At 32.2% G+C, this 53,108-nt stretch overlaps 5 protein-coding genes and 1 long non-coding RNA gene across 6 annotated transcripts; 2 read left to right on the forward strand and 4 right to left on the reverse strand.

The window, feature by feature from the left end:
• The first annotated feature begins 4,496 nt into the window (after positions 1-4,496).
• LOC137818374 (zinc finger protein BALDIBIS-like) lies at positions 4,497-9,071 on the forward strand. The gene is made up of 3 exons (XM_068621766.1): positions 4,497-6,600; positions 6,729-7,128; positions 7,394-9,071. Exons 1-3 carry the CDS (start codon positions 6,453-6,455, stop codon positions 8,469-8,471), a joined length of 1,626 nt encoding a protein of 541 aa, XP_068477867.1. The 5' UTR covers positions 4,497-6,452; the 3' UTR covers positions 8,472-9,071.
• Positions 9,072-20,520: 11,449 nt separating this feature from the next.
• Positions 20,521-24,889, forward strand: LOC137809634 (uncharacterized). The gene is made up of 2 exons (XR_011080795.1): positions 20,521-20,714; positions 24,656-24,889. It is a non-coding gene; the product is annotated as an uncharacterized lncRNA (long non-coding RNA).
• Positions 24,890-26,707: 1,818 nt separating this feature from the next.
• LOC137809473 (fasciclin-like arabinogalactan protein 12) lies at positions 26,708-28,445 on the reverse strand. Its single transcript, XM_068610604.1, has one exon. The coding sequence runs from the start codon at positions 27,851-27,853 to the stop codon at positions 26,981-26,983; it is 873 nt and encodes a 290-aa protein (XP_068466705.1). The 5' UTR covers positions 27,854-28,445; the 3' UTR covers positions 26,708-26,980.
• A 185-nt stretch (positions 28,446-28,630) lies between these two features.
• Positions 28,631-31,549, reverse strand: LOC137809405 (beta-galactosidase 8-like). Its single transcript, XM_068610543.1, has 9 exons — positions 31,419-31,549; positions 31,100-31,302; positions 30,922-31,010; positions 30,377-30,474; positions 30,120-30,233; positions 29,916-30,017; positions 29,497-29,708; positions 29,070-29,406; positions 28,631-28,956 (listed from the first exon to the last, which is right to left on the reverse strand). The coding sequence occupies exons 2-9, from the start codon at positions 31,285-31,287 to the stop codon at positions 28,849-28,851; spliced, it is 1,248 nt and encodes a 415-aa protein (XP_068466644.1). The 5' UTR covers positions 31,288-31,302; positions 31,419-31,549; the 3' UTR covers positions 28,631-28,848.
• Positions 31,550-32,713: 1,164 nt separating this feature from the next.
• On the reverse strand, positions 32,714-34,451 carry LOC137809542 (fasciclin-like arabinogalactan protein 12). The gene has a single exon (XM_068610676.1). It carries the CDS (start codon positions 33,857-33,859, stop codon positions 32,987-32,989), a length of 873 nt encoding a protein of 290 aa, XP_068466777.1. The 5' UTR covers positions 33,860-34,451; the 3' UTR covers positions 32,714-32,986.
• A 185-nt stretch (positions 34,452-34,636) lies between these two features.
• Positions 34,637-40,525, reverse strand: LOC137809339 (beta-galactosidase 8-like). The gene is made up of 19 exons (XM_068610483.1): positions 40,315-40,525; positions 40,112-40,207; positions 39,652-39,764; positions 39,509-39,575; positions 39,331-39,423; positions 39,023-39,166; positions 38,788-38,876; positions 38,541-38,646; positions 38,358-38,445; positions 38,035-38,153; positions 37,424-37,582; positions 37,105-37,307; positions 36,927-37,015; positions 36,382-36,479; positions 36,126-36,239; positions 35,922-36,023; positions 35,503-35,714; positions 35,076-35,412; positions 34,637-34,962 (listed from the first exon to the last, which is right to left on the reverse strand). Exons 1-19 carry the CDS (start codon positions 40,477-40,479, stop codon positions 34,855-34,857), a joined length of 2,502 nt encoding a protein of 833 aa, XP_068466584.1. The 5' UTR covers positions 40,480-40,525; the 3' UTR covers positions 34,637-34,854.
• Positions 40,526-53,108: the final 12,583 nt, after the last annotated feature.

Here is a 53,108-nt window from a genome sequence, read left to right on the forward strand (position 1 = left end):
TTTAATTATATGAAAATGAATATTTCAAAGTAAGATATAATGTTTATTGATTGTGACATTATTGTATTATGTAAATTTGGGAGAATTTCACAAGAATATGCAATAATAAATAATAATAATAAAACTAATATTTTATAATATTTAGTTTAAAATAAAAGAAAATAACTTTAATTGTAATATATTCATACATTTTGTCATTGATAAATGCTTTACGTATAAAATGATGAATATATAATTATAAAATAAAAATTATATATAATATTTTTTATTATTATTTTACAATTAAAATATAATTATTTTTAAAAATATAAATATTAAAATAATATATACACGTGTGTGTACTATAGTTTAAATGTGCAAGGATAGAGAGAAAGATTAATAGTTATTTTTTATATTACATATGATTTTGATATATTATAATTACTAGTTTTTAAAATCTATCTTTTTTATCTTTCCCATTTATGATATATTTAAAATACTTTATAATGAATCAATGCTATAAGATCAACATTTATATATATATATATATATAAAATTATAAACTTTAAGTAAAATATAATTATTTTAAATAAAATACAATATTAAAATAAAATATTTAGTGAAAAAAGTAAAAATAATTAATACAATTACCTTCTTATATTAGATAATAAATAGATTACTTAATTAAATTATGTGTCTAAAAATATAATTATGTTAATTTTTTTTTTTGTCTTGATTATACTAATTAATAATTTTCATATTTAGTATTAAACTATCTATAGCTTACGAAAGGAAAAGTGGTTAAAATGTTAAAAAAATTATACTAATAAGTATTTTTAAATAAATAAAAACAGACAAAATCATTTTAGAACTAAAATATATTTTCTTTAAAATTTAAATCAGCATGAAAAACCATAACAAAATTTCATAGATTCAACTAATATTATATAAGCTTTTGTAACGGAAAATCATTATATAAAATTCGGTAGTTTTGTTTTGAAACTAAGTTTAGCTAACAAATTGGGTTTTGTTAACAAATTGGGTTTTGTTAACAAATTGGGTTTTGTTAACAAATTGGGTTTTGTTAACAAATTGGGTTTTGTTAACAAATTGGGTTTTGTGTAACATCCTAATTTTATTCTTTTTTTTTTATATTATGCGTGCAATATCTAATTAATATATAAACATATATTGTTTTCTCATATTTGTATCTTAAAATACCCTCTTCATAGGAATTTAATATATACATCCAAAAAGTTTAAAAACAAAACAAAACAAAGCATTCTATTTAAATCTATCTAATCCGTTTGCTGCTTACTGGAGCTCTATTACCTGCAAATACACGAGTTAGAGAAACAACACAACCAAATAACATGGTAAGCTAGCCATATAAAACAAAATTTTATAAAATTTCACTTTGAAATTAATAAAACATAAATCATAAGTCTCATACAAATTCTCAAATCATCAAGTGTCATACAAATTATATATTCATCTTTCACATGTCAGACTTCCACGGACTCATATAACATAGACACTTGACTCTACTTCCGGAAGACTCGTGCGTTGACTTAGACTCAGAGATCGGCACCTGTCATACTATGTCACTGTGAAATCCACACAGCTATGCACATATATAATCTCAATATCATCTCTCTCCTAGTATGACAGGGTTAACTCATATAACAGGTCAAGTTAGTTATCTTTCAAACAACTTACCCATTCATATGAACCTCATTCGACTCTCACCACCTGAATAACTTCATCTATATGATTCCATTATCTCAGTAGAGTCAGGATATCTTCTTCTAGACGAATCCCTAGTCAATGCACATCCTAAACAATCTTAACACGGTACTTTCTTTCCTGAAAATACTATGTCTTGATCTCACTTTCACATCATTGCACACTTCTTTTAACACATCAATACACCATACAATCATAACATATAATTTAACTTTCTAATAATCCAAATATATCCAAAAAGTTATTTAACAATAGTAATCTAAAATAAACTATGCTAAAATAATAAAAATAGCAATATTCATATATGTATACAAAATTTTGGATTGAACGAAAATATTTTAGGTTGATCGAAATCACACCAGAGCACCCAGAAATTTTGGTTTGAACGAAAATATTTTAGGTTGATCGAAATCACACCAGAGAGCACCCAAAAATTTTGGTTTGAACGAAAATATTTTAGGTTGATCGAAATCACACCAGAGAGCACCCAGAAATTTTGGTTTGAACGAAAATATTTTAGGTTGATCGAAATCACACCAGAGAGCACCCAAATTAACAAAGTCCCTGCTATAGCTAAAATTACTCTAATCAACATCAACAACCAATACTCAACAACATTATAATTGTATAACAGCAACCATATATCCAATTTCACCTTCAAATCTTCTAGCCTAGTGTTCTATTGGAAATTAAGGCTAGTTTCCCTTACCTGAAAATTAGAAGATATTTACTAAGAGCTCCAAAACCACCAAGAACCCAAAGGTAACTTAACCTGTATCACAGAGTCCTAATAAAAAATCTAACTATATCACTAAGACTCTGAGCTAACAGAGATTAACCCTGAAGCTAAAAGGGTCACATGCAAGCAAGGAAGAAAACAACCTAACAAGTTCTAAATTTGACGAGCAAAAATGAACTTACTCTATCATAGATTCTGATCGGGCAGTCTTGTAGGGCAGTCTTGTAGTACTCACTGTCAGGAGTCTGATGGTGGACTCTGATCGTCGAACAGATGAACAAGGAAGTCAGTCAGAATTGTAGAGAGAAGAGAGAGGAAAGGAAAAGAACTTTCTACAGAGATGGTGGTTCTTTTTAAAATGAAACCTGAATAACTAAATTTATATTTATATGCCCTTTTCATTTAAAATTATTCAGGAGTCATTTAAAATATATCACTTCTATGTAATTTTCTAGATCCTTACATTTTGTAAACCATTTTTTTTTATTAAATAAGGCATAAGAGTTGATGTTATAAAAAAAAGCAAATTTAAAATGAAATGTGAACATAAACTAATCTTGGACCAAACTTTTTTTTTGAATAAATTAAATAAATATACTGAACTAGTAGAAAAATATGTATTTTAATAATTTTTTATAATAAACTATGATCTTATGTAATTTATTATTAAATATAAATAAAAATTGACCATATCAAAGATAAAATTGAAATTCTAAATATAATTTTAAATCGATTTTTAATAAAATTTTGTTACAATGACAACATTTCCACCGACTTGGAAATAGATAAATTTTAAAACTTTAATCTAAATTTTCTTCCCCCACCAGTTTAATTTACTCCAAAATCCACTTACCAAATATATACGTACTTAATTTAGTTCATTTGTTTTCAAAAAGCACTTCGATTTGAAACAATTATGCCCACTATGAAAAACATGTTGAGGCATAAAATTCATCTTTTTCTTTTCCTTTATTTCTAATGTAAGAAATAAACGTACCCTGAGAATTTAAGTATGTGGAAAATTCACCATAAATCATTAAATACATATCAATGAATAGTTGCTTAAATTATTAAAGGTTTGCTAAAATTCCTCCGCTCAATTATTTGCATCCATAATAATAACATTTGTGGTCAAACAAGTTAAACGTACAATTATTATGAGGAGACACATGTTTTCTTTAATTGTCTACCTTTTGAAGTAGTGGTATTATATAGGAATGAATATTCCTTGACATTGCGTTAACAAAGTAAACACAGGAGAAGAAGGTAGCAAAGTCACTCTTCAAACCCTTGACATCATAATTGTTTTCAAACGGGGTTTGAAGCTTAGAGAACGATTCCCCTTGCCTCTACTTTTGGTTGGTCATTGATGTTCCAAGGTTCCTGTTTCGCCTTCCTTCTCTCGGTCGTCTGGCTCCATAGGTGGGGTTAGTACCCGCAGAAGACACTCCAACGCTCAAATCAGTCAGGGTGTTGTCACTTGAGTGTTAGAGTACTGTAGATAATGACGTACATTTTTCCTTGGAATATGTGTTATTTATATTGTCTTAATGGACCTTTGTTGGTGGATCGGATTAGAGAGTTGATTCATGGTTAGGGTTGTGTTAAACAATCTTTAATTGTAGATTAACCCTGCTGACTTCATCAATTCATGACTCACCGTCATTGGTCGATCGGTCACGTGTCATCACGTGACATTCTCATCGTGGTTGATTGGTTGAGTGGTGAAGTTTCTGACCGAGTCATTGGACCATTTCAATAGTCCGGATACATAATTATTCTTAAATATTCTTAATTTAGCTTGAGTTAGTTTTTGAATAAATCGAGAAGTTCTTGTTGTCTAAGTCACTCGTATTTCTCTAATTTCTCAACTAATGACACCTAAAAGATTAATAATGTAAGCTTTTAGTAATTATTAATTATTCATGATTAAAACATAAGAGGAGGAAGCATGTGATGAGTTCCCCAAAAGATGTAACAGAGACCATTATGGTTTTAAAATAGGCAAAGCAAAGTTGGGAATGAAAACTTGTTGAATGATGAGGGAAGGACGCAAGGTACGCTATTTGCGGGGGCAAATGTGGATTCATGACCGAGTCAACTCAGTGGAAAACCGTGTTTTTTTTCTTGTTTCTTCTATGATTGGTGACAATTCTCACATTTGACTCTTCAGTCAATCAATCAGGGGTGTGTGTGACTCCCAGACCAAGTACACCAATACACCACAACTTACATTATTCTTCAATTTACTTTACTTTTCTTACTTATTTTTCTGCAAATCTCACCCCACTTAAGTGTTGATGATGCAAACACTTTAATGATTCACCCAATGGTTGCATAAATTTATCAGCTATAACGAATTTGAATGATTGGAAGAATTTTTTTGAAGCATGAACTATGCGAGTTCCACTAAAAGTAACATTTGAATGATTATGGTACGAGAATTTCACGAGGAGTGTTGGCAATGGAGAACCGTTCAAAAAGTGGAAATTATCAAATGCAGGAGTGGAGATGAAGAGATCAGAGATGGCCCACTGCGGCGAATTTCTGGAGAAATGTGCCGCACACAACATACTGTCTCACTCCATTTTCCTTTTCCTTTTCTTTCTATATTTACACAAAAAAGTTTGAATTTTTTTAATCTCTGATGTTCTAACTTGGGTGATAAAAAATGGTTATTTTTTAAATATGTTGCTTTGTGATTTAAACAAGATTTGAATTTCTTTTGAGAGTGATGGGTGGACATATTAAGCTGTAGCAGTCATTTCTTGTGTTTGTTTTGTGAAAATTTCTTTCTTTCTTTCTCTCTCTCTCTCTCTCTCTGTCAGTCATTCTGACAGTCATTTGGTGGGCTCCTACTCGCAACCAGTGAGGCCTCACGGACGGCACCACCCTCTTTCTCTCTCAAACTTTTTGGTGATATTACGGTCCTAATACAATTATGGCATAATCATTTTCATACCTGGCTGTAAAGTTCACTCTCTTTCCCTTTTCTTTCTCTTTTGAATCAATTCTGCTACTATTTCCCAACCAGCCAACTCGCGTTTTTCTTGTCCCCTTTTTTCTTCCTTCACTCAAATTTGTTATCTAGTAATAGTACTAGGTAGTAGTAAAATAAAGGAATGCTCCGTCATCATACAATGACACCTTGAAAGTTACACATTATCTTTTTCTTACACAATATTATTCATTCTATTTTTACAACATACAAGTGGAATCAGCTTTTTCTGCTCAGAAATTAAGCCACAGTTTTAATCACAAACCTTACTTTTATTCCACTTTCTGTTTACAAAATTCATAAATCTCTGCATGATTTATAAACTTTGCTTTCCGTAATCTTAGTTTTTTACAATGAAAGTCAATTGAATTGAAATAAAGTAACTTTTCTTTTGCACATTTAGTGTACCCAATACTAATGTTATGAACACTATTCATTGGTAACTGTAACAGAAGTTTATGCTTAGCTGAATTGGAACTGTTTCTTGATTGGGTGGATTTATACCAGTAGTTAGTATACATAGAGAGAGAAAGTGGTCCACAGAGTCTATGGCTGTATGACCCTCATTAGAACAGCCGTGTTAGATAAGGAGAGAAAGAAAGAGAGATCAAATGAGAAAGATTCTATAAACCATTATTCTCTTCTCTCTTCATTTAACTCTTATTTCTCAACTATGACTTTCCTTTCAGCACGATTCACATGAAAAGCCAATTTCATTTTCTTCCCACACATATATTCTTTTTTCTTTTTCTGTGTTTCAAACCACAAAATCAACTCAGTAAAAATGATCTAGTATATCTATAAAGTTTTTCTTTCAACATGTCTACATATTATGTTATCTTTTCTCAGCATGAGCACTGGTAGCTGCTAGCTAACACGCTGCTTTTTGGTTTTATATTTTGTTTTGGCAGTACCTTCCTCAATCTACTATTGCTTTTGGAATTTCCATAGGTAGCTAGTTTAGGACACAATTTTTCTTCACTTCAAAAAATGATGTCTGAAGAATCCTTTTCTGTTCCTCCCAACACCGTCAGAGACTCCTTGGTTCATGTTCAACCCCCAAGCTCAAACCCTAATAATAATCCTAACCCTAGTTCAAATCCAGCAAAGAGAAGGAGAAGTCTCCCCGGAACACCAGGCAAGTGATTATGATTGTTAATCCACTTCTTATCTCTCAATCTATTTTATTTCTTTATAATCTCCAACAAAGAAATTCTAGTTTATTAATTAATCTAGTTAGAAGTAATATGAATTGTGTATAAGCAGATCCAGATGCAGAAGTGGTAGTTCTGTCACCAAAGTCCCTCATGGCCACCAACCGTTTCATATGTGAAATTTGCAAAAAGGGTTTTCAGAGAGACCAGAATTTGCAGCTGCATAGACGTGGGCACAACCTTCCTTGGAAGCTGAAGCAGAGAACAAACAAAGATCAAGTGAGGAAGAAGGTGTATGTGTGCCCTGAGAAGAGTTGTGTGCATCACGACCCCTCTAGAGCCTTGGGAGATTTGACAGGCATAAAGAAGCACTATAGCCGAAAACATGGGGAGAAGAAGTGGAAGTGTGACAAGTGCTCCAAGAAATATGCTGTTCAATCCGATTGGAAGGCCCATAGCAAGATTTGTGGGACTAGAGAGTACAAATGTGACTGTGGCACCCTTTTCTCCAGGTTAGCATTTCCACATAAATAATTAATACTATTTAATGCTTCATCATTTCATAATTAATTTGTTCCTTTAGTTCATCGATGCATAGTTAGATACAGTTGCAATTTAATATTCAGTTTATTCATTACATCTAATGGATGCCAGATAACGATGGAAAGAGATGCCATATATGCAGTAGGAGTAGTAGTCTTAACTGAGAGAATATTTGTTTGGAATAATAAATGAGGGTTCTTAATTGATGTTTTTATGTGTATCCTAACAAATCAGGAAGGACAGCTTCATAACGCATAGAGCCTTTTGTGACGCTTTGGCTGAAGAAAGTGTGAGGCTAACAACAGTTCCAGCAGCTTTAAGCAACTTGAGAAAAGATCATCATTTGACCAATGCTCAAGCTTCGAGGATCCCTCAGATTTTTTCAGGATTTCACTCAGATCAATTAGGTGGTTCAGGAACATTAGAACCGTTGGTGAATTATGCTGACGCAGACCATCATCATCATAATCATAATCACCAACAACAACAGCAGCAAAAGCTAAGGCTACCACTCTGGCTAGACCACCAGGCCAATCCACAAGTATTTCACCACCCTCTTATTAACTTCCCAACCAAAACTAGTGCTTTCACTTCTTCGGGGCCAAACCCTGTGCTTGATGGGGTGCAAACGATGGACATGTTTGGGCCACAGTTTGTGAATTACCGTTGCCCAGAAGCGTCATTTGGAGGTGCCAACCTGTCTGTGCTGCCGCCACATGGACTGAAGCAAGAACAAGAAGAAAACAAAGGAGACTTGTCGCATAGCGCAGGCTCTAACTTGTACTTGAGTAGTAATCAGAACCCACCTCACTACATGTCAGCCACCACGCTGTGGCAGAAAACTGTTCAAATGGGATCTATGAGGGTGAATGACAACACGTTTCGCTCCATAGGCAGCAATAGAAACAGCAACCACAACAATGCTGTCAACAACGTTGTTGTTGAGGTTCAGAAGCTCGACGAGTTGGTGAGTGTGGAAGGGTGCACCAACCTTGGAGGTGGTGGTGGGTATTTATTAAATGATGACTCAAACAACTCGTTTGTGGTTGTGAATGGCACCAAGGGTTTGGAGCACATGGTGATGCCGGTGGATGAAGAGACACCAGCATCAATTATGGGAAAGCAATTACACTCCATAAGCTCACACAACAAAAATCAACTTGGTTTAACCCGAGATTTTCTGGGTGTCGGAGATAATAACATTGAATCAATAAGGAGACCTTTTTTTCAGCAAGATCTTGTTGAATTTAATGCAATGGGGTCAGCCTCAGCCATGAACCTGCAGAGCCAGTACGGTGGACACTATGTCTAGAGTTTCTAGTTTCAAACTTCCATTTTAATGAAACGTAGCTTAGAGCTAAAGAAAGTGATGAAGTTATGTGATAGTGATATATATAGCCAGCTACTGTTATTAGTAGGAGCATATGAACTGAATAACATTACCATGTTAGACCGATCTAGAAACTAAGCAAGTGTTGATGGAGTGGACTCGGTCATGCACAGTGAAACGTGAAGATTTCACGTGTGATATAATATAGAGGAGTCTCGTGAGGGAGGTGGGGGCCATGCATGTGAGACGGGACAAAAGTAATAGATATATATATTCATATGTTTTGTGTATATCTATGAGATGAGTCCAAAACTCAAAGGGTGATTTGATTCTCCGTTATGGAAGGTCCCTACCCTCCCTCTCGATGGCCATGCATGTCCATGGACGAAGCAGAAACACTGTCTTTTCTCTTACCAATTCAACTAGACTTTTCTCTGACGTGTAAGGTTGATACAACTTTACACTGTGGTACCTTTTAGCTGGTGTCTGTGACCTAGTTTTTTCTTTCTTTTTCAGTGGTCTTTTTATCTGTGCAGGACGTGAAATGGTTTTCATAGAGGTAAATAGACACTTTCTTCACTACGTACCCATTTTAAATATGCTTTCATAAGCTATCTCGTCCTTTTCATTGCTCCTATTTTACTATATGTGTTTCTTCTGTAAAAAAATATTTGCATGCAATCGCTCGTTTCAGCTTTTAACATGCACTCCAACGAAGAATAATTTATAATACGTTTATAGTATAGATTAAAGAATTAAAAATTAAATAAAACATATTGTGCTAGCTTTACACAGTCAATGTTACCATTATTGATACTGGTACTAGTTTCTTGTATAAAATGCCTTGACACAATTGATACTTTTATGTAAGAAATAATTTGAACTAATTAAATACCACTAGTGAAAGTAAGTTTTTATACACGCGCATATTAAGTCAGTTTATGAGTTTTTTTATAATCAATAAAAGAAAAGAATTATACTAACTAAGTAATGGAGAAATATAAGAAGGTAGAAGATTAAGCCAAAAAAATCATTACAAATTCATAATATCTAACCTCTTACTTCCTTCATAATCTTCAAAAAGTTTTCCCCTCACTTAGTCTATCAAATAACAATTGCATTATAAGTCCCAACTATCCATTTAATGTATAATTTCCTACACATATTTGGTTTCATGTATTAACTATTTTTAACTTTTTTTAATAAATAAATATTTATTTAAGTTTGTATCAGCTAAACTGATAATAATTTTATTTATTTAAGTTAGTGTGTATTAGACCAACTTTAATATAATATATTTTTAATTTCATTTAAGTTAGTGTGAACGTGTCTTAGTGAATGAATAGGAATTGTAGATTATTTTTAATTCAAAGGTCATAATTTAAAGATGAACAATTTTCTTATTCACAATTTTCTTCTTTCTTTATAAATCTTCTTGCACTCATCTTCTTCACCCACATATTTTTCTTTTTATCTCCTTCATTCTCACTCACCTCCTTCATTCACACACATCTCCTTCATCCACTAATAAATAATTAAATTTTATAATTTTTAAGTTGGTCAAGCCAATAACACATTCATATAATTAATTAATATTTAATATAAAATGTTTATTTTAGCATGAATTTAGCCGAAATCAAAAGTCGATGCAAAGGTCACAATGTTCACGGATCAATTTTTTTATCAATACAAAACTAACACTAATAACAAATTAACGTCGACTATTTGCCATTTGCATTAGTAACCTTATAAGTGCATATTTTCTTGTGGTAATAGTTAATAAACATAATACGATAAGAAGAGATAATATGAAGAAAGAATATATAAATAAAACAAAACTAATTTGATTTAATCTCAAGAGAACAATTTAAATCAATCAAAATGAATTTTAATATGATTTATTTTAGTTTTGCAATTTTCTTCCAACAAATTTAAAGAAGATTAACCCTATTGAAAACATAGTTCTCGATAGATTAAACAATCAGTCAGAAGTATCGGACTCTGAGCACTTTCACGGTCACAGTTCTCGCGCCCGAGTGGCTCCCACACCTCCCATCATGGATCTCTTGAAGGACATACTTTGTCTGCTCCTTGGTGATACACTTAGTAATAGCTTGAAGTATCCTCTTCTATTGGTCTTGGCCGATCAAGGTGTACTTGGCGCATTGTTGCCTCATCATTTTCTCTTGCTTCAGGTATTTTACAATTGGGGTCATCTAGGTGTCATCATCGGTCACGACCAAGCACTCGACCTGTCCCGCACTAGGATTTTGTAGGTCCTCTCTGCGAATATGCTCCACCATCACCCCTTTGAATCGAGCGATGAGGTTGGAGACCAGCAGGGTTGCCCGGTCTACCAGACGAACCTCCCTATACCAACTTCCTCTTCATCTCTTCACTCTCCTTCCGGAGAGCAAAAATCTTTTCCTCATTCTTTCGCTTCATCTCAGCCATCTCTCTATACAGAGACATCAACAACGTCATCTGCTCAGCATCAGACATCCTTTCATTCACCTTGCTTCTTGTTGACACCATATGCTTCCCTCTTCTTTTCAAATTCTTTCGGCCCCACAGTGGACGCCAATTATTCTCGAATGGGGTTGGAACTAGGAGAACTATTGATCCTCTGCTCGCTCGCTCGCTCGGCCTACTCTTCCCTCCTTCCTCTCGAATGAACTCCTGCAACTCTCACTCTTCCAATCCTCCTTCTCTCCATGAACTCCGAGCTCAAATGATAATTACAAAAGGCACTATGACGCTCAAGTCAAACTTTGACACTCGACACTCAGTATTTGATACTAGATGATTGCGTACCTGATCCTTTGGAACCTATGTTTATTTATTTAATTAGTGTAGGTCCTTTATTATTGGGCATAATTAAAGATTTAATCTATAATTAAAAATATACTATTTAATGGTTAACCTTTTAATTAGCTCGTCACTCTTCAGCTTAGGTGTGATGTTTCTCGATCCACCTGAATCGAGAGCTAGAACTTGAATCGGTCGTAGAGACCGAATATATATATATATATATAAAAGAAGCGTAGTGTGGTGATATGAAATGACAATGTTCAGGAGCTCGCATATAACTCATATGGTGTCAGTAGAGAGAAAAATGAAAAACCTTCATGCTAAGATTGGACCCTTCAGTGCATCAACAAACTAAAACCTGACATGGTATGTTGTTATCACCATGTGTAGAACTGAATTGGTGACAGGGAAAAGAGTGTGAAAATGGTGGATTGGTTTCAGTGATGTTAATTATTTTTCTATACCAGTGAACCAAGTAGAATATTTGGTGGTGGTATATAGGGTTAAATAAATTAAATTGGTGTTGAACTTAATTTTATAAAAATATTATATTATTTTGAGAAAAAATTTGAATTAAATTATTATTTTAGTTTATTTTCTAAAATTGAATTATTCCTTAAATAAAACTGTTTGAATTATAATTATATATGAAATTAAAATGTATGTATTAACATAAGTGGTATATTATAAATACTTAATAAAGTTTTAAAGTCTACATTAAAATTGAATATTTTGAACTAAATTTTTATTAAAAGTAATTTATATTTATTATTTAAATTTTTTATATATTCTTTAATTGAGTTTTTGTATTTTTATTTTGTGTCAACTGAAATATAACCGTTACTTTCCATTGATATGATCTACGTGTCTTTATATGAAGAATAAACAAGACATAAATAAGTTAATTAATTAGTATTTTTTATTGAGTTTTTATAAAATAAATTATGTCTCAAATACAACCCAAATTTGGACAATAATAAAATAAATGAAGCTTTGCAACATCTTTATCAAATGAGATGGTATTATATCTCAATTTGATTTTTTGTTTTAATATTTAATTAAAAAAAAACAAGGTATTTTTTAGAGATATTAAGATTTTAGAGATTTCTTTTAATTGTTCTCATGTTTTTGGTCTTGTGCTTGAAACTTTAATTACATCACTTTATTTCACAGAAAAATCAAATGATGAATACTAAACAAAAAAATAATTTGGATATTTAAGGAAACAAAATTGTAAGAGTGATTTAATTGAAATATACCTAAATTTATGAATAATTTAAACTTTGATTATGTCATTTTTTTAGTATACATATTAACAATGACAATGTAAGTTATCAACCACATCACCCAATTTCAAGACAAAGTTAAATAGCAGAGACTTATTAATTACAAAATATAAATATTTTTGTACTTAATAAAACAATTTTTTAATAAATACTTTAAATAAAAATACCCAAATTTATAACAAACTTATAACTTAATTAAACTTAATGTTTATCTCAACTTATTTGAATTAGATAGATAATTAGTTCAGTAAATCAATATTAACATATTTCATTTTTAGTATAATAAAAAATAACAAATTTACTATAAAAACTTCAATTTCATTATTCTTGTTTGATTTTTTTAATGATTTAGGGATGTGTATACGCGAATAATTATTGTACATAGCACTTTAAATTATTATTGATTTTAATTTATTTAAGTAATGATAAAATTTAATTTAATTTTAGAAAACTATTTTTAAAGTTTAGTTACGTTAGTTATGAGAATAAGCATCTTACCTACCGAGGAAAGTAGAGTGCTACATCAATCTATGGCTATTAGTTTGGTGAGATTCCAAAGATTTAGCAACGAAAGGGATTGAGATTGGGAAATCAAATATCAAATTTATGCAATCCACATAGATAAATTATATTATTTTTTTTTTCAAGATGGTGAGAGAAAAACATTAAAAAAATTCTCAGGGAATTCATTATTGTTTTATTTATGTAAGTTTAATTTATTTTGCTTTTATGTCATTTTCTCACCTAACCTTACATCTCCATGTTTTTTATTAATAAAAAATGTTTTATTCCAATAATTTTCAGTATTTAATTTACGTGTTAAAAAGGAACCTTAGCGGCTTCCGTAACAGACATGATACATTGTACTATTACGTGTTAAAAAGGAAACTAGACGTTGTGTTTTCATGGGACTAGCTTCTCTAAAGTGATTAAACATAAAGGAAGCAATGTTGATAAAAAAATAATGATAATAATTTTTATATATTTATATTCTGTCATACATTTTTATATATTATTAATTGTTAATTTTTTTCTTAATGATAAAAAATGTTATTTTTTCTTTTAAGACTTCTTTTCTACACATATATTGTTTATCAAATGCACCCTTTCATATATGGATACAACTCTTATATACTATTAGTTTAAAATTTAAATTAAACTTACTTTGCGTAAGGAGGTACAAAATTATCTTAGAATATAAGTGATATATTTTAAATGACACATAAATATTTTATTATTAAAATGAAAAGAACATATAAATAGAAAATTCAGTTATTCAGGTTTCATTTCAAAAGAACCACTATCCCACTAGAAGTTTCATTCTTTTTCCACTTCCTTCTCTCTAAGATTCTAACATTCTCGCTCATTAACGATTAGAGTTCACCATTAGACTCCTGACACTGAAGACTATAAGACTGCCAGATCAGAATCTCTAATAGAGTAAATTCAATTTTACATTTCCCTTTGAGCTAAAATTTAAACTTGTAGATCTATCTTGATCTAAGTTTACGCATGTGACTCTTTTAGCTTTAGGATTAGTCCTTGTTAGCTTAGAGTCATAGTGGTGTAGTTATATTTTTTATCAGAACTTTGTGGTGCAGTTTAAGCTACTATTGAAACTTTTGGTAGGTTTGGAGCTCTTGGTGAGCACTTGCTCAAGTAAAGGTAATGAAAACTAGTTTAAATTTTCAATAAAATTAGAAGATTTGGATGTGAGGGTGACGTGTTCACCAGTTACAAATTTTTGTTTGCAGGATTTCTTGTTTTGAGTAGATTGAAAATTTATTGAAATTGTAGATATAGTAGATGTTGTAGAATGTATATGAGTTTGGAATTGAACGATTTAATGAATGTGTTTGAATAGTTTGTTGAATCAAGTTACACTACAAGAAAAATCCAATTTATCTACGGAAGAAATCCGTAGGTAACAACCAAAATTCGTAGGTAAAACAACATTACTTACGGATTACCCACGAACAAAAATCCGTAGGTAATGTTAATATACATTTTTTTTTAAATTTTAATTATTATTTAATTTTTTTTAATTATTATTGACAATTATAGTTAATGTTAGAACTAAACTCCAGCGGGTGACACTCAAAGTCAAGTCCCTTGAGAAATGTCCATAGAAGTTTTAAACATTACACTAGTCAAGTTTTGTTGTCATGTTATGATGATTATTATACTTATGAGTATGATTATCAATATTAATAAAATAAAAATTAATAACATTATTCATATATTTAATATCATTTTTATTATTAATATTATTAATATTATTAAATATTATTAATATTATTAAATATTATGAATATTATTAAATATTATTTAATATTATTAATATTATTAAATATTATTAATATTATTAAATATTATTAATATTATTAAATATTATTAATATTATTAATATTATTAAATATTATTAATATTATTAATATTATTAAATATTATTAATATTATTAAATATTATTAATATTATTAAATATTATTAATATTATTAAATATTATTAATATTATTAATATTATTAAATATTATTAAATATGATTAAATATTTTTAATATTATTAAATATTAATAATATTATTAAATATTAATAATATTATTAATAATATTATTAAATATTAATAATATTATTAAATATTAATAATATTATTAAATATTTTTAACATTATTAAATATTATTAATAATTTTAAATATTTTATTAAATATTATTAATATTATTAAATATTTTTATTAATAGTATTTATATTATTAGTGTTATCATTACTAATACTATTAATTTTGTTATATTATTAATATTATTAATTCTATTATTATTAATATTATTCATATTATTAATATAATATTAATTATATTATTTAAATTATTATATTAATATTATTAATTTTATAGTATTAATAATATGTATACTTTATTAGTTATGGTTATTATTATTTATGAATATTAATTATGATTTTATAATTCTTTATATTATAATAATATTTTTAATATTATGTATATAATTATTATGATAATACTTGGTAGGTAATAGAGATCCGTGGGTGATAGTTGGTAGGTAATAGAGATTCGTGGGCAATAGTTGGTAGGTAATAGAGATTCGTAGCTAAAAGTTAGTAGATAATAAGATCCGTGGGGAATAGTTGGTAGGTAATGCTGAATTTACCTACGGATTCAGATTCGTGGGTAAAAATTCGTAGATAATATTGATTTCTTTTGTAGTGTTAAATGAAATGTTTGATGAGAATTAGTTGTTTGATTTAAATGATTTTGATTTAGAAATCATATATATGTATAGATTGACATAATGACTCAATGAGAGTGTTTATATAATTCTGAGCAGGAACTGTCAATGTAATGTGTAGATTTATAAATTTATGAATTGAATGAAATATTGGTTTAGAATCTAACAGATATAACAGGTTTAAGCAGATTTTTTCTGCATATCTCGCTCAGACGAGAAGAAATATTTCTCAAGTGAGGATTGAGACGAAATTTTGGGTGTTTTCGGGTTGATTCTCGCTTGAGCGAGACCCTTTCTCACTCAAGTTATACTCTTCGTAAAAAAAAAATACTGATTTTTTTTTTATATCTGCTCTTGAAAGGTTGGTTTAATTCTTTCTAGTTTCTACTTATAAATTATGTAGACTTTTATTTTATGTATATTTAATGGAAAAATCCTTTAATTAGATATTTATGTGATTATTGGATGAAATTTTGAGTGATTTAAAATTTTACCCTTTGGTATGATGTAATTATGTGATTTTGGATATTGTAAGATTTAGAATATGAATTTAATCAAGACATAGTATTTTCAGGAAATAAAATATTGTGTTAAGATTGTTTAGGATGCACATTGATTAGGAATTTGTCTAGAAGGAGATATTCTGACTCTCTTGAGATGATGAAATCATATAGATGAAGATATTCTGGTGGTAAGAGTCGAAGGATGTTCATATGAATGAGTAAGTTGTTTGAAAGATAACTAATTTGACCAGTTATATGAATTAACCCTCTCATGATAGGAGAGATGATATTGAAATTATTTATGCACATAAATGTGTGAATTTCATAGTGAGAGAATGACAAGTACAAATCTCTAAGTCTGAGTCAACGCACGAGTCTTCCAGAAGTAGAATTTGTCTATTTATTGTAAGTCAGTAGAAGTCTAACTTGTGAAAGATGAATTATGAATTTTAATAGACACTTGAAGGTTTGAGAAATTGTATGAGACTTGATGAATTATGTTTATTAATTTGAAATTGAAATTATATATAAAAAAAACTTATATATCTAGTTTACCATATTATTTGTTTGTGTATGTTTCTTTATTTGTGATGATCGTATTTGTTTTAGACGGAAGCAGATGAGATTGCAAGTAATAGAGCTCCTCACTTTGTTCAATTGAAATTTTAATTTATTGAATTACATATTCAAGGAGGAGTAAAAAAATTTCATTCAACTTCCACGATGTAAAGTAAACTAACAATGTTATACATGTATATTACTTAGTCCTCTTCATTATATTATTTGATACTTGAAATTTGTGCCACAAAATTATAACATGTCATGTTAAATAAATGAAAAAATATATTAAAATTAAAATATTTTTGAGATTGACATCATTAATTAATTATTAATAATATATTAATTAAAAATATTTTTGTTGTATAACATGAATTATTACAAAGAAAATCTATTATCTAACATGCACTGATGGTGTAAGATGTTTTCAAATTGAATAATTGAACAAAGTTTAATTACAACAATTAGAAAATTGAAGGAGAATCCGAAGTAAAATAAAAAAATAACATAAATTACTTGGTCCTACTTCCTTCTTGTTAGTTTTCTCCAAATTTTGTGATGTAAAAGTATAACCACTTGTTTCAATTTCTTATGTTTCCACAATATAACACTAATTTATATTCTTTAATCCAAATATACTAATTTAATTTTTTTATGTATTCAACTAAAGTTGTTGGAAATAAATGATTAACATTAAATAAAAGTACTAATACATTCAATTAAATCATTCAAAATAAATGATTAAGTCATTAAAAATAAATGATTGAACATTATATATACTTCATATATTTAATTAATATTAGTGAAACAACATTGAAATTATTTTATTTTTTATAATTAATCAAATGAAATGAAAAAGTTTGAAAATGAAAATATTTTAAAATATATATTTACTAATGATCTTTTAATTTATAGAATAATATATAAAATAATTAATATAATAATTAATTATTATTTTTTCTAAAAATAATTTTTATTTAATAATTTTTTTAGAAATAATGATAGAACCATGTTACTTATTTTGATTAAAAAAACATAAATATTAAAATTATATACCTCTCAAATTAAAAAAAAAACTAAAAACATAATTAAATGTTTATCGACACTAGATTCAATTAATACAATTCATATCTATAAACTATTGACGTACAATGACATTGGTTTGCATACGTGGACTGAATGAAATTTTAAGATTTGGAAATTGGAAAAAGAAGATTGAAGGAGAGGGAGGCAGAGGCGGCCACGACTATGGTGATGGAGCGACATCAGAGAAAACACCGTCAGAGTCGTTACACCAAATGTTGTTTTTCCTCTCCATATTTTTCTTGCTGTGTTCTGATCTTGTTGAATTCAAACATTTTTTTTTATGAATAAAACATACGTACTTTGCGTTTATTGTATGTGATTCTCAAATTCCTTCTATAACAAATGTGAGTCTCTAAAAAATGTGCGCTATTGTTTTTCTTTAGTTTCCACTATGTAGTGTCTTTACTTTATTTTCATTTGGAGCAGATTTATTGTAGGAAAATGATATTTTTTTTCTTCTAGATAACTTGCATTGCACTTATTCTATTGAGTGCACACATAATTGCTGAAGAGTAAAAGTCATTAAGTTTGGTTTAGCTTTATGAAAACTTCTATCAATGTGGTCTAATTGGAATAAAGTGGATAAATGTATGTGAGTCATAGCAGAAATTAAGGAAACACAATGGCGCCGTCTTCCTCCCGTAGCTCCACCACCAATAGCTGTCCCCTCCGCATTCCTCTTAATATTTTTTTCTAATTTTCAAACCTTAAATGTCATTGTGTGCCATATTATCAAATAATTAGTAGAAACTTAACTGATGAAATTAAACCCTTTTAAAAACCTTGAAACCAAATTAATTTTTTAAAATATTATATTAAACTGAATATTGACCTAAATATAAATATAAGAAAAAAAATAATTATACCTAACTTATATTAACATACTTTCTCACTGTTCCTTTTGGACTTAAACCGGAGCTTTAAAAATATAATATTTGTTATATAATGATATAATACTAAATACAAATATTAATCTAATAATTCAATTTAAAATTTATAAAATTGTAATTTTGCATGATCAAAGTTATTAATTATCAAATATTTTAAATAATTTATAAAATGAGATTAAAAAAATATAGAAAAGATTAGAAAACATACAAAAATCACAATAATGAATAGAAAAATTGTATGTTGTTAAAAAAGAAGTAGAAAAATATATTTATATTTTTAGTTTGTAATAGTTAAGTGATATTAACTTATATTATAACATGCTTTCTAGCTGTTATTTTTGGACTTAAATCTTGGATTTATAAATAATAATATAATAATAAATACAAAGATTCATCTAAAATAATTCAATTGAAAATATATAAAAATGAATTTTTGCATAATCAACGTTATTAAATTTCAAATATTTTAAATCGTTTATAAATTGAGATTTAGAAAAATATAGAAAAGATTATAAAACATTCAAAATCACAATAATTAATAAAAAAAATTGTAAGTTGTTAAAAAAGAAGTAGAAAAAAATCTGTATATTTATAGTTTATAATATTTAATTGATATTAACTTATATTAACATACTTTCTGCCTCTTTTTTTGGATTTAAATAGTAGATTCAAAAATATAATATTTTTTAATAACAGTATAATATAATAATAAATACAAAGATGCATCTAAGAATTCAATTGAAAATTGAAAATTTTATTTTTTTTGCATAATCAAAGTTATTAATTATCAAATTTTTTTAAATAATTTATAAAATGAGATTTAAAAAAGTATAGAAAAGATTAGAAAAGATTCAAAATCACAATAATGAATGAAATATGTTGTTAAAATAGAAATAGAATAAAATATGTATACTTTTAGTTTATACAGTTAATTATATTAACATACATTCTGGATGTTCCTTTTGGGCTTAAGTAGTAGATTTAAAAATATGATATTTGTTATATAATAATATAATAATAAATACAAAGATTCATCTAATAATTCAATTAAAAATTTATAAAAAAGAAATTTTGCATAATCAAAGTTATTAATTATTATATGTACGTAAGGACTCCAAGAATGTAAAAAAATAACAGTTTCTTTAATTATATAAATATAACATATGATAATCTATTACAAAATCTTAATATATGCTAAAAACTATTTTTATATAGGAATTTTAAAATAGTATGTATATATATAATTTATTAAAACAATCAATTAAATATTAAACTATTCATCTTTATATTTTATATAATATTTTAATAAATTTATTTTACTTATCCTTTAAAAGTATAATAAAGTCAGAATTTTTCTATTTTATAAATACATTTTCTGATTTAAATTAAGACTAATATCTATTAATTGAAATATACTATACTCAAAGAAAAGAATATAGAGGATGTGAGAAACTGATTTAAGCAGTTGAATTACAAATAAAGAGTAAAAAACATTTTTTTCACAAAAATATATTAAATCGAAATATAAACTGATTTTACATTTAATTTAAAATATTGTAAAATGTAACAGAATATATTATCTATTATTATTATTATTATTATTTAATAAGCATTCACGAAATCCTAACCTGTGTTCTTTCAGTTTCTTCTCCAACACTGTCAACTTCTCTTCCTTCCCTGCACTGTGTGCACTATATCTCCAGCAACATCGCCTCCGTATGGTCGAATCCCCTCCCTCTCCCAATCTCAAGTCAAGCTCCATTCCCAATTCTGAGTCTGGATCTACGGCGGGACGGTTGAAGTACCTCGCCGACACGCCTTGAGAACATTTGGGGCTTCCTTGACGAAGGTATGTTGTCCAATGTTCTATTCTTTAATTTGCATTTAGTGCATTGTAGTGTGTTTACTTTGCATTGCAGTGCATTAATTACTTTGCATTTATCATATCTTCAATAGGATAAGGATTGAATATGTGTGTAACACTAAAAAAAAGGATAATTGATTGATACTTAGTGAGAAAGAGAATGAATGAGGATGATGGAAAAACAGGGTGGAATGGTGGTGAGTTTATAGGGCATCATTTGGTTGTGTGAGAATTGTCATAGCCAAATGAATGTACAAAAGCTGTCTAGGTCTCTGCTATCTGTTGCAATGTGTTTTTGTGGTGAGTTGATGGCGGTCGGAGTTGATTAGGTATAACAATGGCTAGTACTAAGCTATGAAACATAAACATGCATACGCTACGGTGTATATATATATATATATATATATATTAATATACTTTATCATAAAAAAAAGTAAGAGAAACATTTATAAAAGAATCTATAAAACATAAATTTATGTAAATTATAATATTTGATTTTTATTTTTGTTCATTCTTATTTTTATTAAAAAATATAACTTCTAATTATGGTTGATAAGAAGATAAACTAGCAATATTAAGAATCTCATTGTCATCTAGTAAAAGTTCATCTCTTTCAATATTTCACAATTTAGTTTCTCCTTTTTTATTTTAAGGATTTTCTTGGGAGAAGATGAAGATTACTATGTAAAAATATTAGACCATTTGTTCTTTTTAGTGTCATCTTTTTTTTTAAAGAATGTATAGAAGAGTAAGTAATCAAATTCCTTTTACAACTACAAGAAGAATGCAATTGTCCAAATAATTTAAGAGCTATCTTCTGAAGTATTGGTGCATGAGCTCTATGAACAATCTAATGTTATATTGCATCTATTTTACCTCTAACATTAAAGAGTCAACATTAGAAAAATCTTCTCTTCCTTATGAAAAGTTTGCAAATTCTATATTTATCTGTCTCCTTGCATCCACATGGTCAAAAGTACCTTTCAAAACATTCATCTCATGATTAAGTTCCATGAGATGAGACAAATATTTGTGAATTTTCATTTAACCATTTATGACTATAATATTTACAACATTAAAAATATATAAACATAAATTAATATAATATTATATATAATATGTCCATAATAAAATATAATTAAAAAATAATTTCACTATACGATGTATTATTACCTTGGATTTAAAGAAAGGGCAAGACAATGAAGAAATGCATTACTCTTATTTCAGCAATCAACTAATATTGAGTTTACTATCTCAAAAAATGATGAATGTTTGACTTCTGTCTTTATTTCAGGTTGGTATATGACATTTTTTCACGTTTTCAATAATTAAATTTCACATTTCGTATACTAAGTGATTAGTAGCCATATTTGTATTTATTTTTCCTATGAAAATCATAAGTAGGAGTAGTAAAAACAAGTATATAATCAATCTTCATCTACCAATTATCAATTAATAAAGTTTCTTTCATAAATTGTGCACTATCTCTTATCATCTTTGTAAGAGGACCATTTGTTACTAATAATTATCTCTTGGAGTCCTTATCAATAATTTAAGAGATTCAAAAACATTGTTGATAAACATAAATATTTCTTATAGTATTTTTTTGTTGCACAACTATTTTTTAATGCAAGATTCAAGGTGTGCAGTACACAATGAGTCCAATAAATTGAAGAAAATTTTAATTCTATAAGCATACCTGTTGCCTTACATATATAATTGCATTATCAGTTATAATTTGTATCACATTTTTTGGCTCAACCTCCATAATTGCATATCTTGTGTGATTAACAATAAAATCTTTGTCCCTTATCTCACAACCTATCACTAACAATTGTTGCACCTTTCTGATTTCATGAGTTTCGTATAGGTTGCAAAATATTTTTTACATGACTTCTTTCTTTTGAAAGTAAAGGGCCTATCAATTTATTATATGTTGGTAGTACATATTCACTAAGATTAGAAGTATTAGCTACATAAGAAAATTCACTTTTATAATAAGCACTTTTGGCTAGATTAAATGGTAATCCTGAAGAATAAAACATCTTCGCTATTTCACAATCAAGAGTATCTCTCGCTTGAATATTGAAAGAAGCTTGTAAAGAACCTTTGAAGTCAATAGATGAATCAAGTGAGATAAAGAACAAAAAGTTTATTCCTAAACACCTAAAAAGATGTAATTACGGAGTTTGAGCTAAAAAATGTGGTGCAAATTATAATTGATAATGCAGTTGTATGGAAGGCCGTGTGTATGCTTATAAAATTAAAATTTTCTTCAATTTTTTGAACTCTTTGTGTAGTGCACTTCTTCAATCTTGCATTAAAAAATATTTGTGCAGCAAAAAAAATACTGAAATAGTGATATTTATCAACAATGTTTTAGGATCTCTCAAATTGTTTATAATGCTACTTTTATTAAAACCTTTATTGTAGGACACTCTTATGAGATTATCAATGTTCAATAACTTTAACTCATTGAAGTTGCTTACTCTTGCTCCAACAAGATTTGCATCAACCATGTCATGCTAAAAATGTTTAGAAGTTTGAAAAAAGAACTTCAAGAGATGATTATTAGTGATGAATGGTATTCTTGAGAATAATGTGGATAGTGCACAATTTGTGAAAGAAACTTTGTTGACTGATAACTGGTGGATGAATGTTAATTACATACTTGCTTTTAATGCTTCTAATTATAATGTTCTATGTTCTTAGAAAAACAACAGATACAATTATGGCTACTATTCACTTAAGTATACGAAATGTGAGATTAAATTATTGAAGATATGAAAAAGGTCATATATCAACGTGAAAAAAAGACAAAAGTTGTTAATTCATCGTATTTTGAGGTAGTAAACTCAATATTAATGGATGGTTGGACTAAACGTAGCACATCTCTTCATTGCCTTGCTCATTCTTTAGACCTAAGGTAATACATTGTATAGTTAAATTATTTATAGTTTTATTTTATTGCGTACATATCATTTATAATATCATAAATTTATAATATTATATTAATTTATGTTCTTAATGTTGTAGATATTATAGTCATAAATGGTTAAATAATGAAGATTTATAAAGACTTGTCCCACATCAAGATGTTGAACTTATGAAAGGAATAAATGTTTTAAGATGTACTTTGATGATCCGGATGTAAGGAGATAGGTAAATATAGAATTTTCAGATGGAAGAGAATATTTTGTTTAATGTTGACTCTTTAAGGGATAAAGATAAAATGGATGCAAAATCATTGTGGGTTGTTCATGGAGCTCATGCACCAACACTTCAGAAGATGATCCTTAAATTGCTTGAACAACTGTGTTCTTCTTCTTGTTGTGAAAGGAATTGAAGTACCTACTCTTTTATACATCTTTTTTGAAAATAAGAAATAAGATGACATTTAAAAGGGCGGAAGATTTAGTATCTGTCCATATTTTTCTTCATCTCCTCTCAAAAAAAATCCTCAAAATACAAAGAAGAGAAAACTAAATTGTGAGATAACTTTTTACTTGATGATAATAATTCTTGATATTGATTATCTCTTGATGAATCGGAATTAGAAGTTGTATATTTTTTTAATGAGGATAAACAAATATAAAAATCAAATATTATGATTTACAGAAGTTTATGTTTTGTTAGACTTTTTTTATAAATATTTCTCTGGATTTTTTCGGATGACCAAGTATGTTAATACATATATATATATATATCCGTATCCGTGTTCTATAATTTCTAATTTAACCGTATCCTGTATATGTGTCTGTATCTGTTGGAGATCCCACATCGACTAGAGATTAGAGCCTTTCATAATATATAAGTGGGTGCAAACCTCACTCTATGAACCGGTTTTATAGGGTTGAGTTAAGCTTAAAGTCCACTTCTTAATAGTATCTCTGTTTTACGGGTTACTTTGCTTTACTGCATTGCAGTGCCAGTGTTCTTGGTGATTTCCAACAACTCTTGGTTGATCAACCAATATCCAAGCAGAGGAAGGTATGCTAGAATTATTCGTGAGGTAGTAGAAGTTATGTTTTGGTCATTAAACATAATTTCGTGTAATGCTTATGATAATCATTAGGAATGCTTCATTTTGAATTAGACCTCTTGATGCTTCTGTATATGATCTTTAGATCTCTGTTGGAGCATTGTTAATTTTTATTTTATTTTCAATTGAGCATTGTTAATGAATAGATCTACTATTAAAGTAAATTGGAGTTTGTTAAATTTTTGAGACTTGGTTTTGGTTTGAAATAGTTTATACTTCTGAGATTTTACATTGTTTTGTTTAAAGAATCTATAAACTAAAACTCTACAAGTCTGGTGCTACCCCTTATTTTTTTAGGAAAACTAAATATGTTAACCTAAAGATGGACATTTTATTAAACAATTTTAACTTTTAAGATATGTTGTCTCTTTGGTGTTCTCTACTGGTAGGACAACAAGGTAACGTGTATGTAAGAAGAATCTGGGGTATTCCTTATCTGAAAATATGAAAGTAATCACTTGAGATACTGATATCTATTTGGGAGAGAGAGAATGGATACTATCAAATTACCTGTTTCTTGTTATTTTTCTAAGCATTTCCTGCGTTGTTTTAGAAACACAAGACCTGATATCACCTTGATGCAGGCCTGAGAAACTTAAGAAATCTGGATTGCTTTTTTAGACCTTATAAGATGTCAAATTTGATTAAACTGTTTTAAAGTAAATTGGAGTTTGTTAAATTTCTGAGACTTAGATACAAAATTTCTGAAACTTGTCTCTTACAATTTAAAAACACAGAAGTAAACAATCTCATCTCACAAAAGATATAAGAATACAAGGTCCATATATGCTAGCTTTCAAGGCTCTTTTTGTAGTTTTATGGATGCTCTCACTTTTTTTTCTCTAACCTTAGTTTTCAAGGCTTGCTTATTTTTTACAGCAATTATTTTTCTCTTCTAAAGTAATTATTTAGTCAAACTCTTTCTTTTCAGGAAAAGAAAAATAAAGTTGTTGTTGTGCTATTTATCGCTTCTAGACTTAGATTCAAGTTTTTATTCGATCTATTTAATTGTTGAATAGTTACTTACTATGCTTTAATTCTTCAAGTTCATAGACAATTTTGTTAGTAATAGGTTATTTTGTGTTTTTTATTGGATATTTTGTTTTTATCTCTAATACAACATAATCATGGACAAAATTGGATGGTAGCACCTAGATCATCTATTAGGTATTTGAATGGATTGAAATTTTTTCTAAATTTTGAATTTGAAAATGCTGCATATAGTTTGTATTTGGGTAACCGAAAGGAAGTGTATGAACATTTAATGAGGTGAGTTTTCCATGGAAATGTGGATCTTCAAAGAAGAAATGTGTAAGGATCATCTACGTAGAGGGTGAGTATGCAAGTACAAGTGAGGCAGAGAGATTGTTGCGTCATCATTTTTGTGTTACAGAACTGGAGTGTTATAATGGTTGTGTTGCACAATTGAGACTCTAATAATGCAAGTACAAGTGAGGCAGAGAGATTGTTGCGTCATCATTTTTGTGTTACAGAACTGGAGTGTTATAATGGTTGTGTTGCACAATTGAGACTCTAATCTGCTATGGCTGGTGTCTGTTCTGATGTGAGGAAAAAGGAAGAAGCGATTTCCTTTTTATTTTGAGGTTGAGAAAGAATGATGTAAGCAAGCAAGGTGAGTTAGAAAGATAAAGGCTTTGCTCAGCATACAAATGAAGATAAAACACTCTTCATTATTAACTGAATGGTATGTATTGTTTTGGAATTTGGAAAATTCTTCATATCCAACTTTACATTATAAGAGGGATATGTACAATTTTAGCAAAGTTTTGTAATCCAACCATTATTTGTTTATATTGAATTACCAAACGTTACAACTACTCATTGTCTAACCTTGTAAATAAATATATTTCTTTTGACGAGCTATAAATAAATATTTAAGTATGACATGCAGTATGCTTAAACTTGGAGGTGGAAATTGGTACAAGGACAGTTTGTATTAATTTCTCTTAAGAAGGCGTAATAAGCTTGTAAATATATTGAGGAAACCATAAGTCAACAGCACAACACTTAAATTAGTTTATAGAGGAAAACAACAACCACTCTGATAAATTCACCGCTACAATATTCGAATTTCATTCTGGACTCACCATATTCACTCCTTTCTCGCAATCAGGCAACACATTTCATTCTTGAACATCAAAAGTATACTAGCTTGAACGTTGGCAAATTCAGTGAAACCAATTTTGGTTCATGATGACAATATAATAAGGAGAATTGGTCCAAGGACAAGTGACAACCACTTTCCATGATTGATTTTAACAGTGCCAGAGGTATCGTGTGTGCCATTAATCTCAGATGAATCTGAGGAATCTGGAGAAATTGACTTCTCCTTGTCCGCTTTAGGAGCCTTTGCTGATGGTTCCGGAGCCAATGAGGGTGCCTTTGCAGGTGCCTTAGCAACAACAAAGAAGTCCATAGGAAGAAGCACCTTTCCCACCTTATAAATAGCAAGATGCTTATCTGTGTATACTATGCCTGTGATAGTGGTGTTAACCTCCCCTGTTGAGATGTTCACACTCCCTCCGTAACTTATCACATTCAGTTCCACCTTTCCAGGTTTAGCTCCTGCAAGTGTTCTCACAGGGTTGGTTAGAGTATCAAAGTTGGAGCTGGACACATAGTCTGAAAGAACATGGAACTGTAAGAGCTCGAGTTTTTGGCCATCAGAAAGAGAGTTGAGGAAGCCTGCTTTGAGTTCAGAGAAGGAACTGTCATCAGGTGCAAGAATGGTGATGCCACCTGATTTAGTAGTGAGGAGCTGTGCATTGAGTTGGTTGATCAATTGGGTGGTTTTCATGAGGCGGATAAGGATGTTGAATGACTTAGCCTGCCTCAGGATTCCAACAATGTCAACAGCTGCAGTGTCAGGGGTGGAATCACTTGGTGACTGTGGCAATGAGGGAACCAATGGTTTCGGGGCTGCAGCTGGTGGTGTAGGGATAGGTTGGGATGGTTTTAGAGGGGAAGCAGCTGGTGCTAACTGGGCTAAAGTGGTGGTGAAAAACAAAGATGAAAGTAGCACTGCTAGTGAGAAGGACAAGAGACGTTGCTTTTTCATCATTTTGGTTTTGTTAAATGATGGTTTAGAGATGATATTGGAAAGGAGTGCAAATGATAGGAATTGTAATGAGCTGTTGATGCATTATTGATATGGTGGGGATGGGTTTTATAGAGAAAGTTTGGGAGTTGGAGACAATGATAGGTAGATGAAAGGCTTTGTTTTAAAACCTTAAATTGTGATTTGTGAGCATACACTCAGTTGTAAGCTGCCAAGGATATTGAGGTGTTGCATCAACGATGGTATACCGATATATTAAGCATGGAGCAATGCATTTTAATGATTGATAGCCATACCAATCTTCCATCGCAATCAAATGATTTTGAGAATAGTATTGCTTTTTGCTGAGACCATTGTAATCAAACGGCATGAGTTTTTTTCTTTATTTTTCTTTTTCTGAGTACCATAAGGCGAAAGAAAGAGTGGTTGATCAAACAATAAAAGCAATGTCAGTTAGTTTCCATGTCTCTCGATCATCATGAGCAGGTCGAACAATTTGTATAATATTAGGTGTATATCTCCAATCATAATTCTAATACATAACCTATTAGATTCATTGTATGTTTCTTATATTTTACATATAAACACGCTCACTTGAATCAAATACGTGGTCTAATAGGATGTGAAATTACACTCCTAAAACTATGCCGATAAAAAAACACACTCCTAATATAATGAATTTTATTTTAGAGAAATTATTCATTATTTTTCTTTCCCACTCTTATGTATGGGAACAATTTCTTGTCTAGTGAGTAAGAAACCTTACTTTAGAGTAAAAAAGACGACTAAACATCACACGTAATTTATTAATGAAGAGTTTCCTCTTTCATAAAAAAATACACTGTTTTGTTTGACATTTTTTTGCCTAGTTGACTACCAGAATGCCATTTAACATTGAACAACGAGGAATCAATTTCAACTCAGTCTAAGGGACCTGGGAGAGTACAGAGTGTTATTCAACCAAGTACAAACTTATAAGTGGGCTTGAAGCAACACATCTATGCACAAGAAGCTTCAACAGCTAAACTCTTTGCTACTCCTGTACATGGATCTCCGAACTTATTAGTTGATAGTCCAATTCTACAACTGCTTGATCCAATGCACTCCTGTTAAAAGATGCTCCTTAGAGTAAGTATAATCCGGATGAAAAAACAAAATAAAATTTGCTACAAGAAAGACATCAATGAACTTCTTATTTAAAGAGAAAGCAAGATAACACCTTTTGCACAACGGATAGAGCCTTCTTGCTACTGCAGTTTCCATGTTTGAAGTTCCCACAAGCCCCCTGAGGTGTTCCAAAACTAGCAAATTTAATGGAAGAGATCACCTGATTAGGATAAGGGCACTCCAGTAACATTACAGGCCCTACTTTGCTTCCTGATTCTGCATCTGAATTCCACAAGTCTACAGGTGGAGGGTGAGAGTCAGATATATGTGAGCACAAACTTCCTATCTGTTTTGTAGCAAAAGTGATTTGCTTAGGGTTGCCTCCCCTTTCCTCAAACAAAACAAGTGTGTTGTTTATAGGTCGTAACCATGATCGTGGTACATGGTATCTGCGTGATTAGTTTCTAAATCAGTATCTAGCATGATTTCAAGTTACTTTCAAGTTTCAACTTCTTTCATGCAGAATATCTAGCACTTACAATGTCTGTGATGGGTTCCCGCAGTTCTTGAGACATTTGGTTGCTTTATAGGACCCTCTATAATCGCACGAATCAGTGCAACCACCACTTGGAGAGGCATTAGTAGGCCAGTACCGCCCAATGCTCTGTCCATTCACCCAAGCCTCACCTTTTCCCATCCCCGTCATGTTAATTGCAACAGGATTACTACCAGAGGGGGCAACGAAGTTTGTCTGATACAATGTGTATTTCCATCAGTTAACAGCAAAAAAACTATTTGCCTTAAAGTATCATTCCCTTAATTTTATATGAAATGTGTGATTGCGAAGATATCAGATGCACACACAGTTTAGTAAAAGTGACTTTGTCTGCTTATGCTGTTATTATTACAATAGGAGGATGATTAATTTCAATAGATTCCATATTCTGATCAAGATTACCTTGTACCAAATCAACGGTTGGTTTGTAGGTAAAGTAGATTGTGGATTCCACTGACCAGAACTGCCACTAGATGGACCTAAATCTTTACCTTTAAGACCTATCTGAATTCACAAAATTATAAACAGTGTAAGCTATCTTCAATCAGAACCTCAAAATGAGAGTAAAAAACTGGCTTTGGTTACGCTTGAGAGCATGAAACTAACCTGATATGCCCACTTCTGGGAGGATAGATCAAGAGAGGTGCCATTTTTCAAACCTTTCAGTATCACAGGGCCAGTGATCCCTGCACCCCATGTCTCAAAAAAAGCTCCATAGTTCTAATGCGCAAAAGAATTGCATTAGTTGATGTGGTGATGAGAACTGGTTTGGTTATAAAGTGAAATGGTGTGGGGGGGGGGGGGGGGGGGGGTGGAGGGGGGGATTAAGACGCCAATGTATATTACAAGAAGAAAAGCCAAACCTGGAGCCCCATTGTTAAACTCAAGAGATCAATTGTGTTCCTTCCAGCCACTAGTGTGATGGGGATGTCTACTTTGATCGTAGTACCCGTTCCACTCCCTGAAAAAGTTCTCGATAATGTCAGAGATAAGTATCGTTATTGATAAATAATGAATTATTCCATATAAAGAACTGAACATTTTAGGAAGAAACAGTCATGAACCATTGATCTTAATCGACCATGAATTTATTTTGCTGCCTGCTTAAAGGGATACTGGACAATGTGTCTCATATATCAATTTTATGTCATAAATTTTACAATCTAAGAAAAAAGATGAGAATTAAGTGTTGGATGACATATGGGTGATATAGGACGAAGAAACGTGTAAACAAAAAATGAAATCTTAAAGGCTGTTGTAAAATTTGGTTCTGTGTATCATTATCTAAATTTCTTTGCCAGGCCTTAAAATATTACCAAGGAATTTAAACAAGAACGTATAGAGGCATCCAAAATACTTAACTTACAAGCATACATGTCATCATGTCATTGCTTTAAATTTTAAATACCTGCAAGCTTCCCATTTATGAAAGCATGAAGAGCATGACCAAGGGATTCAATGTGAAGGACACTTTGAGTACCAGCATCAAGATCGATGCTGCAGAAAAAACCACGAAGGTGTCAATGTGGGGAGGAGAATTGCATATCAGAATAAAGCTTTCCCAACGTAGAAGGTATACTATCTACCTTGATGAGTACCACAAGTAATCGCTTGTATCAGCAGTTGTATTTATTTGCTCCACTAACCCAAATTTTGAGAATGAATCAGCCTTTGAGATGCCAATAGGTTCACTAATCCAACTCCATCCCGAGCTAGAATTATCCGAAGAACTAATCTCTTCTTTTAAAGATTCAGTTGTGAAGCTTGAAATCATAGATACAGAACTAATCTATCATATCATAAACAACTATAGGTTATGACACTTCTTGTAATAGGAAACGAAAGAAAAGATCTAAACCATAGACAGATTAATCACATGCATTCTGAAATTAACTTCTTTCAAACCTTTGCTGTATTAAGCACTACATTCAAACAGTCTGGTAAGATGCTGACAGACCATGCGGGCAGGTGATATGATTTTCCATTGAAGGTCGCATTTGTATCAATTGTGTCGTTGTTGGCAAGGAAGGCAGCACATACAGCTCCTGACTTGTAAACTGCAGCCTGTGTTTGAATAGTAAATGTTAAGAGATGTAATTATACGATTCATGTCACTGAAGTGTCTACACCATTGGGATAGTTGATTCCAAATCTTAATGAGTTTGACATTCATGATCCTTCAACCAACATTTATGTTAACTAAATGGTATACATTATCTGTAGAGAAGAGACGAAATCTTGATAAAGTAGTGAAACAAGTATTAACCCAGAAATACCATTTAGTTACTTACTATGCTTTAATTCTTCAAGTTCATAGACAATTTTGTTAGTAATAGGTTATTTTGTGTTTTTTATTGGATATTTTGTTTTTATCTCTAATACAACATAATCATGGACAAAATTGGATGGTAGCACCTAGATCATCTATTAGGTATTTGAATGGATTGAAATTTTTTCTAAATTTTGAATTTGAAAATGCTGCATATAGTTTGTATTTGGGTAACCGAAAGGAAGTGTATGAACATTTAATGAGGTGAGTTTTCCATGGAAATGTGGATCTTCAAAGAAGAAATGTGTAAGGATCATCTACGTAGAGGGTGAGTATGCAAGTACAAGTGAGGCAGAGAGATTGTTGCGTCATCATTTTTGTGTTACAGAACTGGAGTGTTATAATGGTTGTGTTGCACAATTGAGACTCTAATAATGCAAGTACAAGTGAGGCAGAGAGATTGTTGCGTCATCATTTTTGTGTTACAGAACTGGAGTGTTATAATGGTTGTGTTGCACAATTGAGACTCTAATCTGCTATGGCTGGTGTCTGTTCTGATGTGAGGAAAAAGGAAGAAGCGATTTCCTTTTTATTTTGAGGTTGAGAAAGAATGATGTAAGCAAGCAAGGTGAGTTAGAAAGATAAAGGCTTTGCTCAGCATACAAATGAAGATAAAACACTCTTCATTATTAACTGAATGGTATGTATTGTTTTGGAATTTGGAAAATTCTTCATATCCAACTTTACATTATAAGAGGGATATGTACAATTTTAGCAAAGTTTTGTAATCCAACCATTATTTGTTTATATTGAATTACCAAACGTTACAACTACTCATTGTCTAACCTTGTAAATAAATATATTTCTTTTGACGAGCTATAAATAAATATTTAAGTATGACATGCAGTATGCTTAAACTTGGAGGTGGAAATTGGTACAAGGACAGTTTGTATTAATTTCTCTTAAGAAGGCGTAATAAGCTTGTAAATATATTGAGGAAACCATAAGTCAACAGCACAACACTTAAATTAGTTTATAGAGGAAAACAACAACCACTCTGATAAATTCACCGCTACAATATTCGAATTTCATTCTGGACTCACCATATTCACTCCTTTCTCGCAATCAGGCAACACATTTCATTCTTGAACATCAAAAGTATACTAGCTTGAACGTTGGCAAATTCAGTGAAACCAATTTTGGTTCATGATGACAATATAATAAGGAGAATTGGTCCAAGGACAAGTGACAACCACTTTCCATGATTGATTTTAACAGTGCCAGAGGTATCGTGTGTGCCATTAATCTCAGATGAATCTGAGGAATCTGGAGAAATTGACTTCTCCTTGTCCGCTTTAGGAGCCTTTGCTGATGGTTCCGGAGCCAATGAGGGTGCCTTTGCAGGTGCCTTAGCAACAACAAAGAAGTCCATAGGAAGAAGCACCTTTCCCACCTTATAAATAGCAAGATGCTTATCTGTGTATACTATGCCTGTGATAGTGGTGTTAACCTCCCCTGTTGAGATGTTCACACTCCCTCCGTAACTTATCACATTCAGTTCCACCTTTCCAGGTTTAGCTCCTGCAAGTGTTCTCACAGGGTTGGTTAGAGTATCAAAGTTGGAGCTGGACACATAGTCTGAAAGAACATGGAACTGTAAGAGCTCGAGTTTTTGGCCATCAGAAAGAGAGTTGAGGAAGCCTGCTTTGAGTTCAGAGAAGGAACTGTCATCAGGTGCAAGAATGGTGATGCCACCTGATTTAGTAGTGAGGAGCTGTGCATTGAGTTGGTTGATCAATTGGGTGGTTTTCATGAGGCGGATAAGGATGTTGAATGACTTAGCCTGCCTCAGGATTCCAACAATGTCAACAGCTGCAGTGTCAGGGGTGGAATCACTTGGTGACTGTGGCAATGAGGGAACCAATGGTTTCGGGGCTGCAGCTGGTGGTGTAGGGATAGGTTGGGATGGTTTTAGAGGGGAAGCAGCTGGTGCTAACTGGGCTAAAGTGGTGGTGAAAAACAAAGATGAAAGTAGCACTGCTAGTGAGAAGGACAAGAGACGTTGCTTTTTCATCATTTTGGTTTTGTTAAATGATGGTTTAGAGATGATATTGGAAAGGAGTGCAAATGATAGGAATTGTAATGAGCTGTTGATGCATTATTGATATGGTGGGGATGGGTTTTATAGAGAAAGTTTGGGAGTTGGAGACAATGATAGGTAGATGAAAGGCTTTGTTTTAAAACCTTAAATTGTGATTTGTGAGCATACACTCAGTTGTAAGCTGCCAAGGATATTGAGGTGTTGCATCAACGATGGTATACCGATATATTAAGCATGGAGCAATGCATTTTAATGATTGATAGCCATACCAATCTTCCATCGCAATCAAATGATTTTGAGAATAGTATTGCTTTTTGCTGAGACCATTGTAATCAAACGGCATGAGTTTTTTTCTTTATTTTTCTTTTTCTGAGTACCATAAGGCGAAAGAAAGAGTGGTTGATCAAACAATAAAAGCAATGTCAGTTAGTTTCCATGTCTCTCGATCATCATGAGCAGGTCGAACAATTTGTATAATATTAGGTGTATATCTCCAATCATAATTCTAATACATAACCTATTAGATTCATTGTATGTTTCTTATATTTTACATATAAACACGCTCACTTGAATCAAATACGTGGTCTAATAGGATGTGAAATTACACTCCTAAAACTATGCCGATAAAAAAACACACTCCTAATATAATGAATTTTATTTTAGAGAAATTATTCATTATTTTTCTTTCCCACTCTTATGTATGGGAACAATTTCTTGTCTAGTGAGTAAGAAACCTTACTTTAGAGTAAAAAAGACGACTAAACATCACACGTAATTTATTAATGAAGAGTTTCCTCTTTCATAAAAAAATACACTGTTTTGTTTGACATTTTTTTGCCTAGTTGACTACCAGAATGCCATTTAACATTGAACAACGAGGAATCAATTTCAACTCAGTCTAAGGGACCTGGGAGAGTACAGAGTGTTATTCAACCAAGTACAAACTTATAAGTGGGCTTGAAGCAACACATCTATGCACAAGAAGCTTCAACAGCTAAACTCTTTGCTACTCCTGTACATGGATCTCCGAACTTATTAGTTGATAGTCCAATTCTACAACTGCTTGATCCAATGCACTCCTGTTAAAAGATGCTCCTTAGAGTAAGTATAATCCGGATGAAAAAACAAAATAAAATTTGCTACAAGAAAGACATCAATGAACTTCTTATTTAAAGAGAAAGCAAGATAACACCTTTTGCACAACGGATAGAGCCTTCTTGCTACTGCAGTTTCCATGTTTGAAGTTCCCACAAGCCCCCTGAGGTGTTCCAAAACTAGCAAATTTAATGGAAGAGATCACCTGATTAGGATAAGGGCACTCCAGTAACATTACAGGCCCTACTTTGCTTCCTGATTCTGCATCTGAATTCCACAAGTCTACAGGTGGAGGGTGAGAGTCAGATATATGTGAGCACAAACTTCCTATCTGTTTTGTAGCAAAAGTGATTTGCTTAGGGTTGCCTCCCCTTTCCTCAAACAAAACAAGTGTGTTGTTTATAGGTCGTAACCATGATCGTGGTACATGGTATCTGCGTGATTAGTTTCTAAATCAGTATCTAGCATGATTTCAAGTTACTTTCAAGTTTCAACTTCTTTCATGCAGAATATCTAGCACTTACAATGTCTGTGATGGGTTCCCGCAGTTCTTGAGACATTTGGTTGCTTTATAGGACCCTCTATAATCGCACGAATCAGTGCAACCACCACTTGGAGAGGCATTAGTAGGCCAGTACCGCCCAATGCTCTGTCCATTCACCCAAGCCTCACCTTTTCCCATCCCCGTCATGTTAATTGCAACAGGATTACTACCAGAGGGGGCAACGAAGTTTGTCTGATACAATGTGTATTTCCATCAGTTAACAGCAAAAAAACTATTTGCCTTAAAGTATCATTCCCTTAATTTTATATGAAATGTGTGATTGCGAAGATATCAGATGCACACACAGTTTAGTAAAAGTGACTTTGTCTGCTTATGCTGTTATTATTACAATAGGAGGATGATTAATTTCAATAGATTCCATATTCTGATCAAGATTACCTTGTACCAAATCAACGGTTGGTTTGTAGGTAAAGTAGATTGTGGATTCCACTGACCAGAACTGCCACTAGATGGACCTAAATCTTTACCTTTAAGACCTATCTGAATTCACAAAATTATAAACAGTGTAAGCTATCTTCAATCAGAACCTCAAAATGAGAGTAAAAAACTGGCTTTGGTTACGCTTGAGAGCATGAAACTAACCTGATATGCCCACTTCTGGGAGGATAGATCAAGAGAGGTGCCATTTTTCAAACCTTTCAGTATCACAGGGCCAGTGATCCCTGCACCCCATGTCTCAAAAAAAGCTCCATAGTTCTAATGCGCAAAAGAATTGCATTAGTTGATGTGGTGATGAGAACTGGTTTGGTTATAAAGTGAAATGGTGTGGGGGGGGGGGGGGGGGGGGTGGAGGGGGGGATTAAGACGCCAATGTATATTACAAGAAGAAAAGCCAAACCTGGAGCCCCATTGTTAAACTCAAGAGATCAATTGTGTTCCTTCCAGCCACTAGTGTGATGGGGATGTCTACTTTGATCGTAGTACCCGTTCCACTCCCTGAAAAAGTTCTCGATAATGTCAGAGATAAGTATCGTTATTGATAAATAATGAATTATTCCATATAAAGAACTGAACATTTTAGGAAGAAACAGTCATGAACCATTGATCTTAATCGACCATGAATTTATTTTGCTGCCTGCTTAAAGGGATACTGGACAATGTGTCTCATATATCAATTTTATGTCATAAATTTTACAATCTAAGAAAAAAGATGAGAATTAAGTGTTGGATGACATATGGGTGATATAGGACGAAGAAACGTGTAAACAAAAAATGAAATCTTAAAGGCTGTTGTAAAATTTGGTTCTGTGTATCATTATCTAAATTTCTTTGCCAGGCCTTAAAATATTACCAAGGAATTTAAACAAGAACGTATAGAGGCATCCAAAATACTTAACTTACAAGCATACATGTCATCATGTCATTGCTTTAAATTTTAAATACCTGCAAGCTTCCCATTTATGAAAGCATGAAGAGCATGACCAAGGGATTCAATGTGAAGGACACTTTGAGTACCAGCATCAAGATCGATGCTGCAGAAAAAACCACGAAGGTGTCAATGTGGGGAGGAGAATTGCATATCAGAATAAAGCTTTCCCAACGTAGAAGGTATACTATCTACCTTGATGAGTACCACAAGTAATCGCTTGTATCAGCAGTTGTATTTATTTGCTCCACTAACCCAAATTTTGAGAATGAATCAGCCTTTGAGATGCCAATAGGTTCACTAATCCAACTCCATCCCGAGCTAGAATTATCCGAAGAACTAATCTCTTCTTTTAAAGATTCAGTTGTGAAGCTTGAAATCATAGATACAGAACTAATCTATCATATCATAAACAACTATAGGTTATGACACTTCTTGTAATAGGAAACGAAAGAAAAGATCTAAACCATAGACAGATTAATCACATGCATTCTGAAATTAACTTCTTTCAAACCTTTGCTGTATTAAGCACTACATTCAAACAGTCTGGTAAGATGCTGACAGACCATGCGGGCAGGTGATATGATTTTCCATTGAAGGTCGCATTTGTATCAATTGTGTCGTTGTTGGCAAGGAAGGCAGCACATACAGCTCCTGACTTGTAAACTGCAGCCTGTGTTTGAATAGTAAATGTTAAGAGATGTAATTATACGATTCATGTCACTGAAGTGTCTACACCATTGGGATAGTTGATTCCAAATCTTAATGAGTTTGACATTCATGATCCTTCAACCAACATTTATGTTAACTAAATGGTATACATTATCTGTAGAGAAGAGACGAAATCTTGATAAAGTAGTGAAACAAGTATTAACCCAGAAAAGAAAGACTAGAACCATCACTGACCAGACTGCAGTATTTTTCCACAATCAATAAAAAGCAACACAAAATTGGGAAGGAGGCAGGAACTAGGAAACTATGACAAGTTGACAAGATCTGCTAGACCTCTAAACTTTAATGGCATTTTTCGGGACAGAAATGTAATATTTTGGTAAAATTTGGGATATGTAGAACACTAAGATAATCTGGACATTGTGCCCTAAATTTGACAGGATCACTTATTACCTCTATATTTGGTCCAAGAGATGTAATTGTTGGATCAGTAGCTATCAGTGCTTCTTCACAAAGTTTTATGGCCGCATGCAAGTCTTTAAGGTGGCCCCACTTAGGCTGTCTAATAATTCCTGCATCATGCAGTTCAGATATTTTTTTAAGAGAATATACATAAAATTTTGAGTTTTATCATTACATATAAAATGAGAATGTGATGTTAAGTTACAAGTTGTTTGTTTTCTTGTTTAGTGCATATGGGAGCAAGGTTGACTAGTTTATATATTTCTACAGAATCAAAAATTAATATGAGATATAAAGGTTGAAAGACTCCATACCATACTCATCAATTGGAGCATCATAATCATAACTAGTAGAAATGAAAGGTCCACCAGAACTTCGGCCAAAATTAGTCCCTCCATGGTACTGTTTCCGAGCAAGGAACAGAAAAAGTTGTAGCATCAGCTTTTTTCCTATCTTGAATAGCTTAAATTCTTAAACAACATGTAAGATTGCATTACCATATAGTAATTCTGAAAAGTTCCACCTAGCTGGTAAAAGCGTGCCACAGCAAAAGCGATATCTTCCACTGGTCTGTAAGGCACAGCACCACCAAATAAAAGATACCTACAGTTTCACAGAATTCAAAAGGTTACAACAAAAAGAAAAGTACAGTTGAATGAGAAAGGTGATACACAATCAATCAGATCATATTTTTGAGTCTGACATTCAAATAACTAAATTATTTATGTAGCAAAGGACACTAACCATCCACTCCAGTTCTCAGTCCACATTTTCGGTTTCGAGTAAGAGTTTGTATTGAATTGATCACAGTAAAATCCATTGCATGTGTTAATCTGAGAGTTGATGAGATTACAAATTATGGAATAAGTGTATACAGCAGCATAGTAAGATTTCTCTATCCAGGAATCAGGAAAATACACAATATACTAAGATATAAACCACAACAGTTTATGTAGATAGCTAAAAGAAGAAAACTTACAATTGGGTCAGGAGCATCTTCTTGTTGGCACATTACCCAAGGAACTCCTGTATCAAGAGATGTTGCCATTGATGCTGCCCATTTGACGTAGGATTTAGCAGCAGGACCAAAGGCCCAATCAATGTTCCCGTACTCATTTTCAATCTGGCATTAAAAGGTATGCATACCAGTATTACTTAATTTTTTCATATTAAAAAGGTATGCAGTAGGCCATTGCAGACTGTCTCTCTAGATTACTCTTCCACAAGTGGATGGCATAATTCTTATAAAAGAAAATTGACAAGTATTTTATAAAGTTTAAGAAAAACCTGAGACAAAATAATAGGTCCTCCCTGTGATGCATAGAGGTTCTCTTGCTTCATCATATCCACAATCTTAGCAGTGAACCGCTTCATTTCATCCTGAAGACCATTCAATTTCACATGATAAAAGGAAGCAGAGGCAGCAAAATGAGACATGGAGAAAGAAAGAAAAAGTTATAATAACCTCAAACGGTTTGTTATCAGTTCGGAACTGAATTCCCGGAATGAAATGTAGCCAAAGAGGGAAACCACTGCTCAGAAAAGTTAAAGGCAATGATCAGATACGAACTTCTTTGTGAAAAAATACATATAAAGATCATATTTTACCCGTAGTTCCATTCAGCACATGCGTATGGACCAATCCGGAGATGCACATACAGACCTGCTGCTGCTACTGCCTTCACAAATTTAACCAAATCTGCTCTACCTTCAAAATTATACTGCCAAGCCAAAGCACACACTCCATCATTGATTTAATCACAAATTTAAGCTTCTGATTGGCATCAAGAAATACACTCTCCATTTCATGTTTTCAAGATCTGACTACATTGTTCTTATTAACTCAGAAAAATATGTGAAGCAGTGATCATTTACTTTCCTAAGCTGCATGCACTTATCTTTGGTTTTGAGTTTAGACCCTATGAAAGTTTTTACGTGCTTGATTGCTGAGCAACCTTGAAAAATGAACACACTCACACAATGCAATGCAAGTAAGATTGAACAACAGAAACAATACAAAAAATGGTATTAGCAATAATAACATGAACAGAACTAAAAAGAAGAGGACCTGGCCTCGAACTGGTTCGTGTAAGTCCCAGAAAACATAACTCTCAATCACATCAAGTCCTCCTTCTTTGGACTTTTGAATGAGGTCTGGCCACATCTGCAACAACAAACACCACCCTTTTTAACTCCAAATTTGAAAAACATAGGAAAAAGTAGTTTACATGTAACATTACACAGACATAGAAAGAGGGTAATGAAGAGAACCTCTGGAGTGCTACGGGGGTAATGAATAGAACCAGAGACCAAGACTCTGCGCTTGCCATCAATGACCAATGCTCTGTGGTCATACGTGATATTTGCACAAAACGAAGTAGGGGCATAAATGCAGAAGAACCAAAGCAGAACCGACAGAATATGTGTCACTTTCATTGCTTTTTGGGATTGTGAGCACAAAACAAACAAACACAAGCAACTGAGGAATGAGTCCTTCTTCGTTTCATTTCCTGTATTTAAAGGCACCAACCATTTCTCTGAAGTTAAGACACTTGAAACAAAACAAGTATTAAAAGAGTGCATTGCACCATAATCCTTTTTCTTTTCTATTTATGTCATAATTTTTTTACAAATTTATCACTTCTTTGATCTTACATTTGAATCTTTCCTTATTTGTTAAACATTTTGAATACTTAAGCTTGTACAATAATCTGTGCAAGCAGGTTCTATGCACAAGATCTTCAGATTTTTTTTAAAAAAAATGCAAGAAAGAAAACTATTTTTCAGTAGAAGATTGTTTTAATTTAATATTTTATTTGGATGCTATTATTTATATAAATAAAGTAGTTTGAGGAATTTAAAATATCATAATATTTTAAAAGATTAAAATTATGCCTTCATTTTTAAATTACATGGTGTCTCCAAAATTTGAAGACATTAATAAGAAAAAAACATTTTCTGATTGTATGATACTTTGTCATATTAATTATTTTTTAAATATTCTTAATTAATTAATTAATTTTTCTATTTTGTGTAAGTTGACACAGCTTTGTTAATCATTCATCTTTACGTTATTTTGATTTTCTAATTACTTATGATTCTTTACTAAAACAAATTTCACTCATTTATTTTCTGAACCCACTTTGCTGGAATTTTGTGCTTCCCAAAAAAAATATTATAATTTGTTTTTCATGGATTTGTATATCTCTTGTTTAATAAAGTGGTTTTTTCACTCTCTTATCTATTTTCTAAGCTAACCTCAATGTAATATTTTTCTTCCCACAAAAAAATATGATTAATGTTGTTCATGATTTTTTATTTATTTTGTCCATATATTAAACTTCGTTAATTATCCACTTTTATCTAATTTTGATTATTTGTAGTTACTCAGTAAAACAATAGATTCATAAATAAGTATGATAAAAATAATCACGTTTTAAAGAATATAATTAATATTCGTTTAAGAAAACGTGGAAAGAATTTTTTGGATAAACTTTGCATATAATAATTAATTAAATATTAATATTTTAAAAATATATATATATATAAATTCCATTTCAAATTAAGATTATAATTAATTAATGATGTAATTTATATAGAAATTGGTAAAGTGATGTGTATTTGGATTTCAATTGACAACTCTGAATCATCTTTATTTGTATTATACTGTATTAATATGCTTCACATTTTTTTTCTTTATATCTAATTGGATTAAAAATTACACTAAATTGTTTTTTAAACTCTAATTAATTTAAGGTCAACTAATCTTTCCAAGTCAAATCTGAACACATGATATAATCTTAATCACAATAAAATATATTTAAATTATTATATATAATACATTCTGAAGTTAATAGTTATGTCTAATATACGCAAACAACATCATCAATATAATTATGATAATGATTAATTAGTAATATATAATAATCTTTTTGTGACACAGAAAATTCAATTTGTTATTATTAAAAGTCAACTTTATCGAATATTTTCTTTCTGCATTATGACATCAATTATGATTATTTAAATTAATTATTTTCTCTTACATTTTTTAAATTTATTCCTTAAAAAAAGAACTGATTAATTAAATGTTTCGCGGGAAGAAAGTTCTACATTTACAAATTCAAAAATTAAATAAGAGAGAAATTGCTTTAAAAATAATAAATAATTAGAGAATCAAAATTAGTAAAAAATGGATAACTAATCAAGCTTAATTAATGTTCAAACTTGCACATTGTAGACAAAAACTTAAATAGACACTAAAAATTAATGAAATAGATTATTTGTATCTCTTATTAGAAGACACAAATTATGTAATCATTCTTATCCTTTTAAATCCAATTAATTAGGTAAGAAAAACAATTGAAAAGGAGAAAAATTAATTTACAAAAATATTAGGAATAGTTTTTGAAAATACTGTATTGATAAATTAAATTTAATAATTAAATTAATTAAATAATTAAATTAATTATTTTTCTTAAAATAACTTAGATGACAAAAAATCTTAAAAATAAAAGCAATAAAACTTAATATATTGTTTAAAACAGATGGCTACAACTTTGTCCCAAATCTTTGACTAGTTAGGTTTATCAATATTTGTTCTTCCGTTAAAAGATATAAAAGATTAATAGACTTTAAATATAATTTCAGAAATATATTAGAGGATGCAAGTAAGAATGATTCTTTTGTGGTTAATTAATAATTATTAATTAATAATTAAGGATGACAAATCACATCAATCTTAACATTATTTTATAACAATTTTTTTACATCCATACTTCATCCTACACCTTAATAAATATTAATATTTTAATTATTTATATTTTTTTAATTTTAAAAATTATTTTAATATTTTATATTAATTTATATTTTTATTAATTTTTTTATTATAAATATTAGTATTTTGTTGTAAGTGTAAAGTGTATCATGTGTCAAAATATCATCACCTTTCATAAATCAATAATAGATAAAATCAAAAGACTTGATTCACCTGTTTTACCAGTCTTATCAATAACATGGAAATTATTCTCTTCATGCAGAGTTTTTTACTCATACTATATGTTTCCAAAAGACATATTTTAGTCTAAACTTAGGTGTTGATTTTGTTATGTAGAATGGTAAGATTAAAAAAAAAAAGATAATAAAAGATTTCAAAGATGTTATTCAATAAAATAATGTTAGAAGTCTATTGGTTGGTCTGAATGATTACCAATTTAAGACCACTCAGCACTTAAACCTAATTTTATGGTTTCAACAAAGTGCAACAAAATAGAGGAAGATAGGATTCCAAATTTTCCTTTGATTTTTGAATTTTTTTTAGAGCTGAGGCTCAAATATTTCTCGTAAATGACGTATCCGTATCGGACACGCGTATCGATATCGACACTTGTACGACACTCTCGTATGGCACTTATCGGTAAAGTGTTCATTTCAAAAAATATTTATTGGATTTTTGAAAATTCTAACATAGTTCTAACACAATTTTAAAATGTATAAATACAATAATTTTTTAAAAACTCAAATTTATTGTATAAATTTTTATTATGATTATAAAAATTAGGAATAAATTCGCATAAATATTTATTTTTAATTTATATAATTCAAAATTATATAATATATAGATTTGTGTCTCCGTGTCCTACATTTTAGATATTATGCGTATCTCCGTGTCGTGTCAGTGTCTGTATCTGTATCTGTGCTACATAGGCTAGTAGAAAAACAAATAAAGAAGACATTGTTTTTCAAGACAAACTTTTCCTTCTTGACATTTCACTCTTTCTATGATATTTTGAGAAGTTGTTCAAATATTTTATAATGTTGATTTGGGGATTTTGATTATGATGAGGTTATTTTTTTTGCTTTTTACCAAAATGGGGTCTGTTTAAAAAAATTACAAATTTAGGCAAGTCGTGTCAATTCGGCACGACTTCATATGCACAAATCGTTCCAATTAGACACGACTCTGCCATGTCATACTGAAGTCGTGTCAAGTTGACACGACTTCTGGCACGTCATTTTTTTTAAAAAATTTATTGTTTATATATTGGGTAGTAAGTTATGTAATGTTAAAAATTAATTTGATACATAATTTTCTAAGAGTGTTAGTTTTAAGGAACAAAAAATTGGATAATCGAGTATGGATCATGTTTGGATAATCAGTTTATTCAAACTTTGAGTCATTAACTCCTGAGGAAATTGTCGCCGGACATGGTTTCCCACTTAGCCAAAAAGTATATTTTGATATTTAATGTCTCATGTATGCAAATTTTTTGATATTTAATGGTATCGGACATGATCCATACACGATTATCAAATTTTTTGTTTCTTAAAACTAACACTAGGTTAAAACCGAGAGGTTTAGACCGAAAGCGAAGAAGACAAAAGAATAAAACAAAAATATAAAAATTATAAAAGCCCAATTAGATAAAAACTTTCAAGAGGGGTGCACAAATAATAAAAAAGGTGCAGAAAGAAAGCCCAAGAGTAAAGGGGAAAGCCCATTAAAGAAACTCTATAAATAGGAGTTCAGAGATAGAAAGAGGTAAGAGTGATTTTATCTGATAAATATTAAACCTTTTCTGACTTTGGCATCGGAGCGACTTGCAGGTACCCCCCACCAGCCGAGAGGAGAAGCCGAGAGCACCAGCCGAAAGCACCAGCCGAGAGGAGAAGCCAAGAGTTCCCATCAAGGAGAGAAATTAAGTACCCAGCCCAAGATAGTATTCAGTCCAAGATTGAAGGATTAGTCTTGTTAACCCATTTCAAGTGTTCTTGGTCCCTGTTGTAAGAACATTTTGGCGCCCACTGTGGGGCCGAGGGTCAATTGAGAAGGGTTAAAGACAAGATGAGTCAAGGAGGAGAACAAGGTGGAGATCGGAAAGACAATGTTAACATGCCAATGGCAATGTTGGTCCAATTACAAAAAGAATTCGAGATGTTAAAAAAGAATAATGAAGAAGAATTGAGTATGTTGAGAGCTGAAAACGCACACATGAGGAGAAAGTCACAAGAGGAAACGGTTTTGAATTCATCTTTCGAAACTGTTCAACCTAGGATACAAGTGAATGAAAGGCTGTATCACAACGAAAGTTCCCAAACCAGAAGAAGATGGCTTGAAAACTCTGGGGTTTGTGCAGGGACATCTTCTAGAAAACATCCATTTTATGATGTTATAATCGATACTCCGTTGCCTGACAATTGGAAGAACTTGACCATTGACAAATATGATGGGAGTATGGACCCTGATGAGCATATTGCAATATATACTACTCAAATCAACTTGTATACATGGAATGATGCTGTTATGTGCAGAGTATTTCCTACAACTCTGAAAGGGGCAGCATTGAGTTGGTTTACACGCCTCCCACCTTTGAGTATAGATTGTTTTGATACGTTGATAGAAAAGTTTGGCGCTCAATTTGCAACTAGTCGTCCTCATCATTTAACGTCAATCGCCTTAGTGAACATAAGACAAGAGAAATGAGAGTCCTTAAGAATGTTCATGGAACGTTTTGGAAAGGTTGCTTTGGGAATCCGAAATCTTAGCCCAGAAGTCACCATGCATCATATGATAACGGCATTAAAACCGGGACCGTTTGCCGATAGTCTTTGCAAGAAACCTGCGATCAATTTGGATGAACTAAGGCAACGAGCATCAAAATTTATGCAAATGGAAGAATTAAGGGAGTTTCGAAACCAAGTAAGGGTTGATGGAGGTGAGAAGAGGGTGATAGAAAGAGAACACCCACCTGCTGCAAGAAGAGCTCGAGAAGAATTCAGAAGTCGAAAATTCCAACAATACACACCTTTGAATGCAAACAGAGCTAGAGTTTTACAAGAAGCTATGGCAACAGAAATAATACCACCACCAAGAAAAGCACGAACACCAGAAAGAGCAGATCATACCAAGCATTGCGAGTATCATAAAAATCATGGCCATCATACAGAAGAATGCATCGGGCTGAAGGATAGAATAGAAGAATTAATTCAAGCTGGGCAGTTGAAACGCTTCGTCCAAGGAGGAAATGCGAGAATAAGGTTAAGTCCTGAGAGAGGATCGAGAGGGGGAGAAATGGGCCAGAGAAGAGTTGAAAGATTTGAAAGAAGAGATGAAAAAAAGAGTTGAAAAAAGAAATGATAGAAGAGATGGGAGGTTAGAAAGAAGAAGTGATAGGGATCATCAAAACACTCAATCAGTAAGGCGGAGTAGGGAACGAAGTCTGGGTAGGCCGGTCAGAGGATTTATAAACACAATTTCAGGAGGTTTTTCAGGAAAGGAATCCTCATCAGCAAGAAAACAACATTGGAGAAGTATCAGAACCATTAATCATATTTTCAAAAGAAGAACCTTGCCACCAATGCTTTTCACAGATGAAGATTTTCAAGAGATTGATCCCGATCACGACGACCCCATGGTGATAACGGTAGAAATAGCCGAATACGCCGTTATGAAAACCTTAGTTGATCAGGGGAGTTCAGTTGATATTTTGTTTTGGGATACTTTCAAAAGATTACATTTAAGAGAAGAAGATATTGTAGCTTTCCGAGAGCAGATCATTGGCTTTTCAGGAGAAAGAGTTAATACTAAGGGGTACATTGATTTGATGACCACATTTGGAAGAGGTAATAAAACTAAAAAGATCAAAATCAGATATTTGGTGATGGATGCTACTACATCGTATAATGTGTTATTAGGACGATCCTCTTTGAATAAACTGGGAGCAATAGTTTCAACACCGCATTTGGCTATGAAGTTCCCAACAGAAAAGGGTGAGATAGCAACGGTTTATGTCAATCAAAAAGATGCTCGGGAATGTGATGCAGCAGGTTTAAAGATGAATTTAAGAGCAAACCATGATACTAAAAGAATGGTGGCAATGGCCGATTTGGACCCAAGAATAAATGACGAAAGGATAAAACCAAAAGAAGAGACCACAACTGTGGTATTGGGTCAAGACGAGAAGCAATGCACTTATGTAAGTGGAAGTTTGCCCAAAGAATTGTTGAGTAAATTCATCACAGTGTTACGTAACAACAAAGATTTGTTTGCTTGGAAACCATCCGATATACCTGGGATTGATCCGAAAGTAGTTTGTCATAAATTGTCTGTATGTCAAGAAGCAAGACCGGTGTCTCAAAAAAGAAGAAAGTTGGGAGAAGAAAGACGAAAAGCAGCAATGGAAGAAACTGAGAAGTTAATGCAAGCTGGTTTCATAAAAGAGGCTCAATACACAACATGGTTATCCAATGTAGTGCTTGTCAAAAAACCAAATGGAAAGTGGAGAATGTGTACAGACTATACAGACTTAAACAAAGCTTGCCCGAAAGATACATACCCGTTACCCAACATAGACCGATTAGTGGATGGGGCGTCTGGACGAGAGATGATGAGTTTTCTTGATGCCTATTCGGGGTATAATCAAATACAAATGTATGAGCCAGATGTTCCAAAAACGGCTTTCACCACAGATACCGCGAATTATTGTTATAAAGTCATGCCTTTTGGTTTGAAAAATGCTGGAGCAACATATCAAAGGTTGATGGACAAGGTGTTCAAGGATCAGATCGGAAAGAATATGGAGGTATATGTTGATGATATGGTTGTGAAATCAGGGGAGATAGAGAAACACTTGGAAGACCTTGAGGAGGTGTTTGCACAGATAAGAAAATACGAAATTCGGCTTAATCCAGAAAAATGCGTTTTTGGGGTAAGAGGTGGAAAATTTCTGGGTTTCATGTTGACAAACAGAGGCATTGAAGCGAACCCTGACAAGTGCAAAGCAATAATGAAGATGGGAAGCCCAAAGAATTTGAAGGAGGTACAAAGACTAGTGGGAAAACTTAACTCATTATCAAGATTTCTACCAATTCTGGCCGAAAAAACCAAACCAATAGTAAACTTGCTAAAAAAATCCGAAACCTTTGAGTGGGATGAGCGATGTGAGCAAGCCTTTTCTCAAATCAAAACTATAGTGGCCGAACCACCAATCTTGGTTAAACCAGTGTTAACCCAACCCATCATAGTCTACCTAGCAACCTCAGCTGAAGCCATAGGAGCGGCCTTGATACAAGAAACCCCAGAGCAAAAACCAATATATTTTGTGAGTAGATCCCTACAGAGTGCCGAAACCAGATATCCCAAGATTGAAAAAGTTGCCTTAACCCTGGTGTATGCTGCGAGACGTCTTCGGCCATATTTTCAGAATCATCAGATAATTGTGAGAACAGATTATCCAATATCCAAAATTTTGAGAAAACCAGAACTTGCAGGTAGGATGGTGACGTGGTCGATGGAGCTATCAGAATATGGAATCAAGTACGAGCCAAGAGGACCTATCAAAGCCCAATCCCTTGCGGATTTTATTATTCAAATGCCGACAACAACACAGCAGGAGCAATGGACATTGTATGTAGATGGCGCATCAAGCAAAAGAGGCAGCGGAGCAGGAATAGTGCTTGAAGGACCAGATAACTTCCAGGTGGAGATGGCGCTAAGATTTGAGTTCAGAACATCCAACAACCAAGCCGAATATGAAGCTCTTGTTGCAGGGTTACTATTAGCCAGAGACATGGGAGTTGAAAATGTCATTTGCAAAAGTGACTCTCAACTTTCGGTGGGACAGGTGCAGGGACAATATCAGGTAAAAGATCCATTACTGATGAAATATTGTCATAAACTGTTAAATATTATGCAATGTTTTAATAAGGCCGAAATGAAATATATTCCAAGAGAACTAAACATGAAAGCAGACTCATTATCCAAGCTAGCAAGCCAACAACGACAGGGGCAACACAACTCCATCATACAGCAAACTCTTAGTCAGCCAACAGTGAGTGTGGAAGAATGCTTGAATATTGCAACCTCAAAAGATGAATGGATAAAGACGTACATAGAAGTAATAAAGAGCCAAGAACAAGGAGTTGAACCGGATGCAAGAATGGCAAAGAAAGTAGCTAGTTTTGTGTTAATTGGTGATGAATTATACAAAAGAGGATACTCTGTGCCTTTGTTAAAATGTCTTTCAAAAGAACAAGCTGAATACGTAATTAAAGAACTCCATGAAGGAATTTGTGGGCTACATTGCGGAGCTCGAACAATGGCAACAAAGGTTTGTAGAGCCGGTTACTATTGGTCAACAATCCGAGAAGATTGTGAATTCTATGTTAAAGCATGCAAAAAATGCCAAGAATTTGGAAGTTTAAATCACATACCAGCACAGGAGTTGCGCAAAATTGTTTCCCCATGGCCATTTGCAAAATGGGAAATGGATATACTTGGACCATTCCCACTTGGACGAGGACAAACCAAGTTCATGATAGTAGCTATCGACTACTTTACAAAGTGGATAGAAGCAGAAGCATTAACTAAGATAACAGCTCAGCAGGTCCAATTGTTTGTATGGAAAAATATAATATGTCGATTCGGAATCCCACACACCATTATAACTGACAATGGCAGACAATTCATTGACAAAAAACTTATGGAATTTTATGCAGATTTGGGGATCAAGTCAACAAGCATGTCAGTTGAGCATCCACAAACAAATGGACAAGCTGAAGCCGCAAACAAGGTTATTCTCAGACAGTTAAAGAAGAGGTTAGGAAGTGCTAAAGGACTATGGGCTGAGAAGTTGCCAGAAATATTATGGGCATACAGGTGCACACCACAAACATCAACAAGAGAAACACCATTCAATCTCACGTACGGAACAGATGCAATGTTACCAGTAGAAGTTACTGAACCAACACTACGAAGGCAAATGGAAGATTGGAATATCAACAATGAATGCTTAAGAACTGACCTTGATCTTATTGAAGAACTCAGAGAACGAGCAAAAATAAAGGAAGCAGCAGTAAAAAGAAGAGCAATGAAGAGGTTTAATGCGAAAGTAAAGTTCAGGGATTTTAAGGAAGGGGATTTGGTCTGGAGAATGCGTACTGATGCTCGGAAAGATCCACGAAATGGAAAGTTGGCATCCAACTGGGAAGGACCATTCAGGATAATGGAAAACTTACACAACGGAGCTTATAGATTAGAAACTCTAGAAGAAAAAGTGATACCAAATACATGGAATGCGAGTCATTTAAAGTTCTATTTTAGTTGAAACAGAAGATGTAAGCCAAAAGCTTGTATACATACCGATCATCTAATCAAGAAGAATTATCAAGTAACATCATCTTATTAGACTCATTCTTTTCTTTTCGGTCTTGGATGTTTTCACTACAAGTGAAATCCCTTCCGAAACAATACTTACTACTTTTCGGTCTTGGATGCTTTTCATTTCAGGTGAAATCCCTCCCGAAAAAATTTACATCCTTCTTTTCGGGCTTGGATGTTTTCACTTCAGGTGAAATCCCTCCCGACAAAATTATTGACATAACTCTTTTCGGTCCTGGATGCTTTCACTCCAAGTGAAATCCCTCCCGAAAAAAGCGGTCTTTTCGATTCTTTCTTCAATTAGTTCACAAGACATCTTCAAGCAATGGATATAAAACCAAGAGAATCATAGCGTTTAATTCAAACATCGGCAACTAGAGGCAAGAGTTAGATCTATCCAAAATAACATTAAGGTCAAGCCCCAAGCTGGTCCACGTTTTTGGTTACTCTCACAACAAATTGCAGAGTAGGAAAATTCTCCATTTTTGCACTAAAAAATTAAAGCCGAAAAGTAGTTTTTTAATTTTTACATAATAAAAACCGAAAAATAGTTATGATTTTCAAGCAATAAAAACCAACAGATAGTCATGTTACATTAAAAGTGGTATAAACCGAAAGGTAGCAATTATTCCAAGGCAATAAAAAACCGAAAGATAAGCTTAATGCTTGAAGGTAATAAAAACCAAATAGTAATCTTGTTACATTTGTAATTTAACATTTAAAGCATTTAACTAAAATAACCGAAAGCACAATCCCAATAGCGTTCGACCGAAAGGTTTATCATACAACCGAGAAGACAAAACCGAGAGGTTCTAATAACATTCAGTACAGTGCCGAAAGTAAGAGTCAACAATAATACCTAGTGAATAACAAACAATAACTCAAGGGGAATAATATTCTTTAAATTCTGGTAAGATTCCAAGGGGAGATTATAAAAAGGACTCAAACTTCCATATATAAGATCAACATTTCAAAACCAAATCAGTCTCGTCATGCAAACCGCGAGACTATAAACAAAACATTAACATCTATATCCTCCTAATTTTCGATATTGATATCTTCGGCATCATTATCCGGAATCTCATTAGCAGGAACTAATTCACCATTATAAAAATCCTTCTTAACATCAAAATTCCCTTCATCAATAGGAATCTTGTAAAAATATTTTGCTTGTTGAAGAGCCTTCTCGAAACCCAATTTATGTTGTTCAAAGATAAAGCTTTCGGCTTCAAAAACGTTAGTCCTCAGCTGATGTATCTCCTCATCCATAGCTTTGATGGTGTTTTTGTCAGAATCATTCGCAGAAGATAATGCCGATACCTTTTCGTTGAAGCCTTGATTTTCTTTACATAGTCGAACATTCTCTTCGCTAGATTTCAAGTTCTCGTTCTCCAAATCAGAAATTTTCTTCCCAAGACCTTCTATTTCGACTTCTTGTTCTTTTTTCTGCTTTTTAATCTCTTCTAACTGCACCGATAAAGAGCTCATTTTTTCTTTATACTCAGCAAAATCATTCTTCAATTTGTCAAACTCAGATAAAGCCACACAGTTTCCATTCTTCTCCTTCATCATCTTTCCAATCAAAAGATTTCTGCTTGACAATTCAATAACAAAATCTGCCAAAGAAGCAGCATCCATAGTCTTCAGCATGTTGTAAGACGATTCACCAAAAGATGTCTGAACAAACTTCACATATTTAGTTGTAGCACAAAATATCGTTTCCGAGAGAGGTTCGGAAGAAACATTTTCACTATGGCGATGGCGCCGAGAAGACGAATGCGACCTCTTGCTATTTCTATCACGTTTTTTCGATTTCTTTGAAGGACCAGCAGCCTCAACATTACTTACCGGTTCAACCACTTCAACATTCACAACGGGTTCCACGACTTCTTCCACCACAGGATTCACCACACTTTCACGACGGGGAGTTACATCACCCACCTTGTTCAGCAATTTCAAAAAATACGAGCGAGCTTAGTGCTCGCCATCAAAGCTGAAAATCAATAAAACATTTAGCTAAGTTAAAAAACTCATCCTATAAAGAGCGAAAATGTGGAACAACCACGTACCAATCAAATCTTCTCGAGGATTTGGTGAAGTGTACAGTTGTAGCAAGGCGCGAGTGGGAACCTGGTACGAGAGCCGACTAAAAACTTCGATAACATGACGATCGGCCACACCCATTGAATGAAACGAAATTGAGTTAAACTTCACAGGATCTTTTGTCCAGTACAGAGGAAACCTTGGAGAATCTCCATAAAAAAAATACTCTCTTCCTACAGGCTCTATTAGAATTTTAAAAAAACTCCCCTTAAAATCTTTGTATGATGACGTAAAAGGTTTAAGGAAACAAACATTGGATTTACTAATAAGGGATAACCACCCTGACCGCTTCCCAGGCCGAGAGCTATAATAGTACAAGAAGGAAGCAGAACTGGGAGAAAGCGATAATAATTTACACAAAATGCTAAATGCTTGCATCGCAGCCCAACCATTCGGATGAAGCTGAGTAGGCGCAACATTGAGAAAGTTAAGGACGCCTATTTGAAAGTTGTTCAAAGGCAACCGAATATGAAGATCTCTAAAAAAGCAAGCATAAAAATAAAAAAAATTCATAACTATCACCCTCTCGGCCATGACAAACATTATCGGCATCTCCAACACGCCGAAAAGAAATAATATCATTTTCAATGTCAGAATAATAAATCTGAGAATGGGAAAGGAAACTACGAAGTTCGATAGCAGAACGGTATTTGGACAAATACTCTCGGACTTTAGGATTAACCCATTGGTAACCTGGACGAAGATTTTTCTGGGGCAATACAATGCCGAATTCTTGAGGAGCATCAACAGTCGATGCTCCATTTGAATCATTCATACAAGAAGGGGTAGCAGATGAAGACTTCGAGTC

The sequence above is a fragment of the Phaseolus vulgaris genome, chromosome 11 (assembly GCF_000499845.2).
Source record: "Phaseolus vulgaris cultivar G19833 chromosome 11, P. vulgaris v2.0, whole genome shotgun sequence".
In the NCBI taxonomy this organism is placed as follows: Eukaryota; Viridiplantae; Streptophyta; class Magnoliopsida; order Fabales; family Fabaceae; genus Phaseolus; species Phaseolus vulgaris.

Coding starts and splice junctions, on each gene's coding strand:
- LOC137818374 (XM_068621766.1), top strand. CDS start 6,453: ATGATGTCTGAAGAATCCTTTTCTGTTCCTCCCAACACCGTCAGAGAC. Junction 6,601..6,728: donor AAGTCTCCCCGGAACACCAG/GCAAGTGATTAT, acceptor GTGTATAAGCAG/ATCCAGATGCAGAAGTGGTA. Junction 7,129..7,393: donor TGTGGCACCCTTTTCTCCAG/GTTAGCATTTCC, acceptor CTAACAAATCAG/GAAGGACAGCTTCATAACGC.
- LOC137809542 (XM_068610676.1), bottom strand. CDS start 33,859: ATGATGAAAAAGCAACGTCTCTTGTCCTTCTCACTAGCAGTGCTACTT.
- LOC137809339 (XM_068610483.1), bottom strand. CDS start 40,479: ATGAAAGTGACACATATTCTGTCGGTTCTGCTTTGGTTCTTCTGCATT. Junction 39,765..40,111: donor ACGAACCAGTTCGAGGCCAG/GTCCTCTTCTTT, acceptor TTGGCTTGGCAG/TATAATTTTGAAGGTAGAGC. Junction 38,877..39,022: donor AAGATGCTCCTGACCCAATT/GTAAGTTTTCTT, acceptor ATCAACTCTCAG/ATTAACACATGCAATGGATT.
- LOC137809405 (XM_068610543.1), bottom strand. CDS start 31,287: ATGATTTCAAGCTTCACAACTGAATCTTTAAAAGAAGAGATTAGTTCT. Junction 30,475..30,921: donor CATAAATGGGAAGCTTGCAG/GTATTTAAAATT, acceptor GAACTTTTTCAG/GGAGTGGAACGGGTACTACG. Junction 30,018..30,119: donor CCCAGAAGTGGGCATATCAG/GTTAGTTTCATG, acceptor TTGTGAATTCAG/ATAGGTCTTAAAGGTAAAGA.
- LOC137809473 (XM_068610604.1), bottom strand. CDS start 27,853: ATGATGAAAAAGCAACGTCTCTTGTCCTTCTCACTAGCAGTGCTACTT.